This window comes from Anabrus simplex, chromosome 3 (genome assembly GCF_040414725.1).
Source record: "Anabrus simplex isolate iqAnaSimp1 chromosome 3, ASM4041472v1, whole genome shotgun sequence".
Lineage (NCBI taxonomy): Eukaryota > Metazoa > Arthropoda > Insecta > Orthoptera > Tettigoniidae > Anabrus > Anabrus simplex.
Genome location: NC_090267.1, coordinates 153,845,644 through 153,917,732, shown reverse-complemented (window position 1 = coordinate 153,917,732; position 72,089 = coordinate 153,845,644). Strand labels below are relative to the sequence as shown.

The 72,089-nt window shown below is 40.2% G+C and overlaps 1 protein-coding gene across 1 annotated transcript; it reads right to left on the bottom strand.

Moving 5' to 3' along the window:
* Positions 1–29,249: 29,249 nt before the first annotated feature.
* Positions 29,250–65,245, bottom strand: dap (dacapo). Its single transcript, XM_067142785.2, has 2 exons — positions 64,474–65,245; positions 29,250–36,824 (listed from the first exon to the last, which is right to left on the bottom strand). Exons 1-2 carry the CDS (start codon positions 64,943–64,945, stop codon positions 36,712–36,714), a joined length of 585 nt encoding a protein of 194 aa, XP_066998886.2. The 5' UTR covers positions 64,946–65,245; the 3' UTR covers positions 29,250–36,711.
* Between the last annotated feature and the right edge of the window lie 6,844 nt (positions 65,246–72,089).

Here is a 72,089-nt window from a genome sequence, read left to right as displayed (position 1 = left end):
TGAGAAGTACGAAGTGTGGACATTAAAACGGAGAATTTATAAATTATGTTAGTGCCTAGGCATACATAGACCCACAGCTCGAGCTGTCTGTCAAGTTATCAGCCTAGAGAGTCCTTGGTTCCTCATATAGCACAACCGATCGACACGCGGTTGTAAGAAGACCCAAAAAAGTCAAAGGCTGTGTTATAATGAGGAGTACTAGGCAAGAGGAGGATCTAGGTAATTTTTCACTTTTTAATCACTAAGCTAAGAATATTTCTTACAATCCCTATTGTATGCATTACTGTAATTGCTAAACATGCAGAGTATAAAAATCACCTTTAGGTTTTAACGAATAAATGCCTACAGATGCCTATTTTGACCTTTAGTGCGCATTTCCCCCCATGCGAACCATGTATTTCTTGCATTGCGAATCATTGACCTTGCCGCGGTGTGGAGACTTGTGCGTCCCGGTGAGATAGATAGCCGAGTAGTAGGTGCAACCATATTGGATGGGTTATCTGTCGAGAGACGCTTTTGGAAGTTGCAAGGGCAGCAGTGTAGGTGATTCAATTATATGGTCTTGTAATAATATTCAACATGGTTTAGCTTAAGTATGTTGATACTGCTACACGCCCGAAAGCAACGGGAAACTACAGCTGTAACTAACTCTAGAACTCTCTCTGTATGAGTGAATGTTGTACTGATGATAGTTTCCTCCCGGGTAAAATATTCCGGAGGTAAAATAGTCCCCCATTCGTATCTCTGGATGGGGACTACATAAGACGGGGCAATCCATCAGGAAGATGAATACTGACACTCAGCGGGTCGGAGCGTGGAATGTTGAAAGTCTGAATCGTTGTGGTAGGCTAGAGAATCTGAAAAGGGAAATGATATACTAAAGTGAGATGTAGTCCTCGCTAATACTTGGTTCAAACACCACAATCGACGGCTGTGTACATGGACGAGACCTGGAGACACTGGAAGGTATCAAATAAACATTATGATTAGGCAGAGATTCAGAAACCAGGTAATGGAATTGCAAGAATTTCCCAGGAGCAGACATGGAATCTGACCACAACTTGTTAGTCATGAAATGCCATCTGAAGTTAAAGAAATTGAAGAAAGGAAGGAATGCAAGGAGATGGGATCTAGACAAGTTGAAAGAAAAATCAAGGTAAAGAAGTAGATAATATGGTTCTGGAACAAGAAGAGGTTGTTGATGCTGATGAAATGGGAGACCCAGTTTTGAGGTCAGAATTCGACAAAGCTTTGAAAGATATAAATAGGACTAAGGCGTGTGAAATTGATGGCATGCTCTCAGAATTACTGTTTGCCTTAGTAAAAACTAGGATGGCGAGGTTATTCCATTTAGTGTATAGGATGTGTGATACAGGAGAAGTGCCATCCGATTTTCGGCAGAATGTTGTTATATCTATTCCCCAGAAAGCAGGTGCTGGCTGACAAGTGTGTAAACTACCGCACCATTAGTTCAGCATCTCATGCCTGCAAAATTTTAACACATGCTATTTACAGAAGTATGGGAAGACACGTTGAAACTGAGATGGGAGAAGATGAGCTTGGCTTCAGAAGAAATGTAGGAACCCTTGAAGCAATTCTGACTTTACGTCTGATCTTTGAGGACAGAATTAAAAAGTACAAGACCACGTACTATCTAGATCTAGATCTAGATCTAGAAAAGGCATTCGATAATGTTGATTGGACCAAGCTATTTGAGATTCTCAAGTTGATGGGGATCAAATAGCGAGAAAGAAAAACATCGGTCTGCAGTGACAAGAATGGTGGGCTTTGAAAAAGAAGCAGCAAGCCATAAGGGAGTGAGGCAAGGTTTCAATTTGTTCTCCCCTCCCTCCTCTTTTTCAATGTTTATATAAACGGGCGGTAAAGGAAATCAAAAAGGCGTTTGGAAAGGGAATCAAAATCCAAGGAAAGGAAATTGAAACCTTGAGATTTGTTATTGTTATTTTATCTGAGACTGCAGAAGATCTGGAGAAATTGCTGAATGGTATGGGGAGAGTCTTAGGGAAGGAGTACAAGATGAAAATAAGTCTAAAACAAAGGTAATGGAGTGCATTCGAACGAAGTCAGGGGATGCAGGAAATATTAGATTAGGAAATGAAGTCTTTAACTAACGATGGAAGAAGTCAGTAGGACATAACATGGAAGTGAAACATGGACGATAACTAGCTCAGAAAGAAAGAGAATAGAAGCTTTTGAAATGGGGTGTTACAGAAGAATGCTGAAAGTGAGATGGTTAGATCGAATTACGAATGAAGATGTTATACGGAATCGAATTGGTGAGGGATGTTCGATTTGGGTAAATTTGACGAGAAGAAGAGATAGAATGACAGGACACATCTTAAGACACCCAGGACTTGTTCAGTTGGTTTTTGAGAGAAGTGTAGGCGGTAAGAGCGGTAGGGGTGGACCAAGGTGTGAGTATGACCAGCAGATTAGAGCAAATGTAGAATGGATGCAGTAGTTACGTAGAAACGAAAAGGTTAACGCAGGACAGGGTGGCATGGAGACTGCATCGAACTGTCTATAGACTGATGACTCAAACAACAGCGTGTATTTTGCGGTAAATGTCCATTTAAGCACCTAAAACGTTAATTGTTTTACTTCATGTTTTGCTTCGATGTAGTCGGCAGAGAGTATAGCCCGATTACAATTTGTGAGTGTGAGAGGACATTCTCACAATTTAGAAATAGCCCGATTGAAATGAGGTATATATTTACAGTAAAAATCTTGAAAAATGCACAGTAGTTGACTGTTATGAAGCTGAAGAGTAAGCCGTTTCAGTAGTTTCATTACAGTTTCATTCAGTCTAACTCCTTGTCTGAGTAATCAGCGTATTTCCCTTCAGTTCAAAGGACCCAGGGAGTTTTTAATGCGAATGTTTAATTCCTCTGGCTCGGAGATTGAGTGTTTTTTGTTCAACCTCTTCATCAGCATACAACACACCAAACTAAATCCACCCCAGAAAAACGCAATAGTGAGAATTTCCCTTCACCTAGGTTGGCAGCAGGAAAGGCATCCAGACGTAAAACTGGGCCAGATACACAGTAAAGATAAAGTAGTGACCCCAAGAAACTGGGACATAAATGGCTGAAAATGAAACGGCGTTTTTCTATATTCATTCACAACATTGAGATTAATAACAAAACAAAAGAAACCCCATGACACAACAGCCCCGAAGGCCTCGCTGCTCAGACCGCAGATCTGCAGATTACGAGGTGTCGTGTGGTCGGCACCACGAATCTCCTCGGCCGCTATTCTCGGCTTTCTAATCCGGGGCCGCTCCGTCAGATAGTTCCTCAATTGTAATCACGTAGGCTGCGTGGACCTCGAACCAGCCCCCAGATCCAGATTAAAATCCCTAACCTGGCTGGAAATCGAACCCGGAGCCTACGGGTAAGAGTCAGGCAGGCTATCCCTACACCAAGAAGCCGGCCAATAACAAACTGCCAATACAGTTTAACATTGTTCACGAGATTATTAAAATTTTAAATAATTTACTTCATATATACTGTAAGTTTACACAAATTCTGATAGTGCCTTTTTAACGTCTATTTAGGCTGCCTAAAACGATTTTTTATGTCTCAATATCCTTAGCTTAGTGTTTTTTTTGCTAGGGGCTTTACGTCGCACCGACACAGATAGGTCTTATGGCGACGATGGGATAGGAAAGGCCTAGGAGTTGGAAGGAAGCGGCCGTGGCCTTAATTAAGGTACAGCCCCAGCATTTGCCTGGTGTGAAAATGGGAAACCACGGAAAACCATCTTCAGGGCTGCCGATAGTGGGATTCGAACCTACTATCTCCCGGATGCAAGCTCACAGTCGCGCGCCTCTACGCGCACGGCCAACTCGCCCGGTCCTTAGCTTAGTTATGGCTTATGACCGTTTATTCATTTTTATTAGTTTGTTAATTTTTGTCCGCATATTAATACAATAACTGTATACTGCTGTTGAAAGAAACACTACTTTTCCATGTTATGAAGGTATCAAGGCGAAGAATGAAGTTCATTTTGTGGTTAGTGTGATTAGCTGCCACTTCCGGAGGTCCGGATTCGATTCTCGGTTCTGCCACGAAATTTGTAAAGTGGTACGAGGGCTGGAACGGGGTCCACTCAGCCTCGAGAGGTCAACTGAGTAGAGGTGGGTTCGATTCCCACCTCAGCCATCCTGGAAGTGGTTTTCCGTGGTTTCCCACTTCTCCTCCAGGCAAATGTCGGGATGGAACCTAACTTAAGGCCACGGCCGCTTCCTTCCCTCGTCCTTGACTATCCCTTCCAATCTTCCTATCCCCCACAAGGCCCCTGTTCAGCATAGCAAGGCGAGGTACTGGTCCTCCTTCCCAGTCGTATCCCTGACCAAATATCTCACAATACAGGACACTGTCCCTGAGGTGGTGGAGGTGGTATTCCTCGCTAAGTCGAGGGGAAAAACCAACCTTGGAAGTTAAACGAATTAAATAAATACATAAATAATTTCAGATTAAACATAAACATGGTGTGGTGTTAGAGAAGAGAGATGGGTAGATCGAGTCTCGAATCCAGAGACACCGAGTCAATATTGGTGAGAGGAGAACGATTTGATGAAATTTGACCAGATGAAGAGATAAAATGACAGTGCAGATTTTAAAACCCCAGACTTTTTCAGTTATTTTTGAGGGAAATATAGGGGGTAGGAACGGTGGGGATAGACCAGGATATGAATATTACAAACAGATCAGAGTACAGTAAATTTAGGACGTAGTAGTTATGCAGAAATGAAAAGGTTACCACAGGATAGGGTGGCATGGATAGCTGTATCAAACCTGTCTATAGACCGATGACCCAAAAACAACAACAACAACAGCTTAATTTCAGTTACCAAATGTATAATTAATATCTTTTTGTATTACTAAACTTGTATTAAACACAAGAGTAATATGACCCAAATATGATTTGGACTCGATTTTTTAAATATAATGCTACAGAAAAGATCAATATTTTGATGTTCGCAATAAATTACTTTTAAATAGAAAATCATTTCGTATATACTTTCCTTTAAAAAATATTTGCTTTAACAGTATTTATTAAAATTCGATTCAGTGGTTGACTGCCTGGCAGGACGTCGCTGCTATCAACATTCCCCGCTTTATCTGAAGCATCTACGCCGCTTGAAGGACAAGCCCGTGCAGGCAAAAATCTCCAGTTTACACGATAATAGTGCACTGAGTTGTAGGCTCCTGCCTAGCCCTTTCTTATTCAAGTTTAACCGAAAACCTCTGTCTTAGTGCGACGTTGAACTACTGTCAAAAAATAAACAATATTTAATTATTTGTCTTTTAAAGCTCAAATCCTTCACCACCACTGACAACTCGTGACAAATGCTAGGATGATGTGAAATTGACCGGGAGCACTTCTTTTATAGTCCGGATCAGTGTATATTAGAATCTGATGCCATAATTACGCAGGGTAAAATACGGTAGACTATAATAGAATAGAACAGAATAGAATAGAATAGAATAGAATAGGAGCACAGCAGAATAGAGTCCAATTTCGTGGTTGTCGAGGTAAATACATTAATTTTGTTTGTTTTTCAAGATACAATGCCCTGTAGCTTGAAGTTACTGTCTAACGCTGCTATGTATATTATAATTATACTAGAACTGAACATATTTATCCATTGCATAAGTGAAAAATTCTGTTATTATTTGATCACCTTCATTTCAACGCACCTAAGTCTTCTTCTTTTTCTACCGCTTTTCCCACACTCGTGGGGTCGCGGATGCGAACTGTGTCGCACATGTGGATTTGGCCCCTTTTTATGGCCGGATGCCCTTCCTGACACAACTCTATATGGAGGGATGTAATCACTATTGCGTGTTTCTGTGATGGTTGGTAGTGTAGTGTGTTGTGTGAATATGAAGAGGAAAGTGTTGGGACAAACACAAACATCCAGTCCCCGACCCAGCCGGGAATCGAAACCGGGACCCTCTGAACCGAAGGCCTAAACATTGACCATTCAGCCAATGAGTCGGACACCATCTAAGTAGACTTGTTTTCATGTGAATTCACCAGAACAGACTACAGAGCGCACAATGAACAGAGTTGCTGAGAGAACTGAGGTAAAGAGCGCACAATGCACAGAGTTGTTGAGAAGAACTGAGCTCAGGAGCACACAAAGAACAGAGTTGTTGAGAAGAACTGAGCTAAAGAGCGCACAATGAACAGAGTTGTTGAGAAGAACTGAACTCACGAGCGCACAATGCACAGAGTTGTTGATAAGAACTGAACTAAAGAGCGCACAATGCACAGAGTTGCTGAGAGAACTGAGCTAAAGAGCGCACAATGAACAGAGTTGTTGAGGAGAACAGAGCTCACGAGCGCACAATGCACAGAGTTGTTGAGAAGAAGCTCAAGAGCGCACAATGAACAGAGTTGTTGAGAAGAACTGAGCTCAAGAGCGCACAATGAACAGAGTTGTTGAGAAGAACTGAACTCAAGAGCTCACAATGCACAGAGTTGTTGAGAAGAACTGAGCTAAAGAGCGCACAATGAACAGAGTTGCTGAGAGAACTGAGCTCAGGAGTGCACAATGAACAGAGTTGTTGAGAAGAACTGAGCTCAAGAGCGCACAATGAACAAACAGAGTTGTTGAGAAGAACTGAGCTCAGGAGCGCACAATGAACAAAGTTGTTGAGAAGAACTGAGCTCAAGAGCTCACAATGCACAGAGTTGTTGAGAAGAACTGAGCTCAAGAGCGCACAATGAACAGAGTTGTTGAGAAGAACTGAGCTCAAGAGCGCACAATGAACAGAGTTGTTGAGAAGAACTGAGCTCAGGGGCACACACAGAACAGAGTTGAGAAGAACTTAGCTCAGGAGCGCGCAATGAACAGAATTATTGAGAAGAGCTGAGCTCAAGAGCGCACAATGAACAGAGTTGTTGAGAAGAACTGAGCTCAGGGGGCACACAAAGAACAGAGTTGTTGAGAAGAACTGAGCTCAAGAGCGCGCGATGAACAGAATTGTTGAGAAGATCTGAGCTCAGGGGCACACAAAGAACAGAGTTGAGAAGAACTGAGGTCAAGAGCACACAAAGAACAGAGTTGTTGAGAAGAAACTGATCTCTAGAGCACACAATGAACAGAGTTGTTGAGAAGAACTGATCTCAAGAGCACACAATGAACAGAGTTGTTGAGAAGAACTCAGCTCAAGAGCACACAGATTCGATTCCTGCCCAGCCGTGGATTTTTGCTACTCCGTATATTTAATTTCTCTGGCTCGGGGACTACTATGGTCGTTTGAAGAGAAGTCGCGTGGATGCGGGGTAAGGGGTGCGAGGGGTAAGTATGGCTGCTGTGCATGCGCCTATCTTAAGTCTGAAGGCCTGACAATAAACATCTGTTCCGTCTGCGATGACTTGCGAACTTGAGGTAGTCTTGTGACATCTCAAAGTGGTAGTACAATTGTGCTCTAGTTTCACATTTACTGTAATTACTGCATAATGAACAGTTTAATAATGAGCATGGGTCTGTTTCAGAGAGCTAGTAGAGTCTTCACGACTGATGTTTGTAGCTTAGAGTGTAGTATCTGTTACTCGTGCCGTACCTACAAGCTGCCGCGGCTTCTCGTCAGACGCATATAGTAATATTTGCGTTCATGTTAATGTAGGCCTGCTTCTTCATGTACAACCTGTGACAAAAATTTCAGCGAATGAAGTCAGAACGGTCGATCCGGCAACACTGGCGACACACAAGGCTGCACCTGACTAGCAGCAGGTTTTGACCACCTGCTCCCAACGTTGTTCAGTTGAGCATCGTGTGTGTGCCGTATACGACCTGTTCGACACAGTGCGTGTTTAGTGCGTTGGTTCTGAACTGCGAACAGGAACATGAACGACCAAAAGATAATAATAATAATGTTATTTGCTTTACATCCCACTAACTACTTTTTAAAGTCTTCGGAGACCCCAAGGTGCCGGAATTTAGTCCCGCAGGAGTTCTTCAACGTGCCAGTAAATCTACCGACACGCGGCTGTCGTATTTGAGCACCTTCAAATGCCACTGGACTGAGCCAGGATCGAACCTGCCAAGTTGGGGTTAGAAGGCCAGCGCCTTAACCGTCTGAGCCACTCAGCCCGGCACCAAAAGATCAATGTACAGTGTTGTTTTAAGCTTGGCAAGACACAGAAAGAAACGCATGCGATGCTGGTGTTTATGAAGATCAAGCACTGTCCTTGAAATGTGTGTACGAGTGGTTCGCCCGTTTTCAAGGAGGCCGGGAAAGTGTTTCTGACAACCCCCGTAGCGGAAGACCGGCGACCGCCGTCAGTGACTAAAAAACATTGAGAAGGTGAGGACATTAATCACGAAGATCGGCGATTAACTGTGCGCATGATAGCGGATGAACTGCAGATTAACCGTGCATCCGTGTGACAAATCGTTACCCACAAGTTAGGGAAGAGGAAAACGTGTTCTCGTCTTGTGCCACATCACTTGACTGACGATCAGAGGCAGGCACGTTTAGAGGCTTCACAGGATTTTGTCGAAACGGCGGATGTGACACCAAATTTCTTGAACTGTATCGTCACTGAGGATGAAACCTGGTGTCTCGGGTACGAACCTGAAAAGAAACGGCAAAGCATGGAATGGCGTTCTCCGGGATTCCCTCGTCGGAAAAAGGTCCTCCAGACTTCGTCCTATTCCCACGACTCAAACTCGCTTTGCAAGCAAAGAGATTTGACGATATTCCTGACATCCAACGAAACGTGACGAGGCTTTTGAACACCATCCCAAAGGAAGCCTTCCTGCAAAGTTTCCAGGACACGTATCGCCGATCTCAGCAGTGCATAGTTATGGGAGGGGACTATTTCGAAGGACAGTAAGGTCACTGCCGTGCATTGTTCATCTATGTTGATAGTACAGGACTATTCACCGACCTTTGTCACAGGTTGTATATACAATACATGACAGAAATACGCATTAATGAATAGTTCCCAGCATATAGGGTTGGTATCAGGAAGGCCACCCGGCCGTAAAACTTTGCCATATCCACATCAATTGCCGACCGAAACAAATTGGGAAAATACGAACTAGAAGAAGAAGAAAATACAATGCTCATTCAATCTTGTCTAGTTGAGTGGTTCAAAAAGCATTGACTTTCAGAGCCCAAGGGGGTGCGTTCGATACTGGCTCAGTCCGGTGGTATTTGAAGGTGCAAAATTACGCAAACTACGTGTGGGTAAATTTGTCAGTTTTGTCTCCGAAAACCGTCAAAAAGTAGGTAGTGGGACGTGAAACAAATAATAATATTATTAGATTTACTGGCACGAAAATTAACTCCTGTACGGCAGTCGCGCGGTCTAGGGATAGCGATACCGCCTTTTACCTAGAGGTCCCGGGTTCGATTCCCAGCTCTGCCACGAAGTTTGAAAAGTGGTACGAGGGCTGGAACGGGGTGCACTCAGCCCGAGTAGAGATGGTTCGATTCCCACCTCAGTCATTCTCGAAGTGGTTTTCTGTGGTTTCCCATTTCTCTTCCAGCAAATGCCGGAATGGTACCTAACATAAGGCCACGGTCGCTTCCTTGCCTGTCCCTTCCAATCTTCCCATCCCTCCACAAGGCCCCTGTTCATCATAGCAGGTGAGGCTGCCTAAGTGAGGTACTGGTCCTCCTCCCCAGTTGTATTCCCCGACCCAAAGACTCGCACTCCAGGACACTGACCTTGAGACGGTAGAGGTGGGATCCCTCGCTGAGTCCGAGGATAAACCGACCCTGGAGGATAAACAGATGAAGAAGGAAAGAAAGAAAGAAAGAAAGAAAGAAAGAAAGAAAGAAAGAAAGAAAGAATAATAATAATAATAATAATAATAATAATAATAATAATAATAATAATAATAATAATAATAATAATATACAACAGTTGAGAAGACAATTTCTGGTAGGGAAGGTCGAAGGTTTAATCTATATCTACTCCAATATCCTTCCTGAGCCGGGCTGAGTGGCTCAGACGATTGAGACGCTAGCCTTCTGGCCCCAGCTTGGCAGGTTCGATCCTGGCTCAGTGATATTTGAAGGTGCTCAAATACGTCAGCCTCGTGTCGGTAGATTTATTGGCACGTAAAAGAACTCCTGCGCAACTAAATTTCGGCACCTTTTTTTTTTCAACGTCTCCGAAAACCGTAAAAGTACTTAGTGGAACATACAAACAAATAACATTATTATTTATTATCCTTCTTGACGGCATAATCCGCAGCAAGAGAAAGAGTTACTCTGGGAGAATAGTTCAAAGAAGTGCAGTTCTAGCCGACGGGAAGCCAGTAAATATGGAAACTCGCCGCCAGTCACCCAAAGAATTGTAAGGAATTTGGGTATCTGGTCTTTCTTTGCTTCGCAAATTTGTTTCCAGTTCTTGGTAAGCAATTTCACCACAAAACTTCAACCTTGAGTTTTTAAGAAGCGTATGCTTCTTTTCTGGCGTGACTGTGTGTTAAGATTTAAGTTGGGGCCAGTCAGACTGCCTGCCCTGAAGTGAGAGAGGGGAGACATCCCAGTCCGCCTTGCACCTGCCAACACAGCTGACTACTGCTGCAGCTATAGCTACCTGCAAGCCTGCTCCACCGACCTTGTGGAAAGCAAAAAGGGCTCTAATTCATTCAAGCCAGGTCAACTTTTGGTCATACAGAAGCAGCTGCATTACTCGACTAGACTGAACAGGGTTCCCGCCAAAATATACTTTTCCTCCAAACCAGGTGAGTCACTCTCCTGAATCAATGTTGCATGGGTAACACAGACGCGAAACCCAGCAAGTACTGCCCACTGTATCGCTCCTAAGATTTAGGCTTGGGACGGGATATAGGGTTACCAATATTTTCATAAAATTAATGCCACTCTATTATTATTATTATTATTATTATTATTATTATTATTATTATTATTATTATTATTATTATTATTATTAAAGCGTTGAAGTCTAAACGGCCTGACACCGTGGTTAGCCGGTTCGAGTCCCGTTGGTCGAAAACAATAAATCATCAGAATGTTGGCCAATAGGTGCCAATGACCTCAGATGTTAGGCCCCTTTAAACAAAAGCATCATCATCATCAATGTTGGCTGGCAGGGTAGGGGGTGTAGTGATATACAATTTCTAATCACTAGATTGCGTACCAAAAGCTTGGATAAAATTCCAAACCTCTCCGCAGTGCTCATAATTATGGAGTGAGGGCATATGACGCTGTTGATGGTGATTCGTCCGTCGGATGCAGACGTTAAGCCTTGAGCAGATTCGTTAGTGCTATTCGACAGGAGAAGACTATGTGCCGGCACCGGATTTCACCCTCTCCCTTCCTACTATCATATATCACTTCATTAATTTCATCTGATTAACCCCTCTGATAAGGTTGACGTCAGGGCATCCGATCATAAAAACCCACCACGACAGATCCATTTCACCTCACACGTGGAGAAGCGGGACAACGGTTGGACAAAAACGCATTATTATTATTATTATTATTATTATTATTATTATTATTATTATTATTATTATTATCGGACAATGGTAAGGGATTGGTAATTCTTCTTCTTCCTCTAGCCTTTCCCTAATTTACCGGTATCGACAATTTATGTGGATTTGACCCAGTGTTACGGCTGGGTGCCCTTTCTAGCACAAACCCCATGTGGAGGGACGTGTTGAGAGATGTTCCTGAGTCGCTGACTAACTTTTACAAACATATTAATCTGAATTTAACTTGAAAATATTAAATATCTGCATTTAAAATGGAAATTATAAAAATTAACATTCATTAAATAAAATACACACACGTCGGACCTTGTACTCACACTTACTTGTTACCTGCTTACTTACACATACGTTATTTGAAGGGCGCCAGCTGCCACTCAGTGCAGCAATAATAGAATGAGACTCTTGACTATCTCTAGGGTGTGGGGTAATAAGCTTACTTTTGACAACATACCATATAAGTTCTGGGAAAAGGAGATTGGCGTTCGGTTTCCCCATTAATTTTGAGGTTAAGATATATTACTGTCAATGAAATGAAACTATGAATTCGTTTGATAGAACAATATATATCCTTTAAATAATATATCAAAAAATAGTGAGTCTTGTTGCGATAAAACAGATGAGAATATGAAATTATGACATTGCAACTGAAAGAAACTAGGCATGAATTTGAATTCTTCTTGACCGGACATTTAACAATTTATACGAAATATTTCCCTCACTGATTCACTTGACTGTACCTTCAACACTTTGAGTGTAATTACGACGTAATCCATTGATCTGGTGTTTACTGTAGATGTGTCACGCCTAACTTGGTGATACATCCTTGTGACTGCTTCTTCTCCATATCATCTGACTTCTTTGTAAGTCAATATGGTATTACCTCTTGGCAGGTCCAGGGTTGCCCTCTCTGACTTCATGGTAAGCCCTTGCGTCCGTGTCTTCCACTAAGTGACGGACCAACTTACTTTTGGCCTCACTCTCTCAATGACCAATGATTAATGGCTCACTGAGTCTGCTCCATCTCTCGTTCACACTCGTTCACTGACCAACTAAGGTCTCTTGATCTAGTAGACTTCTTCACTGTACTGCATCCGTATAACTAATGACTGACGCTACAATATGCACCCACCTTATATAGACGTTGGTTGACACCGCTACGTAATCTCCAGAAATAACAATGACGTACTCCCACCTACGCGACAGATATTACAAACAGTGGTGAAATAGCCCTGCGGCGGCCGACTCGCTGAGCGCATATCTAAATAAATACGATGACATAGCCATGGCGCGGCGATGACTTGGCAGAATCGCCACTAATCTTGCACAATGCACCAACGTCACACCCAATCTCTGATATATACAACAATTCTCACTGTACAGGTATTGAGTGTTATTCTACAAATACGTATATATGCATACATCTAAGTACAATCTTGCAAGCAACAGGCATTGCAAAATAGAATTGAATAAGACTGATAATTACAATAATAGTAATAATATCACAGATAAAATAATAATAATACTGACATAATAATAATAATAATAATAATAATAATAATAATAATAATAATAATAATAATAATAATAATAATAATAATAAAATACAGATAAAATCATACAAAAATAAAAATACAGATATCATCTTGTAACGGGATTTGAACCGTTACAATTCGCCTCCCTCATAAATAAATCGAAGAGCAAAGAATCGATTGATTTATGAACAAAATGATATATATATATAACACTGACACAGATAATCACTTTAAATGAGTATACAACAATAATTTTCTTTTTCAACATCCATACATTTTATAATACATCACATATATGAGAATTTTTCTCGCACATTGTCATCGCAGCTAACTGTCCAGTGTCCCATTCTCATACAATTCACAAGAGCATAGCCCTTAATTTAACACACACAAATAATTTTCAATCAATATACAACATTCTTCTCCTTTTTTTACATATCAAAATATTTTGTGAAAATTCACTTATATGAGAACTTTTCTCGCATATTGTTATCGCACTTAACTGTCCAATGTCCTGTTCTCCGTTTTTTGTCACACAGAACATGACAATGTAGCACTTATTCTTCCAATACACCAATACGACACTTGGTTCACACGCAAATTGCAGATGTTAGTTTTATTTTGCCAGTTTCTCACAAAATTAATCATCTTATTCTTACCTCAACAAATCTCACATGAAGTACTTCTTTACATTGATTATACTATAAATACCGACAATATCCCCTTCCTGAATTTATAAGAATATGCACACTCCCCGATACGGTTCACAATAGTGAAATACCCCTGATAAAAAATATAACTTCAACATATTTCCAGCCTCTGCAGATGATGAAATGGAACTCTGAGTAGCACTCTGTCACTCAAACTGACTCAATTTTGCCCTTGTAAACTTACATATCTCAGAAAATCACATCCTTCTTGGCAACAATAATTAAAGGTTCAATACAATAGCTACAAGATGGTTCAATTATTCCGTAATCCAGCATAATGTTTATCTGTTCTTAGACGTCACTAGCATTTTTAAGTTGAATGGGGTACTTACCTCCCACAAACGATCAATGGTCATGTACTACAAATTTATGTTCAAATACGTGTTCTTCCTCACTTACCACCAAATACATCTCGATGCTTACCTAACATCGAACACCATTACTCCTCCTGTAATTCACTTAAATTACCTCACGTCACTGCCTCATACCGACTATCCCTCGGATACTGGTCGTACAGGCACGTAACACACCCAACAAAACATTTCCTCTCACTAGGAACAACTTCACTTACCTCTCATATTTTTCAAAGAACACACGTTACCAAACACTTACCTCAGACCATCATAATTAACACGTACTTCTTTGCTAGATTAGTCCCAGAACAAACACACACTACCTAAATCAAAGTCTATTTTACTTCCATGATTTGCAACCAAGTCAGCTCCTAAAACAACTGAACACACAAGTTCTGGTACAACAAGGCATAGTTGAAACTTACCATCATCTTCTATCGTGATTACTACCGCTATCATCTTATTTACTTACTTTGACTTACCCAACGGCTGTTATAATATCTAATAGTACCTTCTTCATCTCACAATTTCCATCATCGGAGTTACTACCTCACTACTTACATCATATTCTCAGTATTATAAGTACTTACATCACTTTAACAGATCACTTCTTACGTCTAACTTACTACTACCATTAATTACTTCATTATCTACGACTACGTCATTACTTAAATATCTCACTTAACATTACTTAGGTCACAATCACACTATTCTTAAATTTACTTTCACTACATAACTACTTATACTAAATACCTGTTCCTCTACTACCTTCAGCCTGTCTACTTAACTTATCCGATTCCCTGTGAATCTGAAATACTCTGGCTCGATAACGACACTTGGATAACACTCATATTAAGACTATCATAATCCCTCTGATAACTCAAATCCGTACGCCTTCCATCTTCCGATTCTCTCTGATTACTCTTCTGACCTTCTCTCTCATAACTCAAATACATACGCCTCCCATCTTCCGATTCTCTCTGATTACTCTTCTGATCCTCTCTCTCACAACTCAAATTCATACACCTCTCATCTTCCGATTCTCTCTGATTACTCTTCTGACCCCTATCACCATCAACACAACTATTAATCCTCTGCGGATCATGATCACCCCCTCTCCTCTGATACACGGCTAACATTTTCCCCCTTCTCTCTACAATATTACTTTCCCTAGACATCATGCGCTCTCTCTCGCGCGCGCGCGCCCTTGTAAACATTTCTTCCAGAGCCTGTCAATGAACTTGCCTTTAATCTCTCCTAAATTAGACATATTATCCCAGTACACTCGAAACCATATTTTACTTTTACCGATAAAAACATTCGACAAGATTTCCACCACGTATTCCCATTCAATAACATTATTCCTCAACTTACTTACAAATCTTTTCTCTACTACTTTTACAAATTCTGTAGTACTGAACTGTCTTCCAGAAAACTTGGTTAAATCACGATCCCTACTGAACAAACCACTCGCTATTACCACTTCTCTCGCCGTCTCACCTGTACCTTTCTGCCGTATCACTTCCTGGCAGTTCACAACGTCTTCTTCTTCTTCTTCTTCTTCTTCTTCCGCTGCTCTCTCAGCATTCTCTTCCACTATTCTCCCGTCTTCCTGCAATTCTTCCGCTCTCTCTCTCACCTGCTGTGATAGCGTTTCCTGTTCGTTCCGTAGTTCACTGACTTCCACAAGTTTGCTTTCAATTTGTTCAATTCTACTAATCTGTTCCCTCGTATCTTCCCTAACTGCATTGTAAATTTTGTCCAATCTTTTCTCGATTACCTCATGAATTTCTTCCCGATTACTCGAAATCTTATTACTTAACTCTAAGATATGCTCTATACAAGTTCCTTTGACATGCTCAATTTGCGTATGAAGATCGCTCCGACTCGACTCCATTTCTTCTCTAAGGTCAACACACTCTTTGTTTAACTTATTTTCTAACTTGCATATTTGACTAGTTACCTCTACTATCTTAGTATCTATTTTAGAATTAAGTGATTCACTTAGCCCATCTATTTTATCATTAATCGCACTGTTACCATTAATCAATTCTTCGATTTTACTACTTAGAGAGTTAATCTGTTTATTACAATTTTCATTATTAGTACTAAACAATTCTTTCATCTCTTTCATATTATTTTCATTATTAGTACTAATTAATTCTTTCATCTCTTTATTATTTTCACTACTCGTATCAATCTTTTCCTCCATACGTTTCTGACTATTTTCACTACTACTAAAAAATTCATTCATCTCTTTTTTATTATCATTACTGATCTCGGTAAATTTGGCCATCATCAAATTTATAAAATCTTGGTTCATTCCCCCCGCGATTTCCTTTTGAGTTTCAGTATGCTTCTCAACTTCTGCACTTTCCTGAATTATTTCAGAAGCTTTCATCGTATTCACCTGTTCCCTACTCTGAATTTCACCTTGGATGTCCGCAGAAGCAACAACCGCGTCATCACATGACTTGTTATTGTCTTCCTTGTCCATCTTTGGTTCACTAGTAATAGTCCGCGATCTCAAATTAATTTCCCTCTTCAAATCCCTTGACATATCCCCAAAATACAAATATATATCACAAAGGTACACTCCTAACATTTACCGATAATGATTCCGTTGGCTTAAATTGTGCATACTCCTCCCAGAATGAACCTATGATATGCTGTCATTCAGAACAGATTCTGAATTTATTCGAGCCCCACGTTGGGTGCCACATTGAGAGATGTTCCTGAGTCGCTGACTAACTTTTACAAACATATTAATCTGAATTTAACTTGAAAATATTAAATATCTGCATTTAAAATGGAAATTATAAAAATTAACATTCATTAAATAAAATACACACACGTCGGACCTTGTACTCACACTTACTTGTTACCTGCTTACTTACACATACGTTATTTGAAGGGCGCCAGCTGCCACTCAGTGCAGCAATAATAGAATGAGACTCTTGACTATCTCTAGGGTGTGGGGTAATAAGCTTACTTTTGACAACATACCATATAAGTTCTGGGAAAAGGAGATTGGCGTTCGGTTTCCCCATTAATTTTGAGGTTAAGATATATTACTGTCAATGAAATGAAACTATGAATTCGTTTGATAGAACAATATATATTCTTTAAATAATATATCAAAAAATAGTGAGTCTTGTTGCGATAAAACAGATGAGAATATGAAATTATGACATTGCAACTGAAAGAAACTAGGCATGAATTTGAATTCTTCTTGACCGGACATTTAACAATTTATACGAAATATTTCCCTCACTGATTCACTTGACTGTACCTTCAACACTTTGAGTGTAATTACGACGTAATCCATTGATCTGGTGTTTACTGTAGATGTGTCACGCCTAACTTGGTGATACATCCTTGTGACTGCTTCTTCTCCATATCATCTGACTTCTTTGTAAGTCAATATGGTATTACCTCTTGGCAGGTCCAGGGTTGCCCTCTCTGACTTCATGGTAAGCCCTTGCGTCCGTGTCTTCCACTAAGTGACGGACCAACTTACTTTTGGCCTCACTCTCTCAATGACCAATGATTAATGGCTCACTGAGTCTGCTCCATCTCTCGTTCACACTCGTTCACTGACCAACTAAGGTCTCTTGATCTAGTAGACTTCTTCACTGTACTGCATCCGTATAACTAATGACTGACGCTACAATATGCACCCACCTTATATAGACGTTGGTTGACACCGCTACGTAATCTCCAGAAATAACAATGACGTACTCCCACCTACGCGACAGATATTACAAACAGTGGTGAAATAGCCCTGCGGCGGCCGACTCGCTGAGCGCATATCTAAATAAATACGATGACATAGCCATGGCGCGGCGATGACTTGGCAGAATCGCCACTAATCTTGCACAATGCACCAACGTCACACCCAATCTCTGATATATACAACAATTCTCACTGTACAGGTATTGAGTGTTATTCTACAAATACGTATATATGCATACATCTAAGTACAATCTTGCAAGCAACAGGCATTGCAAAATAGAATTGAATAAGACTGATAATTACAATAATAGTAATAATATCACAGATAAAATAATAATAATACTGACATAATAATAATAATAATAATAATAATAATAATAATAATAATAATAATAATAATAATAAAATACAGATAAAATCATACAAAAATAAAAATACAGATATCATCTTGTAACGGGATTTGAACCGTTACAGTGTTCACTTTTAGTGTGGTGTGCTATAAGGTTAGTCATTCCGCGTTACGGGCTGCCATTGGCTGTCGCTGTGACGTCACCATGGAACATCGCTGGTAGCCACTGACGGCAGATTGTATTAGCACGCGGGTAATGTTTCATTTTTTAATAATATGCCGAAGTGATATTTTCGAATTTTCGAACGTCATCGAATGTATTCTATAGAAACAAATATTCTGTACAAGATTAAGTATAACATCATAACGCTACAATATAACAGGTACTTAGAAGTGCGCGATATTGTAATTTTAAATCACAACAATTTGGTTTACGTAGCACCGACGCAGATAGGTCTTATGGCGACGATGGGACAGGATATGGCTAGGAGTGGGATGGAAGCGGCCGTGGCCTTAATTAAGGTACAGCCCCAGCATTTGCCTGGTGTGAAAATGGGAAACCACGGAAAACCATCTTCAGGGCTGCCGACAGTGGGGTTCGAATCCACTATCTCCCGAATACTGGATACTGGCCGCACTTAAGCGACTGCAGCTATCAAGCTCGGTAGTTTTAAATCAACAGATTTGCGACAAATTAGACTATAATATATTAACTGTTATTCACTTTTACCTTAGTGAAGATGATGACGAATTGCATGGAATCTGCACCTCACGTGACTGACAGATGGAGTATGTTTTATATCAAAAACGTTGTTAATTTTCAACACTTCCCGGTGAAAACGTACAGGACACATTGCGATATGTAATAACTTAAAGTCTTGGAACACCAGCATCAAGCAAATGGTTTGTTTTTCTTTCCGTTCACGTAAGTCAAGAAGAGTATCACAGTCTAGTATATTCACTACCTACTCGATTTTCATTAAAAGGGCCACAGTTCGAATCGTACTCGATGAAAGCGAGACAGGGTATGAAATAAGTTATTTTCCTAGTTATGCGTAAAAGGCAAAGGTCCCGTGGCTTTGCAAATGAAGTTTAAAACAATAAATACAACGGCAACGAACATTTCTTGACCTTGAAAACATTTACTTCCTTGATAAATGCCACATTCTCGCTTTTCGCTTACGGGCTGCCTCCATTTTGGATTTCTATTTTGTAGCCAACCAACGCAAACGGAGTAAGGTACTTGGTAAATTTCAATGCGTCCCCTATGTCGTTCACACTAACAACAAATAAAAGAAACGTAGGTGTTATAAATTCTGAGACGCTTAATTGGACTGAACAAGTGATAAATACATTCCGTAAATTGCAGAAAATCCCTTTTCCTCTCAAACGCTGATCTGCTATTTTTCAAAAACATCTTAAAACACAACTGGTAAAAATCCCTAATGTTACCAATTCTACATTACTGTATTTATGGACATATCTCAAGACACTAACAAGATGCTCGAACGGAGTTTAAACGACTGTATTCAATTGATATTTAAGCTGCGATCTGGTTCTCACATTTCACTTTAATATACGGAGTTATATGGCTTCGTGTTCACGAGCGTCGCTGTCGCCATATGTTGTCCCTTCTGCATGGAGTTCTAAACTCAGGTGTACCGGATTACCTCTCATCAAACTTTAATTACCTCTCGCCCTATCATAACAACGATACACAATCTGGCTCCTATTTAACAATATCTCTCAGCCATCCCAGAACTTAAACCACTCCTGTGCCGTCACTCCCGTTAGGCTGTAGAATACCCTCCCTGCTACCATTAGGGATTTGCTTTCTCGTAGGAGATTTAAGATGGATTGCCGAAATCACTTGCTGAATACTTCTAGCTGACTTGTACGATGAGTGAAGTGTGAATGAGTGCGTGAATGAGCATATTTTCATAAAAAATAGAAATGTATTTGCTAGCTATAGGTTTTTACTGTGTTTCCTTCTTTTTGTTATTACTAGTGTTAGTTTTATAATTATTATCATGTTCATTTATATTGTCCGTACATTCTATAATTATTTCTTTTATTACTGTCTCCATATTTGCTATTAGTACTATATTAATTTTAAAAAAAGATTTGTTGTATTTAAAACATATTTTTCTGTTAATTATTTTAAATGTTGTGGTTAAATGTAAGAGAGGGCCTTGAGCCCTAACTTCGCCACGAATAAATACGAATTGCTTACTTACATACTTACTTACTTACTTACCACCTACACGGACGGAATCTTCTTTTGACGATTCCAACTGTCACTGGGACTTTCACCAGTTAGTCTAACTATGGGGGCTGGAATTATACTTAAACGGCATCCAGAGGGTCACAGTTTCATGTCAGCTAACCCAAAATCTATGGATTCGACATTAATATTGGCCGTTTTCCATTATTTCTACCTGTCAGTCTCCGAGGGGTGCTAGGGGCGTTTACCCCCACAGTAATTTTTCTAGATAGTAAGTGATATGTGTGCCAAGTTTGATTGAGAGCTGCACTGAAACATACACACATACTGTACAGTATAGCCATAATCTGGGCCATTTTGTACATATTACTTTTCACCCCTTCTCATCCCTATGCCGATGGGGCTGAACTTGATCTTAAACAGCATCCGGAGTGTCACTATTCATCTCATCGACCCCGATAACTGTGGATTCAACACTAACATGGGTCGACTTCGATTGTTTTTATGTCACCCTCTCCCTACCCACACCTGCAGGAATGCTAGGGCTGTCATACACCCACAGTATTTTCATTTTAGGATTTGTATTACCCGTCTGAATTGAATATTTTGTAGATTTATTTATTGTCAAGTTGATTCCTATTTTACGAAATCTTTTGTAGATTTAGAGGTTTTCTTGTGTGTTTAAATTTTAGTTGAGATTAGTTAGATTTATGTTAAACTTTGTCCTTGTGGCAGCCCGAATTGCCTGAGTAGTTGCCCCTTTCAAATAAATAATAAAAGTAGGTTATATATGTTTGCGGGTCGCATTATAGATACGGTTTACACTATTCCAACTGTCATCCGTCAGCCAAGTGACCCCGAAAACTGAGGATTCAACACTTATCTCGGTGAATTTGGACATTACCTTTTTCACCCCTTCTCAATCTCTATGCTCATGGAGGATGAACTTCGACTTAAACGGCATTGAGAGTATCACAATTCATTTCAGCGATCCCGAAAACCATGGGCTCGACAATAACATAGGTCGTTTTCGATTATTTTACCATGTCACCCCCTCCCAAAGGAATTACATACTTACAGTCAGAGTATTTTTCTTTTTCCAGATAGTCATTATGTTACCAAGTTTGGTTGAGTGCTATGCTGTAACAGACACACATACATCCACAATCCACCGAGCTCGATAGCTGCAGTCGCTTAAGTGCGGCCAGTATCCAGTATTCGGGAGATAGTAGGTTCGAACCCCACTATCGGCAGCCCTGAATATGGTTTTCCGTGGTTTCCCATTTTCACACCAGGCGAATGCTGGGGCTGTACCTTAATTAAGGCCACGGCCTCTTCATTCCCACTCCTAGCCCTTTCCTGTCCCATCGTCGCCATAAGGCCTATCTGTGTCGGTGCGACGTAAAGCAACTAGCAAAAAAAAAAAAAAAAAAAAAAAAAAACAAACAACCACAATCTCGGTCATGCTGGATATTCTTTTTCATCTGTTCTCAACACCCATGCCAACGGGGACTGAACGCGGACTTAAAGGGCATTCAGAGTGCCATTACTCATTTCAGTGACCCAGAAAACTATGAATTCTGCACTAATATAGGTCGTTTCCGGTTATTTTTACAAGTCACTCCCTCCTCAACTCCGACCCTACGGATGATAGGGGTGTCTTACGCACAGAGTATTGTTTTTCGATTGTAAGTCATATGTGTACATACTGTACAGTAGTTTGGTTGAGAGGTATAGTGGAACACACATACATCCATAATCTTGGCACTTTCAGATATTATTTTTCAGTTATTCTCACCTCCCATTGTGACTGGGGACTTAAACGACACCCAGAATTTCACAGTTCATCTCATCGACAACGAAAACAATGGATTCGACAATAATATTGGTCGTTTTCGATTTATTTATTTATGTATTAATTTATTACATATCACCCCCTCCCCTACAGGTGCTATGGATGTCTTACCACCACAGTATTCTTTTCCAAATGAAAAGGAATATGTTTACCAAGTTTGGTTGAGAGCTATGCTAAAACATACATACGTACATCCATAATCTCGGTCATTTTTGAAATTTTCTTCTCCACCCATTCTCTCTCCCCATCTAGCGGCGAGGACACGAATTGTGACGGCTGCCGAAGCCTGTCACACTCCTCTGCGACAATGATTAATGACTGACAGATGAGATAATATTGGAGAGTGTTGCTGGAATGAAAGACGACAGGGAAAACCGGAGTACCCGGAGAAAAACCTGTCCCGCCTCCGCTTTGTCCAGCACAAATCTCACATGGAGTGATCGGGATTTGAACCACAGAACCCAGCGGTGACAGGCCGACGCGCTGCCGCCTGAGCCACGGAGGCTCCATTATTATTATTATTATTATTATCTTTCAAAGCCTTTCCACTCCCGCCCGTAGGAGTACCGGTACTAGAAGTGTCTTACCCCACATATTTTTTTACAGTCGGTAGGTAAGATATGTACCACGTTTGGTTGAGAGCTATGCTAGAACACACACACATACCGTACATCAGTACGTACGAGGGGTACGCTTGAGACTTTTTGTGGGGTACACGAGCAGCCTTTTGGGAAAAAAAATCATGAAAAATTGAAATATGGAAATAAATAAGAAGAAAGTCAAAGATGTATGTATGGAGCCACGCTTCGCCTGAAAGTTTCACCTGGGCTACGACACATCAGAAAACTGCAGGCACACCCATCTCATTGAAATTTTTATGGTTCGAAATTTGACTTTTTTATGTCTGAATTCCCGAATTAAGCTAGAAAAATTTTCATCCTGAGTTATAAATTTCATTCTGAAGCTAAAAATCTAAGCTAAGGAACTCCTTAGGGGAGTATACAGTACTAAGTCTCCCTCACCTCCTACAGCTTAAGCCTCTATAAAAGACGCATGTGAAGATAAGTTATTTAATAGAGAACGAAAGGTATCTACTTCCAAGGAGTCAGCAAGAGAAACGAAAAAACCGAGGCTAAGGCTCGAAACAAAGCCATCCAAGAAGATTTAATGACTATAAGATTATAATGATTATGAAGTTAGATACAGAATCAAAGGTAAATATTTTCCTAAACGTATTCACAAGTACAGTCATCTTTACTATTTTGTTTACCTGAAATCTAATAAGCGGTATGCGAAGTTCGGTTTTTTTAAATTTATTTCAGTAACGGGGCTCTCGTCATTCGTAAGGTTTTATTTCGGAAAGAGGAACTTCGCAGCCATACAGCAGAATGGGCCTGACACAGGCTAAATGAATTATTCTCTTAATATTGAAAGGGATACACTTAGTGTATAGCAGAGGTCTCAACAGAAGACTTTCATCGGTGCCGCAGCTCGCTGTAAGCCCAGGCCCAGTATCTGCAGCACAGTATGTACAGACGTGCACATTAATGGTGTCCCGACATAAACAATCAACACTGCCCCACTCCAGTACTGAAAAGAAGGGGAGAGAGTAAAGGGGTAGTGTTGAAGGCCAATCCAGTACAAAACATGGGGGAAGAGAGTGAAGGGATAGTGTCGAAGGCACAATGACTCACCTTCTCGCTTAACGCATTGCTGCATGGACTGCTTGCAGACAGCCCGCTACAAGACTTCGTTGTGATCGAAATGGGCACAGTGGTGGATGTATTGAAGTACAGCATTAGGTTACCTACTCGTCCGGCCCCGCGGTGTACGGGGCAACGCGTCCGGCCACCCCGAGTTCGATTCCCGGCCGGGTCAGGGGGTTTAATTGTAAATGATTAATATCCCTGGCCTGGGGACTGCGTGTTTGTGTCGTCCTTAACGTTCCTCACATTCAACACTCAACACTTCCGCAATTCCAATTACATGCAGGTTCATATATTGTGCAAGTAGGGGCAAAAGAACCCTGTAGGTCGACGCCCCGAACAAATAGCATTTTACCATAAACAATTAAAAAAGTAACCTACTCTGATAATTACAGTATTAAGAGGTAAAGGAGGTTCTTAACCGAGAAGTATTTTATACTGCAGTAGTTAGGAATATTTTGTAGCTGCGTTATATCGGGTCTACCAATCCTTCTTCACCTCGTTCTTGCCATATTTCTATCCATCTCCAAACTGTCTTAAGACTGCATGGTATTGTTTGTGCTATTGTTTGGGGGACCATGTGAGCCTCCCACATGCCAATAATACGGCCTCGATTCACCTGTGATAGGATGGGAGCCATCTTATTACAATGTTACAGTATAACGCCGGAATACACACACTGTGTATTCAGCACTACCTGTTCACTCCCTTCCCCTCATCTTCAGTACTGGAGTGGCCTTCAACACTATCCCTTTACTCTCTCCCCTCCTTTTCAGTACTGGAGTGGGGCAGTGTTGATTGTTTATGTCGGGGCACCATTAATGTGCGTGCGTGTACGTCGCTCTTGCTGCTAACTATCCAGCGAGAACTCGAGGTTACCTTCGAAACACTGTTCTCGTAGGTGGCAGGAGGAAAATAGATATTTTCACATCATTTAGGATTAGGTTACTCTTTACTTTCTTAATCCGTTTACCTTCCAGGGTTGGTTTTTCCCTCGGACTCAGAGAGGGATCCCACCTCCACCGCCTCAAGGGCAGTGTCCTGGAGCGTGAGACTTTGGGTCGGGGATACAACTGGGGAGTAAGACCAGTACTTCGCCCAGGCAGCCTCACCTGTTATGTTGAACAGGGGCCTTGTGGAGGGGATGGGAGGCCGTGGCGTTAAGTTAGGTACCATCCCGGCATTTTCCTGGAGGAGAAGTGGGAATCGAACCCGCCTCTACTCAGTTGACCTCCCGAGGCTCGGTGGACCCCGTTCCAGTCCGACTACAACTTTTCAAATTTCGTGGCAGCGCCGGGAATCGAACCCAGACTTCCGGAGGTGGCAGCTAATCACTACACCACTTACGTTACTCAACGCCCTCATTTCGAGAGTAGAAATATCTCCTCATATTCATTTTCAATCTTTAGTTTTGTTTGGGATGAGGTACTATTTTTTTACTAGTTGCTTAACGTGGCACAGACACAGATAGGTCTTATGGCGACGATGGAACAGGAAAGGGCCAGGAGTGGAAAGGAAGCGGCCGTAGTCTTAATTACGGTGCTAAAACGCCAAGTCAGTAATATTTTCGATGGCTCCTTTGACTGATTTAATTAACAATAGACTAACACTCACGCCGAGGTACTCGTTTAAAAATGAACACAGTATGTAGTCCAAGCACATATTAGTCACCAGTGTTCTGCACTTACGGTTGCCGTCCAGGTGGTAGATTCTCTATCAATTGTTTATCTAGTCTTTTCTCATGTATTTCAAAGAGCCGGGCTCAGTGGGTTGAGGACGCTGACCTTCATATCCCACCTTGGCAGGTTCGATCGTGGCTCAGTCCGGTGGTATTTGAAGGTGTTCAAATACGTCAGCCACGTGTCGGTAGATTTACTGGCACGTAAAATAACTCCTGCGGGACATCATTCCGGCACCTCGGCGTTTCCGCAACCCGAAAAAGTAGTTACTAGGACGTAAAGCCAATAGCATTAAAAGTAGTATTATTAATGATGAATGCGAGACAAATGTTATAGTTTTAATCTGAAAGTATGAGAGTGTGCCTAAAAATGAAAGAACGGATTGTTATATCACAACGTTCGATACAGCCTATTCCTATGCGAGTGCAATCGAAGTATCCTACATCACTGGTAAAATGTTATAATTGATATGTCTTGAATGATTTTCGCGCATTCTTTTATTGCGAGGAAAATAATGTAATGCCATGTTAATGCTGCAATGGCAACAGGAATTCTTTGTAGAATTCTACACATCTTGCCGTGCACTCGTGAACATAGTCGCCTACAATTACATGGTGTCGCAAGCGTCCGATTTCAACGAGCTTCAATGTACCTGTGGAGAGACACTCAACAATTCTTCACGAGACGACGACCATTTTGTTAAACTATGAGTTAAGTCTCCTTAACAGCAGTGTTAACACTTAACATTCATTGAAGACATTGGGCCCTACAGTGCTAGATTTACCTGTAGCATTCATTTTGACGAACTCTTATGACTAACTCCACATCAGCCAACACACGAATGAACAAGGCAAGATGGATAGGCTTTGGTCTACGTCTTGAAATGCAAACTTTGCTCATGCCGCACAAATTCTCTTTCGTATAATCCTTCCCGGCAGGCATTTAGTTTGTTTTTGATCACGGGTGGCCCAGATTGGTTGCGCAGTAGATGTTAGTTTTCCCTCGTCCTGCTCGTGACGTCATCACAGGAGCATCGTGACTGTGTAGCATACAACCGCACGTGTATCTCATTTCGTTGTTTATATATGTCTGTCTTATAAAGAAAGGATTTCCACGTAATAATTATACGTAATTTCTTTCCGTATATTGCTGTTGGTTTATATAGTGGCCTACTGTATTTTGCGTAGTGTGTGTGTCGCAGTTCGTTTCTGTGAGATCTCTGTTAAGTTGTTGTGTTTCGTGCAGTGAGGTGCACTTATTTTCTTTTCGTTAGTTGCGTGAACAGTGTAATAGTAGCTGGAGTGAAATTTATGTGTTCATTGTACAGTATCATTGCGATAGAAAACTGTGCCATTAATGATTCACCGACCGAGCTCGATAGCTGCAGTCTCTTAAGTGCGGCCAGTATCCAGTAGATAGTGGGTTCGAACCCCACTGTCGGCAGCCCTGAAGATGGTTTTCCGTGGTTTCCCATTTTCACACCAGGCAAATGCTGGGGCTGTACCTTAATTAAGGCCACGGACTCTTCCTTCCCATTCCTTTCCTGTCCCATCGTCGCCATAAGACCTATCTGTGTCGGTGCGACGTAAAGCAAATAGAAAAAAAAAATCACCGCAATCTACAGCGACACCTGATTGTTCAGCAGAAGGATTTCGGTACCTCGCCGGCTACATCGCCGACCGTGAAAGAAAATATGACAGGTCAATGCGAAGAACTGAAAAATCCATAGCAGCTCATCGGCGAAAGGCACGACAGTGGATTTCATCTTCAAAAGCAACCACTTCATGACATCTAATCTCACAGGTAGGACTGTGTTCTAATGACGTGTTTTTCCTGTTCTTTCGTATTGTTTAATTTTTAAAAAGTAGACTATCTAAGCGGAGCCTCCATGGCTCAGACGGCAGCGTATCGGCTTCTCACCACTGGATACCGTGGTTCAAATCCCGGTCACTCCATGTGAGATTTGTGCTGGTCAAAGCGGAGGCGGAACAGGCTTTTCTCCAGGTACTCCGGTTTTCCCTATCATCTTTCATTCCAGCAACACTCTCCATTATCATTTCATAGCATTTATCGGTCATTAATAAATCACTTTGGGAGTGGCGACCCCGTTGTAATAATAGCCTATATATGGTTCATTCGTTACATCCCTGACCCGGTCAAAGACTGGAAAACAGGTTGTAGGTTTTTCAGGACTATCTATGCATGGTTTCGAATATGAAATTACTTCTGCTGCTGTTATAATATATGTTAAGCTTTAAATCGATACCTGCGGAAGTGAGTCAGTATATCGTATGTAGTATCGTAGTACGGTAGTTCCATCACGGAATTTCTGCTGTAAAGATTTAATATGACAAAGATTTCATATCTCTAAATATTTATGTTTACAGATTTGAAATCGCGTAACCTTCCTCAAACTAAATAGAGGAATTTGGAAATGTTAATAAATTTCAAGCGTTGGTCAGTGTGCCGTCACGTTACATTTACGCCTTATTCGTAATGGAAATAATGAAAAGTTACTATGCTGTACTCTTTTTCAATCTTATAACAGCAGTAATCTTTATGTCTGGTCTGCAATTAGTTCTGAGAAACTGTAATGTTTGCTGATATCATGAGATTCCTACTGATTTGTGCGCTCTGGGCTCGGCTGCTTTGCTCCTACTGTGACGTCATTTCGTTAACCAATAGCAGCTCGGCTCGCGTTGGGCCCAACCTTTAGTAGTGTTTTAAGAACCTTGGTTTTTGATAGTCCAACAATTAACGATGCTCATTTTTTGTTGTGTATAGGTTTAAAATAAAAAATATAAAACTCTCACTACTGCTGCGGTATATTATGCAATACCTACGATACTGGCTGTAGTTCTCGCTCGAAGATTAACTGGCATTCTTTCCCCATTTTCTCGGCAAGATATGTAGTAAATGTAGTTCTGCAAGTTTATAATCATTTCTCACATCTACACAATACTCAAGACGCCTACGATTCCGATGAAAACAGTATCAACAGTTCTTCTGCAGTGACAAGATTGAGATGAATTCATTATTTCCATAGTAAAATTACAGTCTACATAAACAATCAAGTCCCTATAAGGGAGCCATAATTTAATGTAATTCATTATACCGAGCGAGTTGGTCATTGGATTAGGGTCGCGCAGCTGTGAACTTTAATTCGGGTTCGAATTCCACTGCTGACAGCCCTTAAGATGGTTTTCCGTGGTTTCCCATTTTCACACCAAGTAAATGCATAGGCTGTACCTTAATTAAGCCTACGGCCACTACCTTCCCAATCCTTCCGTCACCGAAAACCTTTGATGTGTTAATGCGACGTTAAACAAGTGGAAAAAAAAAAAAAGCCTCTATAAGGGGCTTCACAAGTCTTTAGCATGCAGGTCATACCACTAATTTTTCTTTAGGTGAACTGTAATAAATCTCCTGTTAGACCACTCCCTTTTCCTGTAAACAGAGAGCTAAACTCAAATCTTATTTTGTTAATGCTACAGAGGATTCAAATTTGTACACAGGACATAAGATGACTGCACTTAGTACAGAAAATCACCATGGGGCATTGAGGTGTATCAAGCAAATAAAAAAGATATCTTTACCAACAAAAGAAGCTTACTTTTATTTACTTTGCCTCTCAATATATATTTTTCTTCATTTGATACTTTTCTTTCTACAACAAAATGTACATTATTTTATGAAATATGCATACAAAATTCAATTTGATGCCATTTGTAATTTATTCTTTTTATATGATATACATGTAGAATTAATCTGAGATCATGTTTTTACATCACAGGTGTTATGAAAAGAAAGATTTAATTTTTTTTTTTTACATAAGCAGGATTGCTATATTTCAATTTTCAGATGAAGTTATGAAATACTCCAATACCTTGAATATATTAGGTACCTAGTATTCCTGTAACTTGTTAAGTATCATATTCACAACTTGTTTCAGAATAAAAGGAAAACCAATTTTCACTGTTAAATAAAATAATTAGTTTTATTTAACACTGAAAAGAGACTTTCAGAATTAGTAAAGTGCAAAACTACTAGATACGAGAATGTAGTAATGGAGGACAGGAATAAATACTTAATGAAATAAAATAAATGAAAATCAATTTAACCAGTAGAGGTTATACAGGGTCTTTTTTATGGCTTGTTCCGTGTGTCAGGGGGGGGGGGAAACATGCACGGAAGGCGATAGCGCGGCCGGGTGACTCGTTTGCTGAGAGATATATTGCTTCATGACCGGCTAAGATAATCTAATGCAGTACGGTAGCGATAACCATTGCTTCACAGCAACAGTTCAACATCTGTATTGGTAGCGTGTTCAATGTGTTCGCTTTAAAATAGCGTAGTTTCTGTAGGAATACTAATCGTGTGTTTAACGAGTGATGTATACAGTAGAACAGCGTGTGCTATGCGAAGAATTCTTATACAGAATGCCACTTTCGATTCATTTGCAAATTTCTTGGCATCCTCCCACCCCAAAGGAGTACAGTACTAAATTAGTAAAGAAGTTCCGCACCACCGGGTCCATTCTTAACAAGAAATCACACAGGAGATGAACTGTTTTAACAGCAGCTCTCTTGGAAAGAACTCCAACAAAATCCCTGTTCCGTCTCACCGTACAAGCTAATGTGACATCTTCTACCCACAAAGCAACAAAACTGTTAAAAGCACAACCGTATAATCCCACCCCTGCCCAATATTTAAGAGGGCCTGACAGTTTTGCTAGGGTTCGGTATTGTAAATGGTTGCTTTAGTCAGTTCACGATGGGTATGTTGACCCAGAACGTTTATTTTATAGTGATGAAGCATGGCTACACTAGAGTGGCTATGTAAATAGTAAAAAAACAATCACTACTGGTGTGCAGAAAATTCCCACCAGCTGCATGTCCGTCCACTTCATGATGTAAAAATGGGCGTTTGGTGCACAATAAGTGCTCACAGAATTATAGGGCCTATATTTTTCCACGAAACAATAAGTAGACCTAATTATGAGACCATTCTTTCAAGAGCTGATGGAAGAAGAAAGGAGTAGTGGTTAATGCGACGGCACACACGGCTAATCGGACTATGGAGGTAATACGGGAAGTTTTCGAAGATCGTGTGGTTAATTATCCCTCTAGATCTCCTGATTTAAATCTCTTGTGATTGTTACTTGTGGGGGATACTGAAAGGAAAAGTGTATGTGAACAACCCTCACACAAGAGAAGAACTACACGAGAACATTACACAATTTATTTCGAACATCACGGGCTGAGATTCACCGAGTGTCTGCAAACCTATTTACGAGGTTTCAGGCGTGTTTGACAGCCGAGGGACATTTTGAACATCAGATGTAATGCCAGGTAGGTTTTAGACTAATAGTTTCACTAGAAATGGATTTCTATAAGTGCAAATTGCCGTGAGTAGTGGGGAGGAAAAGCGCGCATTATACCGGCTAGCGACTGAGTGTCATTGCGCTAGCCGCTCTGAGTAGTGCTGGGGAACCAGCTGAAAAAAAGACCCTGTATATGACTACTGCGCAATGCCTAGGGACCATATTTTAAGTGAAAAGGAAATTTTAAAATTTGTAATTGAGTAGATTGTGGATCATATTTCACATTTTTTAAAAACAACTCTCGTGGTACAAAATACTAAACATAACATATGTCTCCTAAAATAATTCTTAATGCTACTTACAGCAGTTAATTGACATCACTGGTTACTAAGTGGAGAAATTAATCCCCAAAAAAAATCAACTGATTTTTTGTGATCAATTCTGCACTTAAAAGCTCTAAGTAATGTGTATCAGACAATAAGGAAGTAATTTTAAATAGGGCTAATAGTCGTGCATATTACTTCTACCATAAATGACACAACCTGCCATTGCGTCCCAAGCAGTTTCTTTTATGATAAATATGTGTCCAATATTCAAAGTAAACAATGAAATTAACAAACAGTGTTTAGTAACATTCTGTTCAAAACTAAATAATGCAATGCAATCAATATTGAGAAATTCACTCCAAACCAATAGTTCAGCCAATATGAATTGGTGCTAGTAATGATTTGCAGTGAAACATGTTTTTAAAATCAAACAAAAATGCAATTGAACACAGGATTTTGCATTGTTTCTAAAATAAATAGTGACAATAATTCAAAACAGAAGGGCATAAATCAGAAAGAATCTCTTACTAATGGTATAACCATGTTTTGCTGATCTGTAACAAGCACAACCTATGCAACTTACAATTGCGAGGGATCTTAGTTGCATTCACTGAATATCAGTTTCTTCACTATTCCAGTATTATACCCATGTTCAATGATAAATATTCACGGATGCAAACAATATTATATTTTGAATAGAAGGCACAAAAATGAATATTAATATAGCAAGTCATTAAGACAGGAAAGAGTCTAATCAAGAATTGAAATACTGAAGTTCATTTAAGTCACAGTCTCCTGTTTTACCTGAATATCACAACAAGCATAGCATATGTACTGCTACTGATTCTCAATTTACTTCCACCAAATTATTTACATAAAATGTCCATTCATACGACTAATTCAGTTATAGGAAATTACAAATACATGAATCTATGGTAATATGTATCAATGTTAAAAGTAGCAGCAGAGAAAAGAGAAACTGATCATTCCTTCCATCTGAAATTAAAAGTAAAGCAATCTTGCATGTAATTAATTTGAACATACATACACTCAATACAATATGAGTACTGAAGCAGGTAGCGGAGATCTTAATACACCCCATTTTAATTCTATTAAAATCCAGCATTTCTAGTGCTTATGGGTAACCAGCACTGTGACCTACGATCTCAACACTCTAAAATGGATACTGAATTCCAGATTTGATTGTTTGTGAGAAGAGCTGCCTTCCTCAATTTTTGCCTCTAACTTCCAGAAGCGAAGGTGAAATACAGTAGAAAAAAATATAATTAACTACAAGGATAATACTTTGAAGATAATTAACTGAATATTATAACAAAAGACCTGAACACTATTTGTCCACTAAATAAAAGCCATTCAATGCAACACAACATTGCAGTCAGGTGTTCCACAACATCGGATGCCAGATTGTATGCAACATCCTTTCCTAACCAGCAAACTGTTTTCTTGTTAAAATTGGTTACACATTCAACAGAGACTTTTATGGTATAAACTCCCTTCAGTTCAGAGTTATGTTGCATGACCATAAGACTGGAATTTGAAAAAAAGATCAGCAATATCCAAGCAATTTGTCATGCTATACATAAGAAAGATGCAATTACCTTGCAAATTATTACTGAAGATTTTGATCATTGAAAAAAATAAAACTTGACAGTTCGCTTTGGTAGGAAATTTAACTTTCAGAATGAGAAACTCATGGTACAAAATAAAAAAACAAAATAAAAACACATGCAATTTACGACACATTAGGTATATCTGTACAAAAATAAATGTTGATTTAACTTTCTTTCTGAAAAAAAAAAAAATAATAATAATAATAATATCTTCATTACAGGGAAAATATACCCCAAGAGGAATCCAAAAATTTAGTAACCATTATTTCAAAACGTTAAATGTCTGAGGTGAAGGAAGAGAGAAAGTATGTAACAGAAATGACCTATCATTCATTAACGTAACAATTTTGCTCAGACCATGGATCTCCCATTTCTTTAAATATCCTACCAAAGCAAACAGCAGTTTAAAACTAAGAGCACCATTTTTAGCCAGCATTCAGTACCCAATCAGATTGTAGACATTCTCTCCTTTCTAAACATAACTATTTAATTCACGAGTCTAGCAGCTCTAAATACATTCAAATCAGATGATGACTTCCCATGTCACCAGTATACTTTTTAGTTACAGTACTACTACTGTAGAAAATTCTGGTTTTTCTATTCAGCACACCAAGCTCTCACATAAAACAAAATATAAGAAAACCATATTCACTCGACCTAATATAAAATAAGTTATAACACTGTGAAACATAATAAAATTCTGTACGTTAATTACTTTTGTACAACAAAACCAGAACATGTAACCAAGACTTTGCAATCAATACACCGTAAGAAATGATGCCAAGATAATCATGCCTATATGAGATCTGATGATAAGACACTACCATCACGTATGAGCATCAAGAACGAATCACAAGCATCAGCAATCTACTTTCTCCAGTATCCCAATAATAGAGGATAAAACTTTAAAAACACCCACAGCTGCCTCTTTTCTTTACTTTTGACTATCTGATTAATCAACTGTTATTACAAAACATGAATCCATGTTAATTTTAATTTTTCTGCATGTGTGTGAAAATATCATTACTGCACTCTTTTAAAGGCACTTGTTAATTAAAATTAATAAACCATTTTAATATAAAAAGGGATACTTTTGTACTTAAATTTCTCTTTGGATTACATAAACAAAAATTCCTATATATAATATGATGATAATAATATTATTAATAATAATAATACAAATTATAGCTCTGGTTGATTATTATAAATATATAAAACATATATATTCTTCCAGTGTTCACCCATAGCTCACCCTCTGCAATAAACTGGAGGAGATATTACAACAGAATAATGCCTTTTCACTACTCCCAAGTAACAAAAGAGAAACTAAATAGAATTAAAATTATCTGTACAAAGGTGGGAAAAATATCCACCAATATTTTGTTGTTCTTGCAATTCCTTTGAATCTTCCAAGTCAAAATCTAGAGCAGAAATATGAGACAACATAAAAACGTTTCTCAGACAATTAAACTAAATGAAAAAAGACATGGCCAACAAAGAATGTATATTCTTCTAAAAAAAAAAAAGAATTAAAGGAGAGAAGGACTTCACTGGTCTAAATGAAAATATCAAAGCCTCATTAATGTACAAATAATCCATATATTGATTCAGTATATGCTGTCCCATATTCCTGTTTCAAATTATAAAGGAGCATTGCTTTACTGAAGAAAATAGGGGAAACTAAATTATAATATATTTCATTAATGAATAATGCAAGAATAACTATTTCAGAACTAGTAATAAAGGAATTCAATAAAAATTATATGGTTAGAAATTACAACATTCTGCAAATCAATATCAGTGTATTAAAAATAAATTCAATGTCAAAATTGTTTGATTCAAATGTAGTAGGGATAATTCACTAAAATTATTAAGCGAGTTTCAATATATAATGTTATATAAAACTGATATAAGAATGATAATCCAATACAGAAAGTAATATAAAGGCAGTCCATACATAAAGATAATTTCAAAATACATGCATGTTGTCATACAAAACTGTTCTATACTAGTAGTGAGAGAGATGGAACAGTCCCTACTTTTCATCTTTTTCATACAACCTCTGAATAATATAATACACTGCAAAAACTGTCACCAATGATTATTACCACTATTAGGTTTGAATGGATCATTTTCTTAACAATCCATATTAAATTACTCTGAAATGTTCCATAAATACCAATAGATTTTAATTACACACAGGAAGATGATTACAAAACACAAATTACATTAAAACCCTGAGACGTTAATCAACAAAGTAAAGTGCTTTACTGATTGGGCTCACAGATGAAAATTTCATTGTTGCAGCCCATCTTTTTAAAAATACAGGTCCACATCAGATCAAAGAGGAAAGAGAAATAAAATGGTGACAATTCTGTAATATATATTCACTTTACTACAGTAACTCATAGATATTTTATAATAATGTACAGCAAAATAAAACAGAGATCAAAAATTATAGGATGTCGCATTAAGATATTTGAAATGAGAGTGGGAGAATGATATTAGGTGGGAACCCATGTCATAATAATACACACAAAAAAAATGGCGCCTAAATCTTTGGTAGAAATTCATGATACGACTTACAGTTCATCAAGTCTAATTGGAACACTAGGAGATGGGAATGTTTTACCCTTTCATAAGGCACATAGTTGGCTACTGCCTTTCACAAAAATCAAAAACAGTTGTTGGTTCTAAGTTGGATTTGATGAACTGTGCAGGGTAAAACTTGCAAATTAACTATCATATTTTTTTCGAGAGATCAATAATCACAATGACAATTTAATAACCTTCAAAGATTGCTTAGTTATAATGAATACGTCATTATATTACAATATACTTAGCCTAATGCTATGCTAAATAGACCAGAAATACTAAATTGAACCAATTCATATCGAGACTCTAAAGAATCTTTTAACAAAGTGAAACATCTCAAAATGTCCTAGTCTTACGGTGTACTTGTATTATCGTAACCTATTTGGAAAATCAATGTAATATTTAATATGAGAAGAATCTCATTTTTTTAAAATGAAACCTGTACGATCTACTAACCTTGACTGAAATGAGACTGTAAAATACAACAGAATGAATATAAAGAAATCTTTAACAGTTAATACCTAATGTAGTTGTGAGCTGATTCAAGATTCTTTACAGCTCAAAGCAAAATAAAATACCCCTTGAAGATTGATGAACAAAAAAAATTTACTCTGAACTGTTAATAGGTAACTTCCTTGTTATGGCTGTTTCCATTTATTTCCAAATTACTTTTGAAGTACTTCTGGAGCATTATCACACTGCTATTTGTATTTTATGCATATCACACTCTGCTCAATACACATTCATAACCATTCGTAACATTCAAACAGCCCTGCTGCTGCAAAAGACTAAATTGTCGGAAAACGTTAAAACCAGAGGATGCAACATTTACTGTAACTCAAGAGATAGGCCAAATTAGTGCTGCAGCAAGGTTTAACAGTAAATCAGCCTCTGGTAAATGGGCAAATGAGAACTTTATAAACTATTGATAGCCTAACTTTTATAAAGGGCAAATACAGTATCAGCCTGTGAGTATACCCTCCCACTCTCACAATGCAACATGCCTGATTCTGGTAAAAACATCCTAAACAAAATAAAATAATTTACGTACATATATCTACAATAACTGAAATATATATCTACAACTGAAAATAACTAATATAACATTGTACATCGTTTTGTTGTGATTTTATAAAGTCGAGATCTTAGAAAAATAGCCATTCTGTTTGGAGAAAGTTTTAACTTAAACTTTTCTTTGCCAGTTTATTGGATGTGTGGTCTGTTGCAGATAATTTGGCAGCTGTTGTTGCCGTAGAACTGTTACTGGACCGCTTTCTGCTTTTCATGAAATCTGGAAAATAAGAAAAGACAAAATAATTTCCCATTTGATTTAGTGCAGAGAAGCATTAATTAACAGCATTATGCATCATAAAAAGGCACAGAGGAACCATATTTGTAAAAAAAAGACAAGATTTTTTTCATTTTTGCACTGTGGAGATGTTCTCCAATTCTCACAACACATTTAGTTCTGTTTTCCCTTATTTTCCCTATTACAGTGTATCTATACGTGATAATGCTATGAAAAAGTTTTAAAAACCTGTAATAAGTTCTCCCATATTTTCCAAGTAAATGTATTCCATAAAAAGAAAATGTGGAAAGTGAAATCATATTGATAGCTGGAAAAATATCAAGAAAACATGATAAAAAGGAAAATTTGTGACTACTTAAAGAATGACTGGGTCTGATATAGAAAGTGTTCTTGATTTATTTTATGGGCTCAGAACTTTCTTGAGATTAATACAGTGTATTAACTGTCCAAGATAAAGCAATTCTTCATTATTATTGTCAATAAAGAATTAGTGATGAATTCTGTTTTGTTACTCAGTCAGCAACAATATTTTTTCATTATCTGTAGAATACAGTTATTTCGAGTATGAATTTAATAAACAGAAGACCAACTTTACTTAAAACTGGTTACTGCATTTGCCTGGGAATAATAAATTTGCACAAAACCTACTCAAACATATTAAGTGAGAGTATCTTTCAGGATTAGTAATTTCCAGGCAGATTACATGGATCTTGTACGACAGAAATAGATCAACAAGTCCTTTCTTTTCCATTCAGAACATTGAAATTACACATAATGCATGAAAAATATCAGTGTGTTCTACATCACCTTATATTTCTTTCAATAACACAAAGATGTATTATCCGCACACTTTATCTTGGTGCATTTACACCCTAGTGCTGAATCGGTCGACCTCGGCGATCTTTGAGATTCGTACTGGCAACATTTGAAACACAAACTATGAATCGCTTAAGCATCGTTGTGCGACATCTGGCATACACTTTACGTACTAGTACTGTTGTTGTTTACACAACAAAGCCAAAGTATAGAATTCATGCTAGGAACAAGATTCGCATCGAGAAATGTTTTATAATGTTACATAATGTGTATGTGACATAGTTGTTGGCTTAAGATGATAACGGTTTAGAAATTTCATATCGATCGATCATATTCTCGATTCAATTCAGATTTCATTTTCATTCAGTTGGCAGCACCAGGCAGCACTATCGATACCGGGACAGCTCCCTTCTTACTCCTCACCCCCGTACACAAATGCACCAAGATAAAGTGTGCGGATAATACATACTCCATACATAATTCTGGCCCAGAATATAATGGAAGTTTGCTTCAACCAGCAAGACATGATAGTGTTACCAATGAGTTTAACACTGTTAATCTCAAACAAAAAGGTAAGGGGAATTGAAACGATTAATTTCCATTTACAATCTTCTCACACCATAAAATAAAAATACAGAAGACTGTGCTAAAGAGACAGAATTTGTGTGAGCCACTCCATTGCATTCCAGCCAAGCAAAGTGACAGAATGGCAACTGTGGTCCATTATCTGATGCACATCTCCCATTATTCTCTCTGTTAACAGAGGTCATAGGTCAGAAGAAAAATAGACTACACCATTTCATTCAAGTTATTCACAAGGCTACAAACAGCCGAGAAGACAATATGAAATGGAATGAAAGAACTATGATACTCCAAGGATGAGAGGTAAGGGTTGCTCAATGTCAATACAAGTTCTACTAACCAGTTCAAATAGCTTAAATTGAGGTTCAATAATAAATTATGCAAACTATTCTAAATATAACATGGTTCAGTCTTAAGTGAGGCAAAAGAGCAGGGAGTTAGCATGACAAATTGTGCATTGCCACATGCCCTCACGGCTTAGAACAGGAAATACATATATTTAAAGCCATGTAACTATGACAAATTCACTTAAATCAGTTTGAAACTTCTATAAAGAGAAAAGTTCACTAAGACAGCCTTGCTGGAAGCAGTAATAGGTATGGTGAAGAAGTAGGTATAGTAGGAACTACCTATCAAATGAATTTTGTATTCAAACTATGAATTTCAAGGATGATTACATTCTCAATTTCATCTGGAAGAAACATCCTTGCCTTAAGAAACATGCAGCATTATACACCACAGATAACTTTTGTAATATCTGAATGTTACGATACTGGCCATTCATGATTTCCTAAAAGCGCAAATACAAATTCAAAAATTTAGCATAAACAATTTGTTGTGTTATCTTGTGTGAGAGCCATGACAGTCACTGCCCTTGACAATGTGAGATTGTTTTAAATTAGAAAGGAGTCCTGAAACATGCCAATTTAAGGAATTATTCTGCATAATAACGGCTTTGAACACTGATACTCTTTGTAACAGTATATTATATATTGTCTGAATTCTCTTACTGATTTTATACATTTCAGTTTTCTATCTGCCGCCAACTGGGTTTTCGACGTAATTCAAAGTTCTATTCTTCTCACCAGATCACACCATCCTATTCAACATAACAGTTGTACAAGCGGTGAATCTAAGAACTCGATGAAAAATGGCTAACAGTCGCGAACCGAACAAGTGGCTACGCGGTTTAGGTCACATAGCAATCAGATTGCATTCGTGAGATAGTGTAGTGGGTTTGAGCCCCACTATCGACAGCCCAGAATTTGCTTGTCCGTGGTTTCTCATTTTCACACCAGAGAAATGCTGGGGCTGTACCTTAACTAAGGCCACAGTTCGCTTCTTTCCCACTCCTAGCCCTTTTCTGTCTCATCGTCGCCATAACTAAGACCTGTGTTGGTGTAACGTAAAAAAAAAAGTCACAAGTTAGAATTCTGCCGGGCGAGTACCTAACGCGCCACACTTGGGTCCTTTACACAGACATGAACAATCGAAAGTAGGTGTAACTAAACCCGACATTACTGCCCGCAGGACCCCACTTCGTTGGCTACTTGAATACCTGGGCGGCTTACACAGCTAGCGGCGATTACTACACTGCTTGTTCAATCTCGGCACAGTCCAGTGGTATTTGAAGATACTCGAATATGCCAGCCTCGTGTCTGTAGATTTGCCGGCACGACGAAAAAGAACTTCTACGGGGCAAAATTCTGGCACATCAGTCTCTCTGGGAACCATAAGTGTAGTTAGTGGGATGCACAACAATTATTATTATTATTATTATTATTAATAATAATAATAATTATAAGTTTGACAACTTCTTGTTGGAAAAACTGCCGTCTATTCAAATCGTTAGAATTGAGTTAAACAAGAAATTAGTCTTTTACAGAATTTTTTCCCACACATGTGGGGTCAAGGGTGCCAACTGTCGCACATGCGAATTTAGCCCTGTTTTACGGCCGGATAAAGGTGATGGAATGCAATCATTATTACACGTGTCTTTCGTGGTTGGTTGCTAGTTGCTTTACGTCGCACCGACACGGATAGGTCTTATGGCGACGATGGGACAGGAAAGGGCTAGGGGTGGGAAGGAAGCGGCCGTGGCCTTAATTAAGGTACAGCCCCAGCATTTTCCTGGTGTGAAAATGGGAAACCACGGAAAACCATTTTCAGGGCTGCCGACAGTGGGGCTCGAACCTATCTCCCGAATACTGGATACTGGCCGCACTTAATTTCGTGGTTGGTAGTGAGGCGTGTTGTCTGAATATGAAAAGGAGAATGTTGGGGCAATCACAAACAGAATTAATCAGGCGAGATTAAAATCACCAACCCGGCCGGGAATCGAACCCCGGACCCCCTGAACCGAAGGCCTCAACGCTGAATTCAGCCAAGAAGTCGGACAAACAAATAATAATTTAAACCAACTGCGACTATTATAGCAAAACTGAGGGACTGTTCAAGCAAACATGAGACACTGTTCAAGAAAACTGAAGATTTAATTTCAATTGGTCGCCGTTTTCGAAGAATATAAGAAAAAAGATCTGCATTATTCTCAAGAAAGTTCTTGAGAGAGTCTAGACCTAACATCTGTGACAATACTATTCAAAAGTCACGTCTATAAATATGGACACCTGCCCTCCATTGGACCAGGCAGTTAACCTCATCATTGCTGCATGCATGAGAGACCACGACTGCTCGGCAGATTCTGAAGAGTTCACAAGGTTAACCAACCTGACAACGTCCAGACACTTCAGGATGCAAGTTATTTCAAGTAAGACATCGTTTTGCGCGTCAGAATATGCAGAGACGCATATTCACCATACAACTGAGGGATGAAAAACATTCTAACAGTTATTCACAGGAAATTCTATGACCACACAACTTCAAACATTATAAAATTAGGTATTGCGATTACGTACGGTTGTCATTATTACGTACTCTTTTTTCGAAGAGATGTCCTTGTTTTGAGAAGAAAACCGTCTGTCCGCAAACAATTTTAAAAACTGATTTGTCCCTAATCTGAAAGTAAAATTTTCGAGACGGAAGTCGAACACCATGCTTGCATTCATGTGGACGGCAGCATTTAAAATCTTAGCTCATACGACTTTTCGCTTAAGTGCCAATACTGCCTACTGAATCTTATTCCACCAGTTCTGCCAGCGGCAAGGAAAGTGTTATCTGCTTGCCCTCGTGCATCGTGATTTGTATGTACGGTATACGATATAATACAAAACCATCGAATGCAAAACATTATCTCACTGAAGTTCCTCGTTTTCAAACGAATCTGTTGAAGGCTAAAAGATCACTAAGAAATAACATTTAAAATTATTTATATTGTGGAAATAAATGCACGTTATGAACTAATGTTTCTGGATTGTAATATTTTCTTGACAAGTGTACATGCCAGAAGGAAATATGTTTTATGTACGAACGAACTTTAGGAAATATTTCCGGATTTTCGTCCTGCAGTGTGTTTTATATACAATAATAACAAGGCACACATATCTTGTGATTAGTTACCAACTACTAACATTAACTAAAGAGTTCCGAAAGTGATGTTTTGATGGAATAATGTTGTAAATCTATATGCCTGGATACTACTGCAGCCTTGTGGAAATGTATGAACTGGAAGTCTATTGTTTGTCAAAATGTTTATCCGTGGAATAATGTCAATAATGGCAGAGATCTTTGCAACATCTGGCTCCAGGCATACTCCAGAAGTCAAACAAAGGCAAAAGAAGACAGGTAAATGTTAAAGAACAGAAGGATAATAAAAGAAAATATACTGAAGGGTTGTGGAAAATCCTATACAAGCAGGAATGGAGTTGTTCGAGATGAGAAATGAACACTTAACCTGGTAAGTGGAGTAACGTTGGATATTCGTACGTCTCTCTCAATAGCACTTCACCTACGCACATTTATTTAAAAAAAATCATATTCTGTGAGTGACAATCAGTTAATGTTATGATGTACTAAAATCAACTGTGCAGATCTTAAGTAACAGTGCCATCATTCAAGTGCATTCCCAATTTATATTACACTGTAATGACTTGGTGTGCATGGCTATGGAATATTATTCCATTCAATTCACGTTGAAAATCTATTTATTTCCTTACATTATGTTTATACTGCAGACATTACAATCTGCATGTTCTAAACTCCACTGTGGATATGATGATCAATAATTTTTATTTTTTAAATGTGATGTGACAGATTTTAACTTCCAAACAATTCACTAAGTGGCACTTACTCCTTTATTTGTGTGATCTCCTCAATTGTATACAACTGAGTATTGACATGTTTAAAACAGTGTGCAATGGCTCACACATTGTCAAAAGTTTCCTCATTTCAGAATTTTGAAATATGGCAACCCTATCATTATGTCTCTACTTTTGCTAGGTTCCTCTCTTCTTTCTTGTTCGTCCTCCTCTGATGATCTCGTATAAAGTTTGCGATGCTCATGAACCTCACCCTTTTTTTTTTTTGCCGTTCGTCACATGTTTTACTTTAATTGGCCCAATACTCTTCTTTTTAGAGGACCACAACTTCGCCTCTTCAGCTGTTATAACTAAATTCTGGTAATCCCGTTTACTTGTCCCTAAAACGACAATCTCTACCAACATGGTTAACTGAACGTGCAGTAAATCGCAATGTGGCTACGAAATCCAGTTATCCCTACGTAAACTGTAGTAAAAGTAGGATTCTTTTTGTTTCTATTTTAGATCGTATGAAGTAAACAACGTGTTATTGCGAGCTGCTGGGTGCATGGCAGAAAACAAAGCGGGAAGACTTATTTACGAGGTTCTTACTGACTTTCTGAAGTGGTTTCTACAAGATCCTCCTCCGGAACAAACATTTTTGAGATGGGAACATAAACTCTTCTCCATGGGAGACGTAAAGGATAAGGAAATAAGTGGCAGACCTTCCACCAGACGAGAAACAGACTCGTCGAGAAGTCCGTGGGGAGATCGTCGAGAAAGTCGACGGTAAATTATCTGCTAAAATGGGTATACCCCGGTCGACAATGCAGAAGCAATAGAAACAAGACGTACCGTACACATGCGCGCATAACGCCCTACAGGCGATTAAGAATTATTGCATTCTGACATGGATCGGAGGAAAGAACCATGTGCGGCACTGCTTTGGGTGTTCGACACAATACAAAAACGAGGTAAAGTGTTTTCTTTTTTGATGAGTGTGCCATATACCAGAGTTCTCGATCATGGATTGTGGTCTGGTCCCAAGGAAAACCCACACTTTTATGAATAGTTGGAAAATAACTAAACCTACTGCTACGGATGACATCTACCGGTCATCTTTCTTTGCTGATGTCATAATTCGCCATTGGCATTTATAGAGTAGCCTATCGTTGTACAATAACGTTATGGTAGGCCTACAACGGACTAACTGATACTGTTAATGTTATGTTAGCACTGCTCCGAAAAATGTTTACCACAGAACCTGACGGCGTATTATCCTTTGTCATGAGAAAGACTGTCCACATACTAGTCCTTTGGATAATAATGGTTATATCTCACAGGACTGTCATTCATTTATTGTAAGTTCTCAACAAAAACTGCTCTAAAAGGGTAACGGAACTTGGTGGTCATCGTGTTCATTAAGTACGTGCGAACTACCAATGTTTACCATCTGCTCATCATTTTAAGGATCCCTCTTACCGTTTTCTGCTCACAACAAGAACGAAATTACTGGATGGGCGATGATTTCAAACCCCAACCGTGGCCTAAGGAAGTAGTTGACCTCGCACAGTTAAATGCTCACTTCAACCACCCCATTTCAAATTAGTGATCCGACATTAATAATGCCATTTTTGTATGCCAATTAGACCACATTTAAAGACAAGAGATTCACTCAAGACTAAAAAAACTGTTCCGAGAACAGACGATCAGAACTCATTCGTTCCATTATTCTGAACGAGGAGGGTGAGATAGATAAACCCAAAAACGAGTCGCTTACAGAGCTTCAATTGATAATTTTGATGGCATGAGGATGACCTATAGGTTTCCCTACCTCCAGGATGATCATCATGCCCCTAAGTGGTTAACCTTGAATGTGATAATTTACGCAAGAACTTCCCCAAATACGGAAGCTAATAGATGCCTCTGAGATTGTGCCCTCATCTGCAAGGAAATATGGACTTACCAGAAGGAAGCATAAAAGCCCTTCAGAAAACAACTACTGTAGTTGATGACTTAGGACAATGATCCTTCCCACAGTTTTCAGCGCTGCGAGCAAAGCCGAGAGAGAGCGAGAGAGGGAGAGAGAGACACACTAGAAGAAGCAAGCGTGTGTTCGAGAGGTTGTAACCTTGAAAGCGGAAACCAAATCTTGGCCCGTGCCGAGTAGAAACAGATCCAGCCACTTGTAAAACTGAGCGAGTGAGACAGGCAGAGAGGCCAGTCTAACGATGATGAGGCTGAACTAAAGCCAAGCTGCTCTCTTTGCTCGCATTAATCTTTCCTTTCTTTTTATTTCTTCTCTTTCTAAGTTTTCTTATTATCTTCTTTGCTTATAATGTAAAGCATCCCTTCAGGCAAAATACAGTATGACCAAGTCTCGAATAGGGTTGTTTAACAACCGAATTAGAAATACTCCCGATTTTTCTTAAGTCTTTCAAAACGTCCAATACCGCATTATCCAGAAGATTATTAAAAGGATGTAACACAGATATTCTCCTCACCTGCGTTACGACACCGCAACATATTTTATGACCTCTTCAGGCAATGCAAACGAGTTGTGAGAAAGTAAGTAGGTAGCATCGTAAATAAATTTTGGAAAAGATCGTTACAGAACTGAATATTATTGAAGTAGGAACTTAAACAACCAAGATTTCCGTCCGCAGTGTAATAAAAATTCAACATAAAATATTGTTATTATTTTAAGTTAAGTAGACCCTATATCTTAAAACACTGCCAGAGGGGGAGAATAGATTTTAAGATCAACTACCCATCTTTCAAGCGAAGTGAGTGCTCTGGAAAGCCTACAAATCTAGTACAACCATGGAAGTTATCACTATCAAAAGAACTGCAAACTTATCAGTACCATCCAAAGAGAAATAAGATGTTCATTAACTTCTAACCTCCAGTGAGGATCTCGGAATGGTAAATATGATTTCCTCGTCTTCTTCTTCTAAACGTTTATCCGACTGTTGTAGAGTCCGCTTGATGGATCATGGAACGCCATTTCCCGCGATCGAAAACTGCACTACGATGTAGGAGTGTTTTTTTTTTTGTCAGCATTAATGGCATCCTACCATCGTTGTTTTGGCCTTCCAATTGTGTGAGTTCCACTGGTTTTAAGGTGGTAAAGAGTATTGGCGACTGTGTTAAGGTGCTGCGCACATGACGTGGCCATACCATTGGAGACGTCTCTGATATCATTTAACAATATGTAGAGAATAATTTACATACAGATTTATTCCTTAAAAAAGTGGTACAGGAAACATTTTAACGAAAGACGAAGTTTTCGGAGCGGCAGCTGTCAGCCGGTAGATTTTTTTACGTCACATCGACAGGCAGGTCTTATTGCAACGATGAGATAAGATTGCTAGGAGTGTGAAGAAAACCTCCGTGGCCTTAATTAACGTACAGCACCAGCATTTGTCTGGTGTGAAAATTGGATACCGTGGAAAACCATACTCAGGGCTGCCGACAGTGGGGCCCGAACCCACTATCTCCCGAGCACAAGCAGACAGCTACGTGACCCAAATCACATAGCCATTTGCTCGGTCCAGCCTGTATAAGTTAGCGGTTGTTGGAGACTAAGTAAAACGCAGGTTAACCGGCAGGTCATCTTCGTAATGTGCCACAACAGAAACCTTTACCTCCGGCTTAACGTAGAGTTCATGCCGAAACTAAGTCAACATCTAGGTGTCCATATTTCATTCTTGTTCGGAACGCATTTGAGTTCAGAAAAATGCTACTTCATGATTGAACAGTGAAGCATTTTATGGGTTTAAAATAACGACCAAACTTTTTCTTTTTTGCTTGGGGCTTTACGTCGCACCGACACAGATAGGTCTTATGGCGACGATGGGACAGGAAAGGCCTAGGAGTTGGAAGGAAGCGGCCGTGGCCTTAATTAAGGTACAGCCCCAGCATTTGCCTGGTGTGAAAATGGGAAACCATGGAAAACCATTTTCAGGGCTGCCGATAGTGGGATTCGAACCTACTATCTCCCGGATGCAAGCTCACAGCCGCGCGCCTCTACGCGCACGGCCAACTCGCCCGGTACCAAACTTTTTTTCAGTACCGGTACCCTAACTTGCCGTGAATATCTGAAACTTACTCTATCTGGAACATGAAATAATTCGACAGCGGTTTTCAGTTTACAGTATACGGAAGTAGAATATGCGCTTTGTCAATCTAGCAGGAAGAGGAACGAGAAGGAATAACTTCCTCTTCAGATAAACAAGAGATCTTCCAAGCCATTCGTGAAAACCTAAAATACATGGATATGGGCCACACAACACATCATATCACATGCCTGACAAGGTCGTCGCTGACGTCACGTATTTACACGCCTGGCAACCTCCTCGTACAAAACAATACACACACTCGAGTCACAGGTACAGTACTCTAAGTTGTGCAGTCAGCAATATCACTGCTAGGCAGCGGAAGTGCAATGATAGCAGTACGCATAGGATTCGAATGCTGTAACGAAACTAAAGTCACGACAGAATATTAACCGAAACAATGCTAAGTATACCATCGGGAAACCAGAATACATTAAATAATTTTACATGAAGTGAAGTTCCTATCGTGACAACGTAGACGTATTTGTAGGTGTCCCTATTCGATATGCAATGCTGCGGTCGCAACATCTCTTCAAAAACATTTTTTTTTTTTTTTGAAGATAGATGAAATTAAACACGAAAGCCATGACTTACTTTATCAACGAAACTAGAATTTGCTAACACGGAACCCAAAACATCATATACAGCAGTTAAGTTTAGGGCAGTTGTGCAGAAAATTTCTTTTTCGTTGCAAACAGGTACAATGAATGTTACATAGCATTACGCTCGGGGCATTGTGAAAGATATTTAATCTGTCCGTAACTGTGTGCAACTTCTTATATATATGCATACGACTAGCATAAGCTAGTGATAAAAATATCGAGAGACTTCTTCTCAAACGACTCACTTCTTGTTACCTTGCGTCCAGTAGTATATTGCGACCGGAGCAGTTTAGTTTCCGGTCCAAACGATCAACTCCACTGGCGGTATTACGCCTCGTCCAATAAGCTACGCGGTCGTTTAATATACGGCGTAGCGTACTGATATGAAAGTACTTATTCTTACTGAAAAAACAAAAATAAGTGGTATTCACTACAATGGACGCATGAGCAGTATAGTACCGTACAAAGTATCATAGTCGCCAGAAGTCTGATCAACTGCCCAGCCTGGAATTCACTGCAATTCACGTGCTTGCGCTGTGCCATTCCACATGTGGATAAATGTGTTAAACACTCTCACGGGACATGTCCTCTCCGTTGTGGCCATCATTCACCGCAGATGAGTATACTTAACCACAGGTTTTCAGCTCGAGAAGGGTCTCGATAGGATATACCATTCCTCACTCCGAGGTACATTCGAAATGTCTTGAAACCAAGACGCCCACTGTTATTCGCCATGTAAGAGGAAGATTAATTGGCTAGACATGGAAATAGCCCTTTTAGTTTATTGTACGTGACACGAGCTGGCTCCACGAGAGACCTGGCTGGGTGTCTTTTTATTGCGCCTGGCACTTTTTAACAGCTAAGTACGAAGGTATCTCTGTCAGTCGCACTGACTACCAAGAGGTTCTCTTTCGGAAACTGTACCAATCCACAGATACTAGAAAATAAAAATATCGCAATTCTACTACGATGTTTCAAATGAGCGGCCTAGGCCATAACTGATGATTATCACATAATCAATGTCTTTTTTTTTCTTTCTGGTCGTCTTCTAAATGTATTGGGGTCGGAACGACATAATTTTGGCCCAGTTTCATGGTCGGATGCCCTTCCTAATGCCAACCGAATGTAGAGGGACTATTTTGCTACTGCGAGTTTCTGTTGTACTTCGTAGTGTGGTACGCTGCATGTAAAGAGACGAACATAAACAAGTCCCGGAGGCAGAGGAATTATCATATGGAGTTAAAATCTCCCATCTCGCTTGGAACAGAACCCGTGTCCCTTGTATTTACGAGTGTACACACAGATAATTTGGGTTGAGGAGCCTGTGTGATAGGTGCAGCTGTAGTAAGTAATTTGAGCCCAAGACTGGAATAGACATCTGGTGGATTAAAAGAAGGGAATATCAAAGTATTATTTGGGAGTTGTAGTCAAATCTTCTGAAATGATTTCCAAGAAGTTGGAATTTTATTGAACATCTCCCTTGGTAAATTATTACAATCCCTAATCTTCCTATAAACAAATATATGCCCCAAACAGTCCTCTTGAATTCCAACTTTACCTTCTCTTTCCTACTTTTAAGAACCCCATTCAAGCTTGCTCGTCTACTAATGTCTACGCGAGGGATGAGAAAAATAGAATAGCTCCTGTCACTCTGTATACTGGACTCGTGTACCATTATATACAGTCGCTCGAAAAGGAGCGCATGGTTAGTATACTTGCAAGTATACTTTTCTCAGAATCAATTCAAACCATAGATATCATTTTGTTGTGGGTGCTCACAGGGTTTGAATATACATTGGAGGTGAATTAGATTTTGACAATATGACAAATCTCAAGAAAAAAAACAGATGAACTATGAGGAAAATACAATAACATGCATTATTTTTTTGAATGACTATACATAATACACGCGATATTACTACAAAAAAGGAGTTTAGGAGATCAGCACACCCTCTGCTCCCAATGATATAGAAAACTCAAATTCGTCAACAGTACATCTTAAAATACTCTGACGACCATGCAAGAACTATCAGCTCTCCCTCCACTGAATGTAGCATTATTTCTTTGATCAAGTCAAATCATCTCCCGTTCTTTCTATTAACAGTATTTTTTTCAACTGATCCAGGTCAGATGATCAATATATTTCTTCACAGCCTTGTGATTTGACAAACCATGAGAATGCCAGGAAGGGACAACTGAGAAATGTTGGTTAGACACTTCAGCTTTCTTTCCTCAAGGTTGTGGGATTTAATCTCGGCACATACAGATGGCATTTTAAAAATATGAGATCTGTATCGGTAGATTTAAAGGCACGTTCACAAACTCCTTTTCATGGGAAATTGCGACACTATGGTGACTCTCGCATAGCATAACAGTTGAAGCAATATTAATCAGAACAGGAGGAAGTGGGTTCAAACCACCACCGTCGGTTGTCCTGAGAACTGTTTTCTGTGGTTCCCTTTTTCACCTGCAAGCAAATGCCGGGACAGTATCTTTTAGAGGCTCCTTCCCACCCTTCCGCGCACCTCTTAACACATCTCCTGGACTAAAAGAGAGCGTCACCCTCGAGGCGGCCCACCTTATCCCTTCAGGGTAAGGAATGAAAACATTACAGGCAAATGACAAGGCATATATCGAACCCCTCAGCAATTTTTATTTTGCTACTGGATTGATTGTCAGTCAGGATGGGGCGGGGAAGTTCTAAGGCTGGGAAACGGTGACTGCAGCCTTAATTAAAATGTAGCCCCAGTATTTGCCTAGTGTAAAAATGTGGAACAACAGAAAACGAGCTTCAGAACTGCCGACGGTACGTTTTCATACTCACCATCTCCGGAATGCAAGCATTCAACTTCACTGCCTTTACCGCGTAGTCAAGTCGTTCGGTAATCAGCAACTATCGGAAACTTCCAAATCAGTACTTAATATCAATCAGCGAATTCTTGATTACTAAGTCATAAAACGCTCATATACATAGTTATGCTCCTCACCAAGAAACATGCACGTGTTGAAAACACAAGGCGTGGCACCCAACACACAGCCATACTGGACGGAGCATCGTGTATTTCGAAGATGAGCGTGGCAAAAAATCATGACAAAAAGCAACACTTCATGATTGGTATGACTGATACAGTGCCGCAAGTGAATGTGGTAACTGAAGAAAAAAAAAAAAAAAAAATCCTGTGGAACGGCAGAAGAGCGCATCTGGTAGTGGAGCAAACAGAAACCCAACCAGCGTCCTCTCGCACATGAAATCAAGCATATGAAGCCGGGAACGGTATAACAGCCCACTTTGTATTCAGAGCTCGTAGTAATAGGAAAATTGAGGCTGCTCGGGGTATTTAACCAGAACAATGTCCAAAACGCTTCGTAAGTGATAACAGCTATGGAAGTATCCTTACGTTCGCTGACAAGCGATACATCGTCAGAAGTAGTTTAAATCTCCCCCTCCCCGCTTCTTGACCACAAGCGTCATTACTTAAAGGCACTTAGACCCTACTATATACTACTGAGCCAAACCCTCCCTCCCGCGCAATTCGTGCCTGTTGGGAGGGAGAGAGGGACGGTCAACGACCTCCGTGACCCACATCTCATTACTGCGACACTCGGCAGTGGCAGCACAGGATTCCACTTCCTAAATATGACACATGGCATATACTGTACTGCTTCGACACGCTCAGTCTTCTTCGTGTACAATGAAAGAGAAAAACAATAGGATTTATTCCTTTGGATTGGAACAACAATATAACATTTATCTGAGAGGTGAATAAAGAATGAAACGGAATGGCGTATGGCTTTTAGGGTCGGGAGTGTCAGAGGACAAGTTCGGCCCGCCAGTTGCAGCTCTTTTTATTTGACTCCCATAGGCGACCTGCGCGTCGTGACGAGGATGACATTATGACGAAGACGACACAGCCCCCGTGCCAGCGGAATTAACCAAGTATGGTTAAAATTCTCGACCCTACCGGGGATCGAACCCGGGAGCCTTGTGATCAAAGGCCAGCACGCTAACCATTTAGCCATGAAGCCGGACGGTTCATAATAATAAAATATTCCACTTTTACTGTTTTCGTAGACGATGAAGTGTCGAAATTTTGTCCCGCATGAGTTCTTATACGTAGTTGCAAGTGTGGGGTGTGGTAGAAATGACGCAACTTGCTTGCGACACTGAAACCATGCTACTGTAATCTACCTTTCATCGACAGGTTAAACGCCGGGCTACTCATCTAGTTTTTATGACTAGTTGCACGAATGGCATTTATCTAAGAAATGAAAAATAATAACGTTCAACACTCCTAAATGAATGAGTCAAGGATTACTTTACAAAGTTTGAGCGAGTTGGCCGTGCGGTTAGGTGCGCGCAGCGGTGGGCTTACATTCGTGAGACAGTGGGTTCGGCAGCCCTGAAAATGGTTTTCCGTGGTTTCCCATTTTCACACCAGGCAAAAGCCGGGGCAGTAACGTAATTAAGGCAACGGCGCCACTTCCTTCCCACTCCTAGCCCTTTCGTATACCAGCGTCGCCATAAGACTTATCTGTGTTGGTGCAACATAAAGCTAATTGTAAAAATTAATAAATTTGGGACCCTTCCAATATCTTTAAAGTCAAAATAAATAATCAAACGCCTTTTGAGTATACGGTATATCCCAAGTCCCAGTTTAACATTATCTATTGTAACTTAGATCTATACCCAAAACTAACTTAGCCTACACAAAATATAGTCAATCTAGAACGACAAAGTTATTTCTCATTTTAATAACGATTGAACGATTAATAACAATTGAACTTCACTTTGCTACTCAATCCAATAGCCAAGCTACAAGCACAGGAAGGTACCAAACTGATTGCTAGTAAACACAGAAATAACTAGTCTCAAAGGCAAAGTGGAAATACTTCACTGGCTTCTGTAGGCAGCTAAAAATCAAATTAATGCATTTGTATGCAAAAAGAGGCCAGCATTCATGCTTTCAATGGCATCTACTCCTACTGAACTCCCTAAAACCGGGTTTCCTTACACAGACCATAACAGGTAAGGCAAATTGCATCAGAGTAGGTGTCAGCATTACCTTACAAAGATAGGCTACCAGACTAGAAAAACCAAAGACGATTACAGCATAACTATTAAAACAAATCGTAAGTTAATGGGACAGCTAATGATCTCCTACGATGCCTCTTACCTCCCATCACAAGTCAGTTAAGTAAAATGCAGAGTAATGAATGCATTTAAAAGGACAAAGCAGAATGATGACGCCTTCCTCTAGCTGGGAAGCTATGCATATTCAAACAAAAAGGACACTATGCCCACCGTACTCTCGAGAGTATAACAAAGCTTAGTTAAGAACAATGACAATAAACAACAGTATTCGGTTCAAAACTAATCACAATATGGCTAAGGGTCTTACTCGAGTGACGACAGGCTCGATAGTCCGAAGTTTGCATCGGAGTAGAAAAGATAATGTCACGAATGCTGAACACCGTTCGTTAGATTGAACAGATACGTCTCATATATCGTGGATAGGGTTGCCAGGCGTCCGGCTTTGGAACCATTAAAAAAAAAAAATAATTACGTCCTTATATTTTCAAGTAATTATTTTAAAAAATAAATAAATAATAATAATAAAGTCGAACTGGTTTAAAAAAAACGTATAGAATCAAGCATAGACCCTATGTTTTGGGCTAAGAAGAGAGAAAGAAAGAAAGAAAGAAAGAAAGAAAGAAAGAAAGAGTTCATACACATATTCACATCTCCGTATGGCGGAAAACAAAGGTATGGGAGTGAGTGTCTGTATCATATCGGAGTGAAGAGGTTCAGTTAAGTATTTCTCGCGAATAAAAAATTCGAACTGATGGAATGAAATGAAAATGTATTCACACATTAATGTACAGACATATATTTGGGTACATTAGTTTTACTGAGTAGTGTCTGTGATAGGAAAGGCACGAAGTAAGGAACGTACTGTTGGGTTGTTAAGTGATTTACGCAGCGACTGGACACAGCAGCATCGGTACATGTTACCACTCCGAGTTGTGGAAGTGGCTGGGTAGTTGCTTAATTCGACAGTGAACGTATCACGCATGAAGGGGAGAAACTCTTGACCAGGTGCTGACTTCAGATAGACGTTCAAATCACCACCAGTGTTCAGCTATTTGGCTTGAATGGGCTTCGGTTCGGGCGCACGCGTGTGTGTTTCGATTCCCGGCTGGGTCGGGGATTTTAACTTTCATTGGTCATTTCCTCTGACTGGAGTACTGGGTATTTGTGCCGTTTTTAACATTATATTTAATTTACGGCCGCATCCTCACAGACACGCAGGTCTCCCCTGGACGTCAACTCGAAAGACCTGCACCTGGCCTCTCCGGAGGCCACACGCCTTTATTATTATTATTATTATTATCATCATCATCATCAAAAGAATATGCAGCAATCTGACACATCCTTTCGGTTAATCGATGGTTGTCCGGCTCTATGGCCAAATGGTTAGCGTGCTGGCCTTTGGTCACAGGGGCCCCGGACTCGATTTTCGGCAGGGTCGTGAATTTTAATCATAATCGGTTAATTCTGATGGCATGGTGGGGGATGGGGTATGTGTCGTCTATCTCATCACGACGCGCAGGTCACCCACGCGTCGAACTTGTTCTCGAACACTCCCGACACCAGAAGCCATTTCATTTTAACCGATGGTTCAGAACACAGCTCTTCGCAATATAGCTTTAATGAGTCTTGTAAAAAAGAAACACGCATATTGGCGAATGTATTAAAATTAGTTAGTGCACTGGTGTCCGGCTCCATGATTAGCACGTTGCCCCAGGTTAGATTCCCGGCCGAGTTGGGGATTTAAATCTTCACTGGTTATTCCTCTGGGTCGGGGACTACTATGCACCTATGTATATATGTGTGTGCGCGTGCGAGCCGTCTTCAACATTAGAACCCATTATAGGTAGGGGCTCCAGCCTCACAGTGGCATAATCACTAGCTTCTGTTGTTCAAACGCTGGTCAATACATTCTTTTCGCAAGCAAACATCTAAAAGACCAAAATAGTAATAATAATAGCGTGTGGCCTCCGAAGAGGCCGAGTACAGGTCTCAGCACGTCCAAGAGAATGGGGCCCTACCTGTGATGAATTCTAATGTTGAAGACGGCACACACGCCCAGTCCCCGAGCCAATCGAATTAACCAATGAAGGTTAAAATCCCCGAACCGGCCTGGAATAGAACCAGGGACTCTCGGGACCAAAGGCCAGCAAGCTAACCATTTAGCCACGGAGCCGGACGGACCAAAGAATGATTTGAACAAAAGCTATCGTACCGTGATCACGGACGAAATGTCGCCGACATTGAATAGTAAGAGTCCAGGCCAGATGTTGACTCACATTATACCTACCCTTGAAGTACTTTATGCAAAGCAAAGTCACCTATGTACAGGTCATGAAGGCCCTTGGAGGAGTGGAAGGTAAAGGCTTCCACCATTGTTAACCTCGGCACGTGATGGGGTAGAGTGGTTAGCACTACGCCCGGGCCGCCTTTGCTCCCAGGAATTAACCTGGTACTCATTTTTGGCACAGGCTGAGTGAACCTCAGGACCATATGCACCTCCGGAAGTGGAAATCTCATTTCTTAAATTTTACGACTTCCTGACGGGGATTCGAACCCACGTCCTTCCGGGCGAACCGAGCACGCCTTTACTGTGAAGTACTTTATGCCATCCCATAATGCGACAAAAAATTAATATGCATACATGAATTCCAAGCAAATTTTGCTAAACACACCCCTGTCCTCCCGCCCCCCTCCAAACATTGTATCGCCAGTTTTCCTCGTAATCCTGAGCAGATTGCACATAAAGAGTAATCGACGCCAGTAGAGTAGTGCCCACCTTTGGTCTGATCAGATATGATAGTCTTGATGATATCCTTTAACACACACTGAGGGTGAAGTTAAGGGTAGTATTGCCGGGCAAGTTTATTTATCATTGCTTACGTTACCTAAATTTACGGTTGTTCTCAAACTAACCATCATACCAGAGGAAAAAAGGTTACTCAAGAAGATCCAACCCGCTATCATAGGAGACTTACAACCATGTCATCATTTGCAGCTCTTACAGGCTCAAAAATGGAAATATTTAAGGAAATACGCAAAATAAAAAGCGTGAAAGTTAAAGTATGATATAGCAGCGAGAGATTTAAATGCTTGCATGACCACGTTTCCATTTTCTCGTCCCTGCAGCATAAACTATGTGACGTACAACTTCACGGGGTCATTCCACCCATGTTTATCTCCAGGACACATCCCAGGCCACAGCTTGCTAATTAAAAAATTAGCTTCATCCTCACATACACATAAAAAGGCAGTATGAATTATTTTCTTCTTTTAATTCTGTTGAACAGCAACGCAACCAATTAATTTCATATAAGTAGCTCAAGAAAACTGCGCTTTATCGACACGCTCTGAGTACATACTTGGCAGAAAAGAAACTGCAGCAATTTAGACAAAAGCGAAATATCTTCCATTCATTCAGTGTCAAACACAATTTCTGAAGTAGTTTTCTTGTAAAATATCTTCCTTTCTAAAGCAGATAAGGAAAAGAGGATTCGATTTATGTATCTCTGAACATGTCTCACGAGGTATCGTACTTTCATTAGGCCTGCATTCGACAATTATTACTAACGATAATTTGGCCTCTGCTAACAAGCGGAGACATTTAGATTTTACACAATTTAGGCACCTGCCAGTCAACAGCGACGTCCCGTTGGGCGACCAACTACCGAGTGTTACTTAACTTTGCCAGGTTAACACTAAATGCATCGATACCTTTTACATAATAACATCGTGCGATATGAGAGTGCAGAATGGACTATTCTTCAGAGGCTGACTCTATAACTGTCCCACGGGGGAGGCTGCATTCAACACATCTGAGATCTAAACCACAAAAGTAATACTGTATATTCAACGTCAGATCAATAACAAAGCTATACCATAATTCAAATGTCCTATGATTGTGATCACTGGGTGCTTGGAGTGAGAAAATATCTATTAAAAGTACATTCTATACATTCTTCTGACGTGTACAACAGAAACAAAACCATACCCAGAGTGACCTTAGTTGAAAGTACATGTCTCTTACAACTAATCCCTGCGACCAATCATTATGCAGTTTTACTTCAACAGTTGCCTGCCAAGAGTAGTTTTTATGCACTCACCTCCTCTCTCAAGGTTTGAAGGATCGAATGCCATCAGTCGTCTGAATTAAAGATTTTTATATCAAGACACCTGTGTCATAAGAATTACCGGCTCGTCAAAGAAGCATTCTTCTTTTTTCCTGCCCTTTTACCCATTTCTTTTCTGACCACAATGTTATGTGAATGGATGTATTCACCACTGCGAGTTTCTAAGGTGGTTTACAGTGTGACGCATTGTACGCAAATGAAGATGTGTCTTAAAGCGGACACAAACACCTAGTCACCGAGCTGGAGAAATTAACCATACAAAGTTAAAATCCGCGAACCGGCCGGGAATCGAACTCAGGGCCCTCTGGACCTAAGATCAATTACAAGTCTGTCTCTTCAGTACAGGCCGTAAACTAGAGTGCAGACCCTGCAAATAAGTCTGCCATCAGTGTAGCACCACCTGACTGCAAGTTAAAAACACCGAACGTTGTCAATACTTGAAGAGGTGATCATCGAATGAAGCCTAGACGGCATTCTTGAATTGTTTGTTATAATAATTTGTCATGAAATACGTCGTTATAGGGCAAGTAGTCTAGTACGAAAGTTCATACGAGAAAAACAGAGTTAAAAATACCAAATCGCCATTGGATTTTAAAATTACTCAAATTTTAATTCATACATACTGTAAAAATAAGATGCCACCATATTAAGGATCCGAAATAGAGACATACCGGAACATTACCGAGAATAATATATTTATCTTAAACAACACTGCTAGATAATGAACCAACCGGGCGAGTTGTCCGTGCGGTTAGGGACTCGCGGCTGTGAGCTTGCATCCGGGAGATGGTGGGTTCGAATCCCACTGTCGGCAGCCCTGAAGATGGTTTTCCGTGGTTTTCCATTTTCATACAAGGTAAATGCTGGGGCTGTACCGTAATTAAGGCCACGGCCGCTTCCTTCCAACTCCTAGGCCTTTCCTATCCCATCGTCGCCATAAGACCTATCTGTGTCGGTGCGACATAAAGCCACTAGCAAAAAAAAAAAAAAAAAAAAACGTATATCGATGAAATCTGTTCGCATGAAAAGCTAACCTTAGCCAAATGATTTAGAAAAGGAACTGGAACAAACGTCGGTAAAAATGCACGAGTAATGGTGGTGGGGGGAGAGGTTCCAGCAACTGCTTCGCTGGAGTCGAATCTAAATTACAGAGTTTACATGCACGATTCAAATCGATTTCAGTACACTTTCTGCGCTGAAAATGGCATGTAAACAGGGACTTAGTCCGGATTGAGTCTCAAAGTCGACATGGGTTCGTATCCGTAACGAGATCGTACTGAAAATGACTGCGCGAAAACTAATTTCCATAATGGGATTTGCGCTACTGATCTTCATACCTTTTTTATTTATTTACAATTTGCTTTACGTCCTACCGACACAGATAGGTCGTATGGCGACGATGGGATAGGAAAGGGCTAGGAGTGAGAAAGAAGCGTCCGTGGTCTTAATTAAGGCACAGCCACAACCATGGAAAACCATCTTCAGGGCTGTTAATAGTGGGGTTCGAACCCACTACCTCACGGGTGCGCACCCATAACCACACAGCCAATTCGCTCGCTTTGCTTTTAGCATACATTAAATGTCTATTATCACAAGGTGAGACTAAACATGATACCTTAGAACTTTCGAAATGATCATGTAGTGATAGTTTTTACTGATCAAAGAATATAGGTGATACAGCGATTCTGAATAGTTTATATCGATCTTGCCTGCCGGATTCTATATGATACTGATACTACTCGTAAACGGGGATCGTATTCAGTACGGTAAGTGTACTCAAATCAATTTCAATCCTCATGTAAACGTAGTAAATGTCTGGACACGGTAGCATACCTACGACTGAAATCAGCTATCTTCGAAGAAAAAGAAACAGAATTTGGAAAGTTACGCTATGTCTGGAATATAACTACCATAGCTATAGTAATATCAAGTTCAGATTTGGCCGTTCTAAACCTAAAGCAACTTAAGCCACATTCATATCGGAGTTCAAACCCTCATGAGACACCAGGGCTTTCACTGAGAGGAGACAAATTAACCTCCGTTCAGTAAAACAACATGAATTGGCTGTGGGGCCAAACGAGGCTGCGTCACCTGCAAAGCTGAAATCAGAATCTTCTCAGGATGAGATCTGTCCTACCTACAAATGGCTTACGAAGATAATTATATAGAAAAACAGGTTAAATTGAAGAACTGTTTGCATTATACATTTTATTAAATTGGAATTATAAATAGGAAGTAGCCTTCATGAGCATATAGTTGATTAGGTAGTAAAACAGTAACAAGTATACATTAGCGCAGAACAGAGTGCGAATCCAGGTGCAAAGAGAAAATCGTTCACGAAAGTGGATGAGTCACTCCTACTGTGTACATCAATAATTAACGTTCTGCGAACTACATTTCACGACTGCCATAACTGCTAGCTAGTCATGCAAACAATAACAGGCGTACATGGAAACCAGCACTTAAAAGTAATTTAAAGAAGCTCACAGGTTCAACTGCGTTTTCACGACTGTTCCTTGTAAAATAAATTTAGAGGATACTACCGGTCCCAGCGAACAAGTATTTCACAGCAATATGGATGCGAAATGAGAACAGTGAATAAGTTAGTAATCGTCAAATCCACCATTGCACCCCCACATTGCTATTGAGGACAAATCTTGTCTTAACCATATCCGGAGGAAAATGGAACAACTTCCTCCAATTAGACGAGTGAATATTCTCAAATTCATAAAATAAATAATTTGCGACAGGCATACAGTAGCATGTTTATAGGTGTGGCAGAAGGGCAATGGTCCTTGTATAAGTTGGCACCCCTGCAAAACTGGAGTACCCTCTTCGATACGAATCGTCACGAAAAATGAAGGTCAGACAATGCAAGAACAGATTTAGTTATCACGAAGAAGAGTAAAATATCAGCGCAATTCAAACAACACTTTTTCTTATTACAAAAAATAGCAGACGTCTCCACTTCACGCAGGAAATGACTTAGGAAAATCTGCGATTTAATTTCAAAATTTCTCACTATTCATAAATGAAATACACAGCAGAATCGAACACTGTCATTAGGAAAAAAAATCTCTCACAGTATCTTAGCGTAACGCGTAAGTTCTTACTCTCCCCTTATTCTCCCACATAAAAACTACGTATATCAGAAACAGTTTATACTTCACACTGATGTTTTGAACATCCGAAAATTCCTACGTTAATTACATCATTGTCTAAAATTGCAAATCATTTGAAGCGACCAAAATGTAACGTGGTCCTATCGTATATGGTTTAGAAACCGTTTACGTAAGATGTGTTAGCCGAATCTTTTTTTTTTAATGGTACTCTTCCAACTACATCGCTATTAGGTTGCGAAAGGGCCTTATCTCGCCTTTCGTTGCCCTCCTCGTTTTCAACCATTAAAAGCTAGACAATTCCAAGTAGACTGATGAACTGAACAAATACAATAATTCCCACTACCTTCAGTCAGTTCATTTCCTAGTTAGCCACGATAACCGAAAAGTGAAAACATGACGAATGTTCACGATTTTATTTCTGCCAAAATAGAGAGAGAAAAAAGTAATTTTGTCTACAGTATTTTTATCTTGAAACACTACGTACATTAAACAGGAAGCACTCGTTTTAATAATTTGAGAAAAAGCCATGCAGCAACAGGCGAACTAGACTTACGACCGTTACGCTAAGATTTCAAATCCAGTTGAGAGGGGAGAAGCCTGTTCATAATGCACACCGAGCATGAAAAAAGCGGTTGAGTTTTAGAAAAGTAACAATGCACGTGTGATACTGCAATGCCTAGACTGCGGTCTGCGTAACGCATTTAAAAACGGGCCAGCTGGTTTTATTCTCTCCTATGGGGGTGTTAGATAAGATACGAGACTCGACCGTTAACAAAAGGCCAGGCGTTCTTCTTTCGAATTTTTTGGTTAGAGCAGAGCCAACAGATCGATAAGGGTTCACTAGATCCCCACCGCACTATTCATTCATTCACTCACCCCGCTTCAAAATTGTGACCCCTCCCAAGCTCAACGGATGTACAAAGCAATGGGGGTGGACAAGATCTGAGTCTCTACACCAAGCGAACAATGCACCATTAGTAAACATCTATATTTCCACACATCGACACTTCATAGAAGAACAGACGACCAGAGTGAAACAAACAGTATGGTATCATCAGATATGAAATAAGTACACCGACGTTCAATGTAACTATTCTAATTTTTTAAAAAAATGAAATGGCGTATGGCTTTTAGTGCCGGGAATGTCCGAGGACAAGTTCGGCTCGCCAGATGCAGTTTTTTATTTGACTCCCATGGGCAACCTGCGCGTCGTGATGTGGACGAAATTATGATGGAGACGACACATACACCCAGCCCCCCGTGCCAGTGAAATTAACCAATTATGGTCAAAATTCCCGACCCTGCCGGGAATCGAACCCGGGACCCCTGTGGCCAAAGGCCAGCACGCTAATAATTTAGCTATGGAGCCGGACACTATTCTACTGAATAGGACTAATGAAAGCAAGGTGCATATTACATAATACCGTACCGTGGTTACTTTTCTAATTTAAATACGACACTTGTATCGAGAAATATGATGAATCAGAATGCTATTTTCTGTTAGGATAAGCATAACTTGTCAATGAACTAGAATGCTGACTTTGTGTATGCTGCAGGAATTGCAATCTAAATGGTGTTCCCCGGCCAAAAAACATTTCAGTGGACAGTGTGCACTGGACATGCTCTTAACAAATAATAGTGCAAAGAGATGGTGATCGGCTTTATCAAAGAATGATTACAGCAGCACAATTCTAACACGATTTGCGGACGGAAATCCGTTTTTAAGAAACCCATGCCCGCTATCACTACGCTCGACACACGTTCCCATGATGCTGAGCCCATGGATAACAGCAATGAGGGTTATTCCTCACTTACATAACGTAACAAATTGCACCACAGATGATTAAACATGGAGTTTTTATTGGAGCTTGCGCTTCGCGGATGAAAACGACAAGAAAGTGATTTTTTAAACAACTCACATTCGAGCAAAGAATAAAGTCTCTGGATTTCGGCACGAAAATATATTAAACTCGAGTTTTGAGAGAAGCACAGAAATTAAACGTTCGGGTGCCGCTATTGGGATGTTGAATATTACACTAAAATTTTTGGATAATTTTGGCAACCGTCAAGTATTTTCTTTCTTAATTATTGAGAGAAAGAGACATACATACATAGTCCCGTCGTGGCCAGAACGAGCAGTGGTCGCTTACAACGAAATTCAAATACCAGGATTACAGGTCTCAAGCGTCAGTAGTACACTGAACAAAACTGCTCTCAGTGCTAGAATCATCGAAGTTCCTACGGTTAGTCTGCTTGTTGTTTATCCGCAGGACGAATCTCGTGAATGAAACAGCATTGAGCACGATCGTTTTGTCAAAACGGCAGTGCTAACCGACAGACATCCAGAAACACGAATATATTAACCGAACGAAAGCAACTTAACAGCCGTTAGCGCGAACAGGTTTTCTTTTCTTTCTAGCCTAGATTGAACCGGTTGAATATACTTAAGACTGGGCCATCCAGAAGAAGTAAGGAAAAACCAATTTGAAACTCACATCAGTAATAACTAACAACACTGCAATCCCATCCACAATTTAACAAGATCTATGAAAATGTTTACACCAATAGTAACAATTTTAGAAGGTATAACAAACAAAATGTGGAACGTGAAAGTCTCCAATGACAGGATTCACTACAGCTAGGGATATTTTGAGTGAGGTGTCTTGATGGTCCATACAGCGTCAAAGCCACGCCAAGCGAGGCCGCCCCGCCATCTGTTCTCCGAAAGTAGAGGGTGGAACAAAACAAAGAACTAGCGTTAGGGGATGCATATTATTCTGCGTCCACCCCAAACTCTCTTCACAGCTTACATAGGGGTTGGACCTTTAAATGGCGTCACCACCAGAACTTAATTGCAAGCTACTGATTGTTCAAGAGCCAATTTAAAGGGACAGGCTGAAGAACCATATGATAATATCCTTCGTCCACCAACTACACGAGATACTAGATTTTTCCGCTACGACCGTACAAATATCAGTTAGACAAGGAGCCTGAATTGCTGGCATTTGCCGCGCGATGTACCAACTACAATTTCGACTAATATGGGATCCAATCTTTGATGGAGACGCGTTAGTTAGTGTCATAAGACGAACTTGAGCAAATGTATGAGCAGTTAGGGACTAAGAACATTGTATTATAATAAAAATATTTAATGTTAAAGGTTATACGCGCCCCTACCTACTTTAACGGATTTCGGAGACGCCGAGGTGCTGAAATTTTGTCCCGGAAGAATTCTTTTACGTGCCAACAAATCTATATACACGAGGCTAACTTATTTCAGCACCTTCAAATACTCTACCACCGGACTGAGCCAGGCTCGAACCCGCCAACGTGAGCTTAGAAGGCCAGCGCTCTATCGTCTGAACTACATTGTTCAGCCCGGCATCGTGTCATCAATTCGCATATCTACATGAAAATTTCGTCTGACACCTGATATTACATTACGACATGTCAATGCCCGCATTCGTTATTACGTCAAGTTTGTCAACGAGGCTTAAAAACTCTTAATCAATCAGTAAATTACTAATAAAACCCACACACGCCAATCACAAGCAGGCTTGCGAGTTCCAAGAGATAAGGGTCATATCACGCCCACTCACATACATCGCGATAGACATAAATCCAACTGACAGTGTGAATAAAAATTCAACTAGCAAATCTGTGGAACCTACGACCCATGTATGTGTGTATGAGAGAAAGAATTCATCCCACAATGCAAAGCAAAACAGTGTGACAAGGAATAATCTGGACATCTGAAACCCAATGAGACTGTCCTTTATGTGATTATTACTATCTTAGTATAGAGGAGAAGACACTCTTCAGTAGTCTCAAACTTCATCAGCAGTTCTAATTTCGATCCACTACATCGATATTTTCAAAATGACAAGTTAAACTGCAAATTATTAGATATAAAACTCAATAAGCTTACAGAACCACCTATAAATGTACATAAATGCTGATTTAATGCAAGCAAGACATGGCAATACCAGAGAAAAAATGCCTATTGCACAGTGAATTAACAAACGACGTCGGCCAAGTTGAAATGAAATGGCGTACGGCTTTTTTTGTGCCGGGAGTGTCCGAGGACATGTTCGGCTCGCCAGGTGCAGGTCTTTTGACTTGACTCCCGTACGCGACCTGCGCGTCATGATGAGGATGAAATGATGATGAAGACAACACATACACCCAGCCCCCGTGCCAGAGAAATTAACCAATGATGGTTAAAATTCCCAACCCTGCCGGGAATCGAACCCGGGACTCTTGTGACCAAAGGCCAGCACGTTAACCGTTTAGCCATGGAGCCGGTCGGCCAAGTTGATAGCATTTTACGAGCTTGCCCACTAACAATCACAGAGGGCATGTTCGATCAATCGGGTGGGGGGTTAATCATTCAAAAAGTACTCATTAAAACTATGTGATAGCGAGCATTTTAAACGGTAACGTATTCATGTACCTGTATCTAATAACGAAAACACAAGTTATAAATGTATATTATTAGCCATGTAGACTGATAAAAATATTAACACTACAGAAATAATGAACGGCTACGGTAGCAAGTTAAGCAGGCATTTGGATACATTATAAGATTAGTCATTCAGAAGTTTCCACTATTAATAAGCGTAGCTGATGAACACTTTACTCTGACAATAACTAGGAAGAATAGGGGAGGGGGGGGGGCGGCGTGGGTGATATCTAACGATCTCTGTGAAGCTTGAAAACAAAGATGGACATCACTTCAAATCGATAAAGTCAAACATTCACACCCTGAAATTAATACTTCAGTCGTATAAACATTCTACAACCGAAGATAAAAATAAAATTCATTTCACAATACTAGGCAATATGGTGGGAAACTATTAACAAAACTTTCACCACTATGTCTAATGTTTACACATACCACGATGTACTCGCGTATTAAAGTTAAATTATAAATAGGAAATCTGTTCAGCATAGCTATTGGAAATATTATGGTTTCTTACCGCAGATACTGGACTGCTTGGTTTTGGTGATGACCACAGCATTTGCCGAAGTTCCAGATACTTGCTTCTCAGCAGCGGATTCCCGCACAACAGCAGCAGTAACTGTCTCGGTCTGTACAGAAGCCGAAGCGATAGCCGCGTGATCTCTCAGATACGGCAAACGGCGCAGAGCATAAGGTTCTGGTACTTCATCAACCTTCTCCCAAACATACCGCCTACTGTTCGGATAAGGTACACCACGCACAAAATCGAACTCGTACAACTCAGCATCCCTCTTTTGCTGAGCTGCCAGTTCACTCTCCACAAAACGTCCGTTTTCTTCATGGTCCACGTTACCAAAAAGGTTCCTTCTAACTCGTGCAAGATCAGCTTCGTCCGGACCTAACACGTGCTGGCCGTTCTCACTTACTCCACCTCGCAGCATCCGCCTCATCTCCGACATGACCATAGGGTTAAACACACGGGCACTCATCTCACACAATATGAAACAAACAACGAGTCAAAACCACACACGAAAATCCAAGTCCACTCAACAGTTTCTTTCGACTCGCAATTTTCAGGTATGACCGTTACGAGAACACAATTAATCTGGCAGTAACCAAGTTTCAAAATCACACAACTAGCTGATGTGCACTGTTGTATGCTGAAGAAGTAACGGCATCGTCTGTCACCTTCATTAAATGTTCCGAGCACAGCGTCCTTCGTTACAGAAAGGCCGCCTCGCTTACAGTTCTCGTTGCTCGTAACGAACTTCAGCGACTGAGTAGCTGTGTTCAATTCAAAGCGTCGTTTGCTTAGTCTGACCCCCCACTCCCCTTTCAAGCCGCCATAGTAGTTCTCCCCCACCACTGTGCCAGTGTGGGGCAGTGAAATTGGTCCTATTTTTAAACTGGCCAATGGATCGTCTCGGGTGATGGCACTCTCAGCCAATAGCACCACTAGGGTACTGACGTCATGGATAGTTGTCAGCAATGAACTGTTTACAGCACAGGGAGAAGATATATTAGTAGTACGGTGTTGAAGTAGATTTGTTCAAATAAACACCAAAACCAGTAGCTCTTAAATATTGGTTTAGGTTGAAGAATTGTCACACATGCACTGCTTAAGTAGCAAATAATGATGAAGCAACACTACCTATTAGCATATTATTCGACAAAGCAAGTACGATTACAACATAATAAATACCTAAGAATATTCATTAAACCATTGCCAACTCGATAAGTGACAGGGATTAAACCCATATTTAAGGATATCAATACAGAACTGTTTAAATGATACGTATTTAAAATCTCTGTCATGCTTTTCAAATATACTGTATTGTCCTAAGAAGAGCTCAGAATCAGGTCATTGAAATATAAACATATTTAAACAATCTAGGAATATGCATACCAGTAAATAAAAAGTACGGTACGGTATCTAAGGTTATGGAGCTTTAATTAATGTCTGATTAAAATTTCGACTGGAATTTAACTAGAACATCAGCAATTCACAGTCTCAATAGTCAGACTACATGTTATTCATAAAACGTAACTTCGAAAAGGGAACTACAGTATATTTCTATTTGTAACCTCGTCGAATTGCTTCATGAAGAGGAATGAGACAGCAGCCAAGGCCAAACGGAATGGCCGTATAGTAGCGACATCTATGTGAAGGTTGGTCGAACTACTTGGAAATTGTAGGAATGCATTTGAGATCTGACCACCAGCTACCGCACGGTGATGGGCTGATGAGCATTTGGCCATTCAGGAATACTAAATGCAATACTGCTCTGGTTACTGGTGGGATGAATAGCAGTATACTCCTACTATTAACGAACAGTGCTCTCTTCTCAGCCTTATGCTATGTGGATAGCTAGTTATTAATCGGAGTCAACCGAGGATACGCATCAATCTTCTTTTTTTAAAAATGCTATTTGCTCGGGCGTCGACCCATGTGGATCTTTTGCCCCTACTGGCACCATATTGTACGAACCTGCGTGTAATTGGAATGGTAGTGGTGTGGAATGTTGTGTGTGAGGAAAGGAAGATTAAAGACGTCACAAGCACCCAGTGTCCAGGCCAGGGATAGTAATCATTACAATTAAAAACCCCTGACCCGGCCGGGAATCGAACACGGGGACGCGTTGCCCCTTATACCGCGGGGCCAGACCGCATCTAGCTTAAAAAAATAATGTCTTAATGCTGATTTTACGTCCCACTAACTACTTGTTGCGGTTTTCGGAGACGCCGAGGTGCCGGAATGTTGTCCCGCAAGAGTTCTTTTAAGTGCCGGTAAATCTACCGAAATGAGGCTGACATATCGAAGCACCTTCAAATATCACCGGACTGAGTCAGGATCGAACATGCCAACTTGGGCGCAGAAAGCCAGCGCCTTAACCGTCTGAGCCACTCAGCCCGGCAAAAACTTATTTCTTATCAATTGGTTATTTTCAAGATCGAGGAGACTAGCTTCGGCTAACAGTGGCCACGGCTTTGTCGTGGTTTTACAACTCTGCATTCGGGAGGCGATGGGCTGGTCTCACCGTCGGCTGTCCTGAGAATGGTTTTCTGTGCTATACCTCGAGGTTGTATGTGTGCAGTGTGTGATTTCTTCTTTTAACTTCTGAATTTATGCTCCGATTTTTGTGAAAGTCGATATAATGGCGACGGAAGAATTGCCGAAGAATATAATTATGTCCATTGTAGTTTTGGACTGGATCAATGTCACCAACTGCAAAAGATAAACAGTTGAACATTTCCGGACACCCTAACATTCGTATAGAAAAGCTATTCCTATCTCTAGATGCGGGGTTATGACATAGCAAAACTAGGCACGTGCCTAGGAGCGAAGGTCTTAGGGGCGGCAAAATTTAGGCAATGCGATTCTTCTTCTTATTAAAATGCGATGTCCGCCTCTGTGGTGTAGTGGTTAGTGTGATTACCTACCACCCTAGGAGTCCTGGGTTCGATACCCGGCTTTGCCACGTAATTTGAAAAGTGGTACGAGGGCTGGAACGGGGTCTACTCAGCCTCGGGAGGTGGGTTCGATTCCCACCTCAGCCATCCTGGAAGTGGTTTTCCGTGGTTTCCCACTTCCCCTCCAGGCAAATGCCGGGAGGGTACCTAACTTTAGGCCACGGCCGCTTCCTTCCCTCGTCCTTGTCTATCCCTTCCAATCTTCCCATTTCTTGGCAAGGCCCCTGTTCAGCATAGCAGGTGAGGCAGCATGCGCGAGATACTGGTCCTTCTCCCCAGTTGTATCCGACTCAATTTCTCACGATCCAGCACACTGCCCTTGGGGCGGTAGACGTGGGATCCCTTGCTGAGTCCGAGGGCAAAACCAACCCTGGAGGTTAAAAATGCATACATACATACATACATACATACATAGCCTACATACATACATACATTATCATTATAGACTCTTATGCCTTTCAGCGTTCAGTCTGCAAGCCTCTGTGAATATACTGAACGTCGCCACAATCCTCTATTTAAAACTAGTGCTGTGGGCTCATTTAGGTCTATACCTCTTATCTTTAAATCGTTAGAAACTGAGTCTAACCATCGTTGTCTTGGTCTCCCTCCTCTTACCCTCCATAACAGAGTCCATTATTCTCTTAGGTAGCCTATCCTCCTCCATTCGCCTCACATGACCCCACCACCAAAGCCAATTTATGGGTACAGCTTCATACATCGAATTCATTCCTAAATTAGCCTTTATTTTCCCATTCCGAGTGGCCTGCCATTGTTCCCACCAGTTTGTATCAGCAATTTCTCGCTACTTTCATGTCTGTTACTTCTACCTTAAGAATAAGATATTCTGAGTCCACCCAGCTGTCGCACCCGTAAAGCAAAGTTGGTCTGAAAACAGACCGATGTAAAGATAGTTTCGTCTTGGAGCTTACTTCCTTCTTACAGAATACTGTTGATCTCAACTGCGAGCTCACTGCATTAGCTTTATGATTCAATCTCACTCACTATATTACTATCCTTGGAGAACACACAACCTAAATACTTGCAATTATCTACCTGTTCTAGCTTTGTATCACCAATCTGACATTCAATTCTGTTGAATTTCTTACCTACTGACATCAATTTAGTCTTCGAAAGGCTAATGTTCATACCATACACATTGCACCTATTTTCTTTTCAAGTTCCAAGATATTAGACTACTGGCTTTCGGCACAATCTCTCTCTTTTTTTTTTTTTTTTTTTCCTTTTGCTAGTTGCTTTAGGGTCTACGTCGCACCGGCACAGATAGGTCTTATGGCGATGATAGGACAGGAAAGGCCTAGGAATGGGAAGGAAGCGGCCGTGGCCTTAATTACGGTACAGCCCCAGCATTTGCCTGGTGTGAAAATAAGAAACAACGGAAAACCATTTTCACGGCTGCCGACAGTAGGGTTCGAACCCACTATCTCCCAGATGCGAGCTCACAGCTGCGCGCTCCTAACCGCACGGCCAACTCGCCCGGTCGGCACAATCTGCCATTAAGACCAAGTCGTCAGCATAGGCCAGACTGCTTATTACATTTCCACCTAACTGAATCCCTCGCTGCCATTTTATACCTGTCAGCAAATGATCCATGTAAACTACGAACAGCAAAGGTGAAAGATTACAGCCTTGTCTAACCACTGTCAGTACCCTGAACCAAGAACTCATTCTACCATCAATTCTCACTGAAGCCCAATTGTCAACATAAATAATTTTGATTGAATTTAATAATCTACCTTACCTAATTCCATAGTCCCGCAGTAGGGCGAACATCTTTTCCCTCGGTACTCCGTCATATACTTTCTCTAGATCTTCTTCCTCTTCTTAATCTGTTTAACCTCCAGGGTCGGATTTTCCCTCGAACTCAGCGAGGGATCCCACCTCTACCGCCTCAAGGGCAGTGTCCTGGAATTTCAGATTCTGGGTCGGGGGATAAAACTGGGGAGGATGACCAGTACCTCACTCAGGCGGCCTCACCTGCTAATCTGAACAGGGGCCTTGCGAGGGGATGGGAAGATTGGAAGAGATAGACAAGGAAGAGGGAAGGAAGCGGCCGTGGCCTTAAGTTAGGTACCATCCCGGCATTTGCCTGGAGAAGTGGGAAACCACGGAAAACCACTTCCAGGAAGGCTGAGGTGGGAATCGAATCCTCCTCTACTCAGTTGACCTCCCGAGGCTGAGTGGACCCCGTTCCAGCCCTCGTACCACTTTTCAAATTTCGTGGCAGAGCCGGGAATCGAATCCGGGCCTACGGGGGTGGCAGCTAATCACACTAACTACTACACCACAGAGGAGGACTTCTTTTTTTTTTTTTTTTTTGCTATTTTGCTTTACGTCGCACCGACACAGATAGGTCTTATGGCGACGATGGGAGAGGAAAGGCCTAGGAAGTGGAAGGAAGCGGCCGTGGCCTTAATTAAGGTACAGCCCCGGCATTTGCCTCGTGTGAAAATGGGAAACCACGGAAAACCATCTTCAGGGCTGCCGACAGTGGGGCTCGAACCCACTATCTCCCGATTAGGAGGACTTCTCTAGATCTATGAAACATAAACACAACTGCCTATTCCTCTCGTAGCATTTTTCAATTACCTGGCGAAGACTGAAAATCTGATCCTGACAGCCCCTCTGTGGACTGAAACCACACTCGTTTTCATCCACCTTCCTCTCAACTACTGATCGCACCTTCCCTTCCAAGATGCCAATGCATACTTTGCCTGGTATACTAATCAATGAGATACCTCGATAGTTGTTGCAATCCTTGCTGTTCCCTTGCTTATAGATAGGTGCAATTACTGCTTTTGTCCAATCTGAAGGTACCCTACCAACACTCCATGCTAATCTTACTACTCTATGAAGCCATTTCATCCCTGCCTTCTCGCTATACTTCACCATTTCAGGTCTAATTTCATCTATTCCTGCTGCTTTATGACAATGGAGTTTATTTACCATCCTTTCCATTTCCTCAAGCGTAATTTCACCAATATCATTTTCCTCCCTCCCCCCCCCCCCCCCCCTATGAGCTTGGCTGTTCGCAACACCACCAGGAAGATTTCCTTTTACGTTGAGAAGATGTTCATAATATTCCCTCCACCTCTCCAGTGATTCCCTGGGATCTATTATGAGTTCACCTGAATTACTCAAAACACTGATCATTTCCTCCCCCCCCCCCCCCCCCCTTCTAAGATTCTTTATTACTGCCTAGAAAGGTTTACCTGCTGCTTGACTAAGCCTTTCCAGGTTATTACCAAACTTCCCACAACGTCTTTTTGGATTCAACAACTATTTGTTTCGCTGTTTCTTTTATCTATGTACAATACCCTGTCGGCCTCTGCACTTGTTTGGTCCCATATCTGATAAGAAATCTTTTTGCGTTTACAAGCTGCTCTCACCTCATCATTCCACCAAGATGTTTGCCTTTTCTCATCTTTACACACAGTTGTTCCTAGGCATTCCCTTGCTGTTCCTACTACAGCATCCCTGTATGCCACCCATTCTCTTTCTATATCCAGAACCTGCTCACTATCTACAGTTCGAAACTTCTCACTAATCAAATCCATGTACTGCACCAGTGCAGGGCTTCAGTGCATAATCATAATAATAATAATAATAATAATAATAATAATAATAATAATAATAATAATAATAATAATAATAATTCGTAAGTGAATCGGCTGAATGGGAAATATCTGATGAGATCTTAGCCGAACGACTCTAGAATCGAAGTCCGATCACCCCTACTTTAGAGTAACCGCGGCTAATTTTTTAGAGGAAAACGGGTCGATGGTACAACCGTATTAATGGCCAGTAAGCGAATCATTTATAAGTAGGGATCTTAAATATAAGAGGAATATAACATCACTACTAAATTAGAAGAATGCTATTTTTAAAGTTTTACAAATATAAAATTTATTATAAACTGAGAAAGAAACGTTTACAAAAAAACTAATATAAAATGTGCCATAAAATAACCTTAATCAAAGGTATGTGGGATTTAAATTGGTGAAATTATTATTCATTTGTCCTGTAGAATTTTATTCCACACCAAATTATCCCAATATTAAGAGGCATCTCCCTCATTATTATTTCCACTATTCAAATATATTGTCAAACACTCATTAATTAATTGGTGAATTAATTACATACAATAATAGGCACAAATACGTTCACATGTTATGTCATCATTATAACTTCCTATTTATGATTTGGAGTCCGAAGTATTTCCTGTGATCCTGTCATTACGTGATCATGGGATTAAAACGATGTGGTGACTATTGTACCGGGCGGTACACCTCTACTCTGTTTATTTAAAAGTTGCGCCAGTTGAAACTCCTCTTCTGGAGGAAGGTTGAACTTTATCTATTCTATTAATTCTCTACTTTCTCAGAAGATGTCACCACGTGGAAAATTTTGAGTTTTTGAACTGTGTCACTTTTGATGTGTTTTTGTTTCGCTTGAAGTAAGAAGTGGGAACTTTCTCTTCTAGAGGACACTACTGAAGAATTACAATAGTGCAACCTAGTGCGAAATCAAAGAACTATTTTGTTGGAGAAATTTTTATTTCAAAAGTTTGTTTCTTGTTAAATTTCTTTCTGTTATTGTTTAAGTTGGCTGTATACCCCTCTTTTTCCCCTTAGTTTGGATCTA

Excerpts from the sequence above, each read along its gene's own strand:
- dap (XM_067142785.2), bottom strand. The coding sequence starts at position 64,945 with ATGAGTGCCCGTGTGTTTAACCCTATGGTCATGTCGGAGATGAGGCGG. Across the intron at positions 36,825-64,473 it reads CAAGCAGTCCAGTATCTGCG|ATTTCATGAAAAGCAGAAAG; the intron begins GTAAGAAACCAT and ends CTTATTTTCCAG.